The sequence below is a fragment of the Cervus canadensis genome, chromosome 14 (assembly GCF_019320065.1).
Source record: "Cervus canadensis isolate Bull #8, Minnesota chromosome 14, ASM1932006v1, whole genome shotgun sequence".
Taxonomy (NCBI): Eukaryota; Metazoa; Chordata; class Mammalia; order Artiodactyla; family Cervidae; genus Cervus; species Cervus canadensis.
This window is the reverse complement of record NC_057399.1, coordinates 22,481,616-22,553,704: the sequence shown is the minus strand read 5'-3', so window position 1 is coordinate 22,553,704 and position 72,089 is coordinate 22,481,616.

Genomic DNA, 72,089 nt, shown 5'->3' with positions numbered 1-72,089 from the left:
GGAAAAGAATAAAAAGCCCAGAAATAAACCCTTACATATATGGTCAATTAATTTACAATAAAGAAGCAAAGATTATACAATGGGGAAAAGATGGCTTCATCAATAAATGGCACTAGCTAATTTGAATGACCATATGCAAAAGAATGAAAGTAACTTTTATGATATATAATATACAAAATCAACTCAAAACGGATTAAAGTCTTGAACATAAGACCTGAAACAGCTCAACTTCTAGAAGAAAAAAATCAATCATTTCTTTGACATTGGTTTTGGCAATGATTTTTTTATATTTACAAAATTTAAAGGAGCAAAGGCAAAAACAAACAAGTATGACTACATCAAAGGAAAACACTTCTCCACAGTAATGAAGTCACCAAAAAAACAAAAATGAAAAGTTAATCTTTGGAATGGAAACAAATATTTGCAAACCACATATCCAGTATGTGGTTATTATCCAAAATATACAAGAAACATTTACAACTCAAAAAAAAAAAAAAAAACAACAACAATCCAACTAAAATATGGGCAAAGAAACTGTATCAATAAGACATACAAATGACCAGTAGATACATGAAAAAACCTGACTCTGCAACCCCATGGACTGTAGCCCATCAAGCCCCTCCATCCATGGGATTTTTCCAGGCAAGAATGCTAGAGTGGGTTGCCATTTCCTCCTTCAGGGGATCTACCCAACCCACGAATCAAACCATGTCTCCTTCATCTCCTGCACTGAAGGTGGATTCTCTCCTACTGAGATGCCAGGGAAACCTACTGATCATTAGAGCAATGAAATTCAAAAACAAAATGGGATATCATCTCACACCCGTCAAGATGTCTATCATCAAAATGATAAAAGATAACAAATGCTGGCAAGGATGATGAGTAAAGGAAACCCTTGTACACTGTTGATAAGAATGTAAACAAGTACATCCACCATGGAAAACAATATGGAAGCACCTCCAAAAATTAAAAGTAGAACTGCTGTATGATCCAGCAATTCCATTTCTCTGTCAAGTTCAAAATATGAAAATAGAATAATGAAGAAATATCTGCACTCCTATGTTCACTAAAACATAATTTACAATAGTCAAAATATGAAAACAACTGAAGTGTCCATGGATGAATGGCTAAAGATGTATTACGTACATATAAAAATACATATACAACGAAGTACTATCGAGCTTTAAAATAGAAATAAATCTTCCATTTATAAGAACATGGGTGAACATGAAGGGCATTTATTATGCTATGTAAAATAAGACAGAACTTTCCAGGTGGAGCTAGTGGTAAAGAATCCACTTGCCAATTCAGGAGACAGAAGAGGTGCAGGTTCAATCCTTTGGGTTGGGAAGATCCCCTGGAGGAAGAAATAGCAACCCACTCCAATATCTTTGCCAGGAGAAACCCATGGACAGAGCCTGGTGGCCTACAGTCCATGGGGTTGCAAAGAGTAGGACCTGACTAAGCATCTGATCACACAAAATAAGACAGAGAAAGGTGAATACTGCATGTTATCATTTACATACAGAATCTTAAAAAAAAAAAAAGTAAAACTCACAAAAACAGAGAGAAGAGAAGTAGCTGTCAGGCTCTGGGAGTTGGGGGAAATAGGGAGAGGTTGGTGAAAGGGTAAACACTTTCAAATTAACATGAATAAGATCTGAGGTCCTAATGTATCACATGGTGACTGCAGTTGATAAAGTGTATTGTATAATTAAATTTTACTGAGAGATTAGAATTTAACCACTATTACCAAGAAAACAAATAAAAATGGTAAATATGTGAGGTGTTAGATGTGTTAATTAGATAAGGAGAAAACTTTCATAAGGCATATGTTAATCAAACCATCACATTATATATTTAAATATCTTATACTTTTATATGTCAATTATATCTCTATAAAGCTGAAAAAATATAACTAGTAGCAATACCAGTGCATATTAATGGAAGGATACAAATCAAAGAAGAGTTCTTTGAAAATTATCCCTTGGAGAATAAATGCTAGTTGCCTGTAATATAAAAAAAAAAATAGAAGTGAATTAAAGTATATATTTGTATTTCATGTTATTTAATAGGTACTTGTGGACATAATTTTGCAGGAAGATGATATTTTCTAGAATAATATACTGATAAAATGAGACTTTATTCTTAATCTATATCATAATCTTGTATAACTTAGGGGAAGAGTCTTTATATATTACTATTAAATTTCAAGGTAGAACTAATTATTTCTTCAAGAATAATATGTATATGTATTTCTTCAAGAATTACATGTGAATTATGTACTTCACATATAATTTCAGAAAATAGAATTGAGACATTAGAAATCTATAAAATTCAATAGAAGATACCATACTCTCTTTCATTGTTGCATGTCTACACTACTAACAACAAAATGTCAAGGCAATTTTTGTTTTAAATGTTAGGTAATTCATTTCATGGTTTAAAAGTAGAAGAATTTTTTAATAAGTTATTTATATCTGTCAAATACCTGAGCACATATTTATACTGTCTTTTTCTAAACCATCTAATTACTATATTCTTGCTTTCTTTTTGCCATTTCCTTTTATTTTTGTTTTTATTTTTCATTTTCTCTTTATTTCTCTGTTAATGTTGCCATCTCTCTCTTCTATTTTTGGTGTCCATCAATTTAGCCTCATTCTCCTTTCTAAAGGCTTATCCTTCTGCCATTTTCCTCTGTTCTTTTTTTTTTTTTAACCTTAATTTATCTTTGTTGAAACATGCCTCAACTTTACCTAGGTAAAATAATCAGACCCAAGGAAAATAATGAGAGATGAGGAAGAGCATTTAAATTCATTAAGAAACACTGAGAACTCTGATGGTATAAAATAATACACATAAAATAATTCACTGCAATTTATTCATAAATTTGGAAATAAATGAAAAGTCTCAGAAAATCTATAATTAAATAATGGTGAATTTAATCTTTTAAAATGTAATTACTAATGTTTGATTTTATTCTTATCCTTCTATTCTGTAACTGCTCATTGTGATACATATTCTTTGCTTCTTCTTTCTTGACTTCTAGGAAGCATCACTAAGAACAAAGCTAGTGGAGGTGATGAATGTCAGTTGAGCTATTTCAAATTCTAAAAGATGATGCTTGAAAGTGCTGCACTCAATATGCCAGCAAATTGGAAAACTCAGCAGTGGCCATGGGACTGGAAAAGGTCAGTTTTCATTCCAATTCCAAAGAAAGACAATGCCAAAGAATATTCAAACTACCGCAAAATTGCATTTGTCTCACATGCTACCAAAGTAACACTCAAAATTCTCCAATCCAGGTTTCAAAAGAATGTGAAGTGAAAACATCCAGATGTTCAAGCTGAATTTGGAAAAGGTAGAGGAACCAGAGATCAAATTGACAACATCTGCTGGATCCTGAAAAAGCAAGAGAATTCAAGAAAAACATCTACTTCTGCTTCATTGACTAGGCTTAAGCCTTTGACTGTGTGGATCACAACAAACCGTAGAAAATACTTAAAGAGATGGGAATGCCACACCATCTTACCTGCCTCCTGAGAAACCTGTATGCAGGTCAAGAAGCAACAGTTGGAACCAGATATGAAACAATGGACTGGTTCCAAATTGGGAGAGGCTGTATACTGTCACTTTGCTTGTTTAACTTATATGCAGAGTACATCATGCGAAATGCTAGGTTGGATGAAGCACAAGCTGGAATCATTATGATGAGAGAAATACCAATAACCTCAGATATGCAGATGATACCACCCTTATGGCAGGAAGCAGAGAGGAACTAAAGAGCCTCTTGATGAAAGAGGAGAGTGAAAAAGTTGGCTTAAAACTCAACATTCAAAAAACGAAGATCATGGCTTCCGGTCCCATCATTTAATGGCAAACAGATGGGGAAACAATGGAAACAGTAACAGACTTTATTTTCTTGGGCTCCAAAAATCACTACAGATGGTGACGGCAGCCATGAAATTAAAAGATGTTTGCTCCTTGGAAGAAAAGTTATGACAAACGTAGACAACATGTTAAAAAGCAGAGACATTATTTTACTGACAAAGGTCTTTATAGTCAAAGCTATGGTTTTTCCAGTAGTCATGTATGGATGTGAGAGTTGGACCATAAAGAAAGCTGAGTGCCAAAGAATTGATGCTTTTGAACTGTGGTGAGAGTCTGTTGGATTACAAGGAGATCTAACCAGTCCATTCTAAAGGACTGAATATTCACTGGAAGGACTGATGCTGAAGCTGAAACTCCAATATCTGACCACCTGATGCAAAGAACTGACTCATTTGGAAAAAGCCCCAACGCTGGGAAAGATTAAAGGCAGGAGGAGGAGATGACAGAGAATGTGATAGTTGGATAGCATTACCAACTCCGACTAGAGTTTGAGCATGTTCCAGGGGATGGTGATGGACAGGGAAGCCTGGCATGCTGCAGTCCATGGGATTGCAGAGTTGGACATGACTGAGCAACTGAACTGCCTGATTGGTTCCACGAAGTTATCCTTCAATATCTTTTCCTTATTTACAGTTTTGAAGGTTGTACATGATCTTTGCATATTTAGGTACTGTCTTTAAAATATACTAAAGTATTTTACATGCTAAAATCTAACATACTCAACTTCTCTATCTTCCCCCCCAAAAAAACTGGTTATCCTTAAAGAACATAAACTGTTGTCTACTATATTATTAGCTTTATCTTTATTTCTACCTCAAAAAACCCCTATTAGTAATAATATTTTATCATCATTATTTTACACCATAAGTACTTAGAGTTGTCCAAAATATTGTCATTGCATCTTGCATATTAATCCTTCTGAGTTTGATTTACCTCTTCCAAAAATAAACCTTTAAGTTTTGTTTTGTTTTGTTTTGTTTTTTTTGGCTTGAAGATCTTTCAATGGTAAATTTCCTTAATTTTACATGAAATATATATAATTTTCTTATTTTTAGGTGGGTATACAGTGTTAGTTTAATAATATTTTTTAAGTGCTATGAATATAATCCAATGTCATCTGAACCTTATTTTTACTTTTCAGAAGGCCATTTAAGGATAATTATTCTTCTACTGTAGGTAATCTGTCTTTGCTTTTTTAGTAGCTTTTAGGAATTTGTCTTTGGAATTCTACAATTTCTCTACCATGTGTCTAGGTGTGGAATCATTTTGACTTTCTTTTTCTCAACTAGATTTACTTCCTGAAGTTTGGAGTCTTTCATAAGTTCTGATAAAATTTTATTCATTATTTCTAAACATGAATCTCTACTCTTCCTATTATCACTCATATTATATGCAAATCAGACTTTCTCGATTTACTCTTTTTTTCTCATAACTTCTGCTTTATAATTTTCATATCTTTGTGCTGTACTTTGGGTAATATCCCCACATCAGTATTTCTATTTATACATTCTCTTTTCATCTGCATCTAAACTTCCATCTGATACTTATTATATTAACTATAATTAATATATTTTTCAGATATAAAATTATATTTAAATTGCCTCAACATGCCAATATTTTCCTCACATTGCATTATGATTTTCTTTAAAGCCTAATTACTTCAATCATCATTTTAGACATATTTATCTAATAACTTTTTAAAATATTTTCTTAGTATCTGGAGTTCTCCAACTGAAATTTTTCCTTTTTCCCCTAAAATCTTGCTTTTGATGGACTGTAACTGGAGCAATTTTAAATGTGGGTAATATGATTTATAATATGTATCCTGTGGGGGCACTAACTGTTGGATTGTTTTTCTAAAGGAGTTTGTATTTGCTCTGATAGAACCTGAATGAATCACAACCCTGAAACCAAGTTTTGTATTATTTTTTTCATTTTGATATTTTCTGAAACATACAGGTAAGATTAATTTGGATCACACACAAATTGAAAGAACAGAATTGGAGTTTACATTTTTAGATAAAACTTCGAGATATATATATATACATATACACACACACACACACACACACACACACACACACACACATATATGGATATGTATATATATTTATTCATATCAAGTCAGTGAGAATCAAAATCATTGTCTTCTCCCTGTTCCAACAGTGGAATGTGTCTCGGTCAACCTTTATAGGAGAGTATGGTGTTTGTTTTTAAGCCCTTGCTTGATGCTGACGTTCCACTTCTGAGTCTGCCTCCTATAGACCCTCAGCCACTTTTGCTGCCCAAGTGTCAGAATTAAACAGAGTCCTTGGGGTATCAGGAAAAATAAAACTTCTCAGGGCATTTGTAATATCAGTTCAAACATTCATGCCTCTAACTTTTAGTCACTGTTTCCCTCATGTTAGTTTTCCTCTTTCTTTCTTGCAAAAGAGAAATTTATTAAATTTTCTATGTTACTATTGTTTCTTTTTTTCTTATTTTACTTTTATCTAAACACTCTATCAATACTTTTGCAACTAGGAATATTTAATTAGGTATTTAAATTTTTCAGATTTATCTCTGCTTTCAAGAGCAATACTCTAAAAGTTCTTCTGATATAGGCCTTGGGAAACTATGGATTTACTGAAAAAAATACATTGTGTTTATAAGAAGAGCAGTCCTTATTCTGATTGGAGAATGGGGAAATTCTCCATTAAAATGTCCAAAGTAGGCAAAGAAAGCTTCATTAAAAACACAATTTTTATTCTGAGATGGTGAGTTGAGTAGATTAGAGGGCTATATCTTCTGGCTGGAATGTGTGGAATGTGTGGAATCCTTACCTGCTCAAGAGTGGTGTCTGCCCTATACCAGCATAATGGTAGTGGCAACTGAAATGTCTGGGCAGACACGAGCTATTTCAGAAGTGGAAATGGCAATGTTTGATGATGGAGCATGGCAGCAGTGGGAACTGAAGGGTCCAAGGAGGACAAGCAGATTAGGTGTAAGATCATTACTAATGATCCCTCAAACTTCTCTGACATCTTGGAAAGGGGTCAGCTCCCATACACTTGATCATTCTTACTATTCAATTTATTTCTATTTCAATAGGGATTTACTCGTACTCTATACATAGCTGCCAAACTATTCACTTTGGGGATGATTCTTCTTGTCTTAACACCACAGAATCACCAGAAGCAGCCATAAAAGTGATCCTTATTTGTAGCTTTAAGAAAAAAGATTTGCTGATATATTTCTATCTGTTTTGATTAATACTCAAAAACTGTTGGCATATGCATTTTAAAAGGCGATTTTATATCTCCATTTCTATATGTCAAATAAATGTTGGGTTTTAGAGATAAGTTTTAGTTATAATTTACTTTCATGTTTTCTATGAACACTGAAAGCCCTTTCCAATATTATCTTTCATGTTATCTGCAAAGTATAAGCATAAATTTAAGTGGTTTTATTTCTTACATGCCTTTTAGGGATTTTTAAAAGATTGTTATACGTTTCATTTTTAAACCTTACAAAGTCTTATGTATGATCTCATGCATTCCAACATACTCAGAATATTTCACAAATTTATCTTATATATATTAACATAAATATCACTCTTATATAGTTCTCATCCACTGTTTACTGATACAAAATCCCCCAGTCTCAGTCCTAAGGATTTGCAGTAAATATTTCTACAATATTTAAAACCAGCCAAATTTTTTACACTAAAGTATTTGGAGAAGGAAATGGCAACCCACTCCAGTATTCTTGCCTGGAGAATCCCAGGGACAGAGGAGCCTGATGGGCTACTGTCTGTGGGGTCGCACAGCGTCAGACATGACGGAAGTGACTTAGCAGCAGCAGCAGCATACCTAACTTCAGCTTTTTAGAACATCCCATAGTAAAACCCTTATTTTCATTACAGTCTTTTAATTTTTTTTCATTTTAAACTGCTGAGACTCATGTAATCTGTTATTTTGTTAACGCTTTCATAAATTACATACTTCCTGCCCTTTTCCTCTAACATCAGGTCTGACTTGATCACATTTTTTCAACTCTTCTCCTTCTTTTAGTAGTTGGTCAAAAACATTGGTCCTACTTTCTCCACGAGCTTTGAAGCTCCACTGATCTTTTAAATTTTCAAGCAAAGCCTGGTTTTCCATATGTTCTCTTTCTCCTTTCTCCTGTAACAGCCAACTTCTCCATATTGTTTCTCCTTTGGTTCCTTGTTCTTCTAGCTTTCCTCTCAACCCTCATTCCAAACTTAGCATCAGCTCTTTGTAAAACCATTGCTCTTTCAGTCAGAGAATTTCATAGAGTTTCTCTGAATTGAATTACAAACTCAATTGTTCCCCTTCTTATTTCTTTAATTCAGCATCTCTTTTAATACAATATGCTCATTAGCAATTTGTATATACCCCATTTTCACCTCAGAATTTATAGACAAATTCAATATTAATGTTTACAGAGGAAATTTTTAATGTGAAATTTTCCTTAGCCCCACCAACCTAACTAAGCAGATTTCACTTCTGAGCATCTTTTTACAACTTTGAGTATTTCACATGATATTAATCAGAGTGTTCACTTAATTAAGGAGTATGCTTTTATTTCTTTATGCTACTTTGAAATTTTTTCACTGTGTGGTGTGGTATTTACCATGATAGTCTATCAATTTGTTATACATTAATTTACTTATTATATCCCTTAATGATAACTGTTAACATTTATCAAGTAATTACATTGCATAAGTGAAGTGAAAGTTGCCCAGTTAGGTCTGACTCTTAGCGACCCCACCAGGCCCCTCTGTCCATGGAATTCTCCCAGCCAGAATACTGGAGTGGGTAGCTGTCCCCTTCTCTGGGGTACATTGCATTAACATTGTTCTATATACCCTGTACTTATTGACTCAATTATTGCTCATGACAAACCTATGAGATAAGTGTTATCATTATCATTTTAAACATATTGATTTTTCTCTCTGACTTGTCTTTTCTCCTTTATTCTACCTCTGTTTCCTATATCCCTAATGAACCAATTGCCTAAACCTAATTTTGGTCCTCTTAGACTCTTCATTTCCCACTTCCACCATATTCAGTCATTAAACATTGCCATTTCCACCTCTGAAATAGCTCAGGTCTGCCCAAACATTTCAGTTGTTACTACCACAACACTGGTGTAGGCTACTATATCTGACAATGGGTACACAATGCATTCCAGCCAAAGGAAACAGCCTTCTTATCTACTCAACCCTCATATCACAGTTCAAGAGTTATGTCTTTAATGAAACTTTCCCTTCCTCTTCTGGACATGTTAATAGAGCATTTCTCTGTGCTCCACCAGAATAACTACTGCTTTTCTCATAAACACAACAAAGCATTTTTTCAGTAAATCCATAGTTTCCAAAGGTCTTTGTCAGATGGTCTATTAGACAATTGCACAAAAAGTCTATAACTACCCTTACCATACTAGATGTTGAATTTCCTTCCTTCTGGAGCCAATTTATTCAAGGAAACAGAATTTAAATTTCAAAAATTGCAGCACTATAGTGACAAGGATAATAACCAACAGCTAAGGCATTTAGAAGTGTTATTAAAGGCACCCAAATAGGAATAACCACTCCTTAGACCAGTGACTGTCCATACAACAGCCTGACAGTACTTATGGTTAAATGGTATATCTCAGCAAAAAGTCAAATGTTTTCATCCCTTGGGCATCTGAATCCATCAGGAAGCATTAAAAACAATAAATTTCAAAGTGCAAATAAATGAGTAAATACAAAAATAAATGTCTGTGAATGCTTACAGGTGTGAAAGTGCTCAAAAAGTAAATGAAGACTTTATGTAGAAGAGATTCCTAAAAGAGTGAAGTATCATAATAAATTGTATTGTTTTTAATCTTCTTTGTTCACATCCAGAACACTGCTTCTGGTGACACATTATACATTGTTTCTTAAATCTTTTAATAGAATGTCTTTGTCTCAGGTCCCAATAATAACCTTCCCTAATCATAAATGAGAAAATTCTGAGAGTAATGTTAAGTTCATTCCCTCCCACCTCAAGTGTTTCTCAACCTTATTTCTGTCCTTTAAAGCCCAATACATTTGTTCTTGGCATTGTAAGCTCACCACAGCATCTTTAGGCACCAGACCATACCTAGATAAAATTCACAGACCATTTAGCCTGCAAAGTGGAATTATCTCCAAGTTCTTTAAGTAGCTTTTGTTTTCTGTCTTTTATTCAGTCACCAGATAGAGTTAGTCCCTTTGCTGACCTAAATGAAACATGGTGTGGGATCCCTAACTCTTGAAATTTAAACGGACTCAAATATATCCCTAGACTTATCTTCCCACCTGAATCAAGAACCCTATAACATAATATTTTATTGAGAAACTGCTTATCCCTGTGAAAGAAAATTAAAGCTTTTCCTTACAAATTTAATGTTAATATTTTTTCTGGTCTTCACTTGTCTTCTTAGGGTTGTTACGAGAAATTTAATCATAAGAAAAAAATACTTTTTCTTAATATTTTCCCACTTGTTTTCTTATCCTCTTCTTTATCCAATCCTATTGTAAAGGCTCTCTTTTTCCTCTTCCTCTTCCTGTCCTTCAATCCTCTTCTTTACTTCATTTTTCAACTTCTTTTCCTTACTCTAGTCCCTATTTGCTTCAGACACCTTAAACTTCAGATGGTTCCTATAACTGAATCTAGGCTCAGCACATCTGAACTGCTGTATTTAAAGACTGTTTTTATCTTACATGTTCTTTATTGCTCTTCTCTCCCTCTCCAGATTTTTCTTTACCATGTGCTGGAAGTAACTGCCTGTATCCTGCTGAAGCTGAGTCTACTCCCTATAGTACTGAACACCCAGCCTGCATGCTGATGCAGTCCAGCATCCATCACTCATTGGTGATGTTTACCACAGAGCAATCACATATATAAAATCTCTTGTTCCAGAGCTCATGTTCAAACCCAAGCTCTGCATTTTGTTAGTAGTAAACACTTCCTTCATTTATAGCAGCAATCACATCAGCAGGAATAACTTGTTTGCATATTTACTCAAATTTAATGGCCTCAAAAATTTTAAAGCCTATGAGGACAGAAATAATGTTGACTACACTGCCTGTAGACACCAATACATCTTATGGTATTAGATACATATATGAAACTAAAATTACATTTGTATATACATACGCACACACACACATACACATACACACATATATATAAAATACATATATTTATTGAAAAAAATGAATGAATCTAGTACGGGGTGCGGCAAGAATCAAATGAGATTTTTGCAGATAATGATGATGCTAGTTGATGATTATTTAGTCTTTGTAACATTCCAACACTATATTACAAGGACTTTTTACATTATCTCATTTAGTCCACCCAGTAACTCTATGGAGGTTGTGATTAACTCTATGGAGCATATTATAATTTCCTCTGTTGCAAAAATAAAGAAGCCATGGTACATACAAGTTAAGTCAACTGTCCTATATCACACAGACAGTGAATGACAAACTTAGAAAGCCTCACTACAGAGTTTCTACTCTTAACTCTTTACACTAGACTATTTCCTGACCTTAGTATTTAGTGTTCTACTTCATAAAATACTATGGGATTTCCAGGTCAGCATTAGTGGTTAAAAAAAAACCCTCCTGCCAATGTAGGAGATGACATAAGAGACGTGGGTTCAATCCGTGGGTCGGGAAGATCCTTTGTGGGAGGCCCAATCCAGTATTCTTGCCTGGAGAATCTATGGACAGAGGAGCCTGGTGGGTTACAGTCCATGGGGTTGCAAAGAGTTGGACACAACTGAAAAGACTTAGCACACATGCGCACAAAATACTAGATAAGTAATACTTTCGGGATTATCCTTATCACAAATCAGATAAGCTTATAAATATCTATATATATATGTACCATATATCATATATATAATTTAAGGATAGTGATATGGATATAGATGAATAAGCATTTCAAAATATTTTAGGAGATAATGACTAATAGTAGATAAATCTATTTATAGTCTAGATCTACTACTATTTTCCATATTAGCAAAGACTAAAGAGAGAAAATAATATGTCTAAGATCAGGTAACTTGCTAATGGCAGAAAAAGATTTCCAACTTACAAGTATTTTGTTATTTTCTCATTATCAGTGAGTCATCACTACTAATGAAGATTTATGTGTGCAGTATGTATACATATACATTTATTGAATTTGAACTGATTATAAATTGTTTCTACTATAACTCAAAGAATGGTCTGAAGAAGTATCATCAAAAAGGAATTTTAAAGACAATTCATTGGATGTTCGTTTTTGAACATATTTATTACACTTCAGTTTACATAATTTATTACACAACTTAAATGTATATACATGTTATTTGTCTATTATTCCAGAAGCAGTAAGGAAATAGTATTGATTTACCATGATACAATATGAAAAATATTTAAGTAAATTGTTTTCTTTGTTGACTATAGGCACTAGTACCTGCACAATTACAGCTACATATGGAGATCAGTCCTGGGTGTTCATTGGAAGGACTGATGCTGAAGCTGAAACTCCAATACTTTGGTCACCTCATGCGAAGAGTTGACTCATTGGAAAAGACCCTGATGCTGGGAGCGATTGGGGGCAGGAGGAGAAGGGGACGACAGAGGATGAGATGGCTGGATTGCATCACAGACTCGATGGACATGAGTCTGGGTAAACTCCGGGAGTTTGTGATGGACAGGGAGGCCTGGCGTGCTGTGATTCATGGGGTCACAAAGAGTCGTACACAACTGAGCGACTGAACTGAACTGATAAACATCTTTTACAAAGTGTACAATACAGGACACTCCAACTCCCAAAAGGCATTTAAATTCTTGATATTAAAACCTCCTATAATGTATTTTGCTTTACACACTAGAGAAAAATTGCTTGTGATGTCACCTTGCCCCAGGAGACACTGTTTTTTCCTATTTTGTCTTTAAAATGTCTCTTCTTTTTCTGGTTGTGAGTAAAGAATTTTAAATTTACCTCTTTTTTTTTTTATGGTTGAGAGTGAGAAGTAGATTTTCTAAAGCAATAATGTTTAACTTTGAAGCAGAGTAACTTTGAGAGCCTTGAGTAATTCACTCTGACATTCCTGGCTCTCTGAAAAGTGCCGAGGGCAGGAAGAGGTACCATATTGTCTTACAAAGTATATTGTATTGTTTTCTTTGTCATCACTAGAGATGAATCTCTAGAATGTTAAGAAAGAAGTACACATCAAAAATTTCACAAATTAGAATTTTTTTTTTCCTGAGATCTCAATGAGATGTGACATAAAAAAATCAGGGCAATATACAAGCAAAAATATGATTATCTCTGTCTTGTTAGAAGTCACTTGATTTTGTAAAATTTTATTTCCCAGAACCCCATTTCTAAAACTTAATTATATGTATTTACCCCAAGCAGATGGTTAGGAAGTGCCATCTACCGATCACTTTACTTTCTAAGTTGGAGCCTCTATAATGCCCTTTCATACATCAAATGATAATTAAAACAAAGCACATGGGAAACAAAGCTAAGTATTACTTCAATGGCTTGAACATTTATGGTTAGTACAGTTGACATTTTCCTTTTTGTTTTCAGAAGCTTAAATACTGTAAATAGAATCCTGCAGCAAGCTGTGTGTTTCAACTGTATAACAGAGGCCTAGACTCAGGAATTTTTAACAATTTCACTTCAAAGGAAAGCAGGCTAGTCAGTAGCTCAATTTTTGTTCTTTTGAAGCAATCAATAATAGACTTGCCAGTTTACAAAATGTGCACATATGTATAGTGTATCAACATTGTTAAATAAAAGGTTATTGCATTAAATAAAATGACCTTGCTACCTTTTAGTTGCAGTCTTAGAGAGCAAACTTGTTTTAATTAGCAGTCAGCAAGCAGACTGTAACTTCACTGAAGGAGCATTGAAGAATCACTGCCTATTAACAACCCAGCGGTAAGTAAGCCAGCACAAATACTTATAACCAAATAGTGTGCATTTCAGGAGTGGAGAGGATTAGCTATTGGGCACACAACACAGTGGAGGAAATTGCTTTATTCCCAGTACTGCTGGGTACCAGGAGGCAATCACTGTGCCTCTAGCCCATTAACAGCATTCAGAGTGTTGCTTCCCATAGAAGGGGTTATTGGCTAACCACTGGGTGACCAATTAAATGCTATGAATAAGTCCCAAACCCAGCAGCATGGGGCCTGTTTGTGGCACAGTGGTATCATTACTAAAGTGAAAAACTTGATGAGAAAGGAACATATTTAATTATAGAACTATACAAATGGCTAATTAGGACCATAAAGTGAAATGAATGACTTTCCAGTGGATTTTTGAATGTTACTGATAACTGCTTAGCTTCTTTGGAGACCATGAAAGTGATCTACAGCTAGAGCTTGCATGTCATGGTAATGGATGGATCTTCATTACAGGAAGCTTTTTTGACCTGGTTGCTCAAGGTAGCATGGGTTCTAAAGACAATCCTTGATTCCTTTCACTGCAAGGGTTCCTTCTCTCTAACCCCCTGGTCTCTCATGAGTTCCGCTTGCTTTCACAATAATTCTTATGGGCTTAAATGCAGAAACATTATCTGAGATAGACACTCCATATCAGTTGGAAAACTGAATTGCAAAAGGATGTCACTAATTTCTGGAAAACACTGATCCATGCTTAGTTTAGTTTTTAAACTCTGGGGTTAACCTGAAATCTGATCTCATACTTTCCTAATCTAGGCATCTCATTTGCTAAAAAATGTATGGAGCCTTTAAATTGAAGAAATACAATTTTAAAGGCTGGGTCTAACTGGTGTCAGAGTTCATATTCTTTAAAAAGGAACACTGGAAATTGATTGGCAACCATTAAAACAGAAATAAATATGATTGATTTCCAGCTGTCATATGTCAGAGCAAGTATTTGTTTTTGAGTGTGTTTGTGTGTTTTATGCTAATTTTGTAAGTACATGTTTAATGAAATCATTTTTTTTCATTTTTTTCACTTATCAAACGTTTAGTAAGCACCTCTTCTGTGTATACTAACTATTCACAGAATAGTTATACTAAATAACTATACTACAGATGTGTAGAGGCATGGACTTTATTTAGAGTAAGAAACAGTGGATGCCAGCACAGAATTATACACTTCTAGTCATGTAAGTATTCAACAGACGTCCTGCCAGTCACTTAATGTTAAATGCCTTTGTTTTAATTTTATAGCTTAATTTCATCTTTATTAAAAAATACTATTATTCTTTAAAAAAAGTAAATAAGTGAAGCAGTATATGCACTGAAAAGTAAAATCTTATCACCCCAATCTCTTTCTCCAAAGTGTGTTACTCATTCTTACATTGTTAAGTGTTTAGTAAGCACCTTCCTGATAATAAGGATTTACTGGAAAATATTGAGACTAGATGAGTTTATAACCAATTCTGGCTAGGATTTTAAATGAAGATGTCTATACTTGTAAACAAATTTTATATTCCTAGATTATTTCATTAAACATTAAAGGAAGCTTCATACATGTATACCAAATCTAAGAATGCTGGAAATGTGGAAGTGATAAGAATACTTACCAGCTCTACCTTCACTGATCACAAATATACTTGTCCTGAACATGCTGACTGATTGCTTAATCAGAATTAATATAAATATTATTTCATTTTTAACCTAATCACTGAAATGAGTTGGAGGGTTCTAAAGCTGCTAGGGACCTCAGAGATCATCTGATGTGGACTTATCTATTCAGGCAGGCTACACTCTATCCATCCAAGGAAACTATGGCTCTTCACATTCAAAATATCCTCAGGCATACAAAGTCCATGATCCTTCTTCCAGGCTCATTTTCATGTTGATCACACCTATGGCCAAAAATAGATTCCACCTCTTACCTCCACTTTCTCTTGCTAATATTTAAGCCTATTTGTCTACATCTGCCCTTGGTTGATTAGAGACCTCTGAAAACATTCCTCACCTGTTAAAATAAGGCAAAACCAAAAGCACTTACTGAAAAATTTTTTAAGTTTTTTTGGCTCTCTGAAAATTATATTTCAAATGATCATTACTTTTTGCTTTTTCCTTCATTATCTTTTCCCTTTAAACTACACATTTCAAAACATATAGAATGTACAAATGATATATATAAATTACCTATACCTGATATTTACTATTGTTCTTAAAATCATATTGCTTTATAAATACATGTCACATGTTTTTCATGGTACATTTATCTAAACAGTATCTCTCCATTTTATTCAGTGACTCTTTTGGTTGTTCCTATTTCTAAATATATTAAATTTATCCCTATTGGGTTTATTTCCATCCCATTATTGATTAGGTCATTTTTAATTTCTCTATTTCAGATAATACAACCACACCAAACTTCTTCATATTCAACTTACAAATAGCATTTTCAACTTTACTACCTAAGGCACAAATAAAAGAATTAAAAACATATCACTTAGTTTTATTAAAGATTTTCCTATACTTGTAAGATAATAAGGGAAAAAAACTAAGGGTAAAACAAATATAGATGTGTTTTTTATATGGTATTTTTTTTTATTTCCTGAAGAAACTCAGATTGCATTACAAAGGCTTTGCTGAATCATGTATATATTCTGAATATATTCTTGAGAAGTGATGAAGAAAGAATTATTTTACACAACAAATAACATATCTTGCCAAATCTTATATCACAGGCTGCTGCCCTCAGTATTCCCTCTCTCTCTACCAGGATAAAACTCTAGTATCAAACAATTCTCCTGTTTTGCTTTCCTTTCTCTTTCTAATTCTACTCTCTTACCCATCCCAGTTACCCCCTCACTATATACTCAGAGAGTCATAGAAAGATTCAAAAGTCATCAAACAAAATTATCAGAGACAAACAGAGAAGGGGAATGCTTTTGTATATTTATAGCTTAATATTTTTATTATGTCACATTAATGTAAATAATAAATTAAATTATAGTTTACACATTTGAAGGAATAGTATCTGACATTAAATTAATAAAAATGATGACTATAAAACCATACTGATAAATATTTATGGAATAATGTCAACTGAAAAAAATGACAGATTTTTAAATCAGAAATTTTGCCAAGAAAAATACTGTAAAATAAGTGAATACATATGTAGTGTTAGGTTTAAAAATGTCCATGACAGGTGAATGAATAAACAAATTGCACTTACAGCCATTCTCTGTAGTATTGCTCAGCAATACATAAGAACATACATATATTCATACATACGGGACTATGGAGAAAGAAAACTGATAAAATGAAACCAGAAGTTTGATTAATACACAAAATTGCACATCAGCCTTTAAAGTTTTGAGCAGGCAGTATAAAACTGTAAACATGATCAGTTCCACAACTCAGTGTATGCATCAGACGTAACAAATTAGTTTCTTAAGAGACCTGCTAATCCTAAAATTGGGACAAGAGAAAAAATTTGCTTTTGGGTTATATTTGATACTCCATTAAAAATCCAAGAATACCCTCAATAGCATGCAATTTTTTAATTGCATTTATAAGGATACATTTTATATGAAAAAAATTTCAAGTTTCCTCAAATATATGCCAAGCACAAATCAGAAAAGAGTATTAAAAGTGGTGGGAAAAGAAACCTGGTATTTGATGAAGTGAGAGAAATAAACAATGAGGTCCACATAGGCAGCAGAGGGCTAGTACAGTTTAATATAAAGCCACATTTTAATGCTTCTAGAGGAACAATTATATATTATACTTCCTAGGTAATCGACTAGATTTGGTAGACTACTAAGATCAGTTCTGTTTTTGGACAAGTGTCTGAGATAATATTTATTCTATATTATCTATATTATTCTATATTGAGTTAGGTTAGATCAATATCCTTTTTTGAAAACAGTCTGATTTAACAATGTCTTATCCTTAGCCAAGTGAATAACTAACTTTAAGCAGCTATATATAACTGCTATAACTATACAAGTATTTATTTATAAAATAATCTAGGGTCCTATTTTTGCAGGACTAAAATATGGGAGTGTGTTAGTTTGAGACAAGTACTTGCTATTGACAAGTAGATGCCAAGGCAGCATCAGATGTGTATAAGGTGTACTGGAAGAAACACCACTTACGTAGAAAATGGTGGAAGTCAAGGAGGCATAGAGAGCCTTCAGAATGACACAGATCTAGCACAGGTGCAGTGGAGATAACACATGAAGATTAGGCAGGAAGAATTTTAGACTAAAGCACAGTACAAGACAGCAACTTCGGCCAGGTCAGCGGAAAATCCAAGAACCAAAGTCCCCAGTTGAAGGGGTCTCATATCTTGCATAAATAGGCCTGTATTAGTATTCTCGCTGTGCTCAGACACGGATTGGGAGCCTATCCTTAGTTCCAAAGCAGCCTTGTATTCAAAAGCTTAGCAAGGGGGCCATCAATCAATTATGCTGCCTGTAGCAGGAAATATGAGTGGACATTTTCATGGCTACTACAGAAGCTCTGTGATGAATGTGGAATAATTGTATTTCCTGTAATTTAGTAGCTACAATAATCCATGTGTTCAGCCTGAATTAACACTGTAGAATTAACATGTGTGGTGAAATAAACTTCTTAGGAGAAGCTTTAAATATTTCCAGATTTTAAATATTCCAGATTCTCATCCTGAGAATTCAGTAGAAAAAAACCTTAATTTTCTGCAGAATGATATAATTTTATTCCAGTCCCTATTAAATCTTAGGGAGAAGAAGGAGAAACAGAAAAAAATCACAAAGTACACAGGTGAGCATGGAACTATGAGTGTAAGTAGAAGCAACAACCAGTAGAAAAAAGTATTGAAAGAAAATTAAGATATTAGAATATCAGAAAATAAGATATAAAATAACTGCACGTAATATGCTTAAAATATACCAAAAATTACTGACAATATCCACAAGCTACAAGAAACCATTAGAAATATAAAAGAAGACTTGAAAAATAAGAAGAAAATGATACTTCTAAAACTGGAAAATAATTTTAAAAACTCAATTGATAGACTAAAGTTGGAATCAACACACTATGGTCCGTTGGTCAGCTGCCTATTTTGGTAAATAAATTTTATTGGAATGTAATCAGGCCAACTTGTTTAGTATCACCTCTAGTTACTTTCAAGTTCCAATGGTAAAATAAAATCATTGCCGCAGAAACCATATGGCCCCAAAATCCAGAAGATTTATAACCTGGCCCTTTAAGAAAAAATTTACTGACTCTTGAATTAAACACAAGTAACCTCATCTAAATAAAAAATTTCTTAATTGGAAGAGAAAGTAAAAGAAACTATCCTGCATGTAATAATACAAAGAGATGGACTCTATGTTAAAGAGAAGTTAAGAGACAGAGATGATGAAAAGAGAAAATGATACATAATATACTTAAAATTACAATGATAAAAAAGTATAGAAAAGAGGCTCTATTCAAAAAGAAACAGGCTGATTTTTTTAACAACTGCTAAAGGAAAACAATCTTTAGCTCTAAGATGTCCAAGAAATCATAAGAAAACATATTACAGATGATGAAGAAAAATTTCTTTAAGTCAGCCAAAGAGAAATGAGTGATCAACTTACAAAGGAATGAGAATTAAACAGATGGCAGGTATCTCAGTAACAATAATTAAAACCAGAAGACAATGTAATAAGCTTCCATGTGATGAGAGAAAATATTTATAAATACAGAATTTTTTACAAAGAAAAATAAGTTTTCAGTAGGGACAAAATAAAGACTAAAGAATATACTTCAGTCCAGAAACTGGATATTTGATAGAAAAGAATACTGAACAAAGACTTTGGCTAATACAGGGTAACTCTAAACAAACATTGACTCCAATAAAAAAAAAAAAAAGTTTAATATATATAGGAGTTAAGAATCAGGATAAAACTTTACTTGCAATAAGAGCATATAATAATATTTCATATGATTGGGGCAAAAAGGGATTAAAGTATTCTAAGATCTTTGATTATTAAGAAGAAGACAGATATTGTTTAACTTCAGATTTGTTTGAGTACATATGTAAAAAACAACTAAACCATAAATTAATGGCATGTACTAACTTCCAAATAAAAGGGGAAAATGGAATGGAAGAAATAAATTCATGACAGTGAAAAAATAGAAAAAAAAAAGATTAAAATTAGTTGAAAGCACATAATACAATAGAAGTGATCAATCCAAATATCCACTAAATGTAAATGGACTAAATTCTCCAGTTGAAAGATAGATTTTTAGACTGAAATTAAGGAAAAAAATTTCTTAGCATATACCATGTATGCTATTTACACTTAAAATAAATTAAGAGGAAAATCTGAAATTCAAAGGATTGAAAAAGATACTGGAAATATCTATCCAAAAGGAAGCTATCATAGTTTTTTTTGATGTCACTGGAAAAAATATATATAATTTCAGATAAAAATCAATATTGAAAAGTAAAAGGCCAATCCATGAAGACAGAGATTGCAATTGAATATGCAATATGGCAATTATGAACTTGTAATTATCTAATAACATAGCTACAAAATGTATTTAAAAATCTTAACACTAAAGCTAAACTGACAAAGTTACAGTCCATGTAAAATTTTAAGCATATGTCTCTAAGAATACCACAGTGCAGGTTAACCAAAATTCCATAATGATATTATTTGAAGCACACAGTTTAAAATTCAACATGCCCATAATAAGTACTGAATTTACCAGTTGGAGAATAAACATTTTCCCCAAGGACACTGCAAAAATTAGGTGTGTATTTGCCTTAAAGCTATCCTTAGCAAATTTCAGAGACTTGAAATTAGTCAAACTAGGTTAGGCACATTTATTCAAAAACAAAAAACTTGGAAAACAGAATCTATTTGGAAATGTACAAAACATACTTCCAAACAACTGAAAGGTCAGAGGGAAAAGTATAATGAAAAATTGCAAATATTTTAAATTGAAAAAAAAGTGAAAATACTTTATATCAATACATATATGATGAAGTCTATGGGAAATTATATAGGGAATTTTATATTTTCTAATGTATACTCAAATGCTTTTAATAGAAAAGGCCAATTCAGAGTTAACGTAAGAATTAACAAAGGCAAGTTATACTTTGAGCTTTCTCACTTGTATGTGCATGTTAATTCTTTGCAGGCTAAACCAAATGACAAAAAGGTAGAGAAATTTTAACCTATCCAAGATATTCCATTCTAAGGACTGATAGTAAAAAAAGAAGATAACTGTAAAAAATTTTGGTTGATTTTATCATATAAATATAGAAAAGGCCTATTGAGTATAAAATACAACCAAGTTTGTTAATAAATAATTTTGGTAAGCAATTCACCTATGTTTACAACCATTTTGGGCAATATGATAATTACTAATCAAATGCAGCTAATTTAGATTTAATTTTAAATTAATTAAAGTAAAATTCAGTTTAAAATATGGTTTCTTTGTCTTTCCAGCTACCAGCAACTAAGAAACTAAAGTTTTAATCTAATTTGAATTTAATTATTTTAAAATTAAATTTAAATAACTTCATATGGCTAGTGGCTTCTATATTGGATAACTCAGATATAGATCATTTTCACCATCACTGAAAGTTCTACTGTACACTGCTGGTCTACAACAGAAGTTAGAAAGTTCTTTCTGTAAAGAGTCAGAAAGTAAACATATTTGGCTTGCAGACCTTTTGGGTTTTGTCACAACTGTCCAATTCTGCCTTTGTAACACAAAAGCAGCTGTAGATAATACAAAAATGAATGAGTGTGGCTGTGTTAAAACAAATTTTATTTCCAAAAACTACAGCCAGCTCACAGACTAGGTTGCTAACCTCTAGACTTAGGAGAATATCAATCAGAGGAAAACAATCTTCTCAGCTCTCAGTAGACAGAGTAAGGATCTATTCTTGTCTAATGCAGTGAAAAAAATTGAGTTCCCAATTTGTGTACTAGGGTGAAATATACCACTGGGTATTCAGAAAAACACCATAAGCTGTTCTACAAACAAACAAAAGCAAAAAAAAAAAAAAAACCTCAGAAATGGATCCACTAAACAAAAAATAGAATTTCAAGAAAAAGGACTTGAAAAACTCTAAATCATCTCATTAATCTCCCTCGTGTTTGTATATTCTCTTTTCTCCAAATCCAAACCAAAACCCATTGCATCATTACAGGAATCTTAATTATAGCCCTCTATGGCAACCCACTCCAGTATTCTCCTTAGGAAATCCCATGGACAGAGTCTGAGCCTGCTGGGTTACAGTCCGTAGGGTCACAAAGAGTCAGACATGACTTAGCAACTGGGCACATTAGCTACTCTTATTCTACATGTTTTTCAATAAACCTGCGTCTTCTCTATTCAATGGCTCTATATAACATATTTGGCTAATGTTAGCTTGAAAATGTTTAGATTTACCTTTGCTATACAGTGATGGATGAGGAAAGGTGGACAAGACAAAAAATTACATTATCCACTAGAAAAAGTCTATGCACAGGTAGATATTAATGGTGAGGCAGGTCCCTGAGCTGCATTGACAAGTTACTACTCCTCACAGAGTGGAACTATCAGAAAAAAACTAAACCTTGAAAGGCAGAGGTGGACAGAGGCTATGAGTGAGTGTCCAGTGGGATATGAGACATGTACTTTAACTGTCCTGAAGGCTCTCCAGTATGTTGTTCTTTGGGGCCTAAATATGTCATTTTTTCAGATGCTGATGAGAAAGCTTATTCTGATATTCTGTGTTCTTGACATTTTTTTTTTTAAATATTGAATCTGCCCCCACTGCAAACATTTGATAAGCCAGATTATCTTTGGAGAGTCCTGTTTTATTTTCCTTAACTTGTATTCTGGCTCTATTCCCCCTTGTTTAACTTAACAAGAAGAACTCAGTTCTCTTTATCTGAAAATTAATAATGGAGTGATTAACTCTTTATTGATTATCGTTACTTATATAAACTACAAAGCAAGGTTTCCTTCTTCACTCTAATTACTTTCACTTACTTTTACTTACTAATTACTTTCACTTACTGATAATGATTCTCTACCTGAATAAAACGGGCAAGCAAACTATTCTCAATATTTCACATAACAAATTTCTCAGCAAAGCCCAGGTTCTAAGCTAAGCAAATAATGATTCTTCACTGTAAAACAACAAATAGGACACTATACATTAATTAGTTTGCTAATAGCTGTTTGCTACTTATAGCCTTAGATCCCTTTATTTTTCCTTTTACTACAAACAGCACCAGATGCACAAAATATTTTGGCTGTATTTGTACTAAAATATTATTCAATAGTGAAAAAAATATCAAAACTGTGCTATCTTTGAGTAATAAAACTGACTTTTTCCTTTTTTTCAAGTACTTATTACATTTCACTACTTAGAGCATGTAACTTGTATCACTGGGAAAAATTAAAACAGTCTTAATTTTTTAAAATGGTCAAAAGTCAAAGGTTGAATTTTCAAACAATATTTGTATATTGATATAATTAGTTGTTCCAATATCACCTTTAAAAAATGTGTGTTACACCAGAAGAAAAGGGCCTATTTTTACAAGAATGGCAGACACTGGCATGTAGTTCTGAACCTATAAAAATCTCATTTTATTTTCACTTTACTTAATCACAGTACAAATATGGAAAAATTGAAACAAATTTTTAGGAATGTATAAATATATATTTATATATAATGCACTATTAAATGTGTGTGTGTGCATGTGTGTGTGTGTGTGTATATATATATGAATGTGTGTGTGTGTCTGTGTGTGTGTGTGCATATACATAAAATCAAGATTCAAGAACCAAGATATGGAATCAAGATTTCTGAGAGAAATATCAACAACCTCAGATATGTAGATGACTCCACTATAATGGTAGAAAGTGAAAAGGAACTAAAGAGCCTCTTGATGGAAGTGAAAGAGGAAAGTGAAAAAGCTGACTTAAAACAACATTCAAAAAATGAAGATCATGGCATCCAATCCCATCACTTCAAGGCAAACAGATGGAGAAACAATGGAAACAGCAACAGACTTTATTTTCTTAAGCTCCAAAATCACTGCAGATGGTGACTGCAGTCATGAAATTAAAAGACGCTTGCTCCTTGGAAGAAAAGTTATGACCAACCTAGACAGCCTATTAAAAAGCAGAGACATTACTTTGCCGACTGAGGTCCATCTAGTCAAAGCTATGGTTTTTCCAGTAGTCATGTATGGATGTGAGAGTTGGACCATAAAGAAAGCCGAGTGCCAAAGAATTGATGCTTTTGAACTGTGGTGTTGGAGAAGATGCTTGAGAGTCCCTTGGACTGCAAGGAGATCAAACCAGTCAATCCTAAAGGAAATCAACACTGAATATTCATTGGAAGGGACAACTGATGCTGAAGCTGAACCTCCAATACTTTGGCCACCTGATGCGAAGAATTGACTCACTGGAAAAGACCCTGTTGCTGGGGGAAGATTGAAGGCAGGAGAAGGGAATGACAGAGAATGAGATGGTGGGATGACAGAGGATGAGATGGTTGGATGGCATCACAGATTCTGGGAGTTGGTGATGGACAGGGAAACCTGGTGTGCTGCAGTCCATGGCACAGAGAGTCAGACACAACTGAGCGACTGAACTGACTGACTGATTTCTTTACTTAACAAACATGCACCTGGCACTTTCAATTGCCAGGAACTCTTCTAAGTTTTGTTTTGTTTTGTTTTGTTTTATTTATTTATCTTTCATTTATCCCTACCAGTTGGAGGCCAATCACTTCACAATATTGTAGTGGCTCCTGTCATACACTGACATGAATCAGCCATGGATTTACATGTCTTCTAAGTATTTTAATGAATATCAAACCAATTCATTCTCACAAAAGACCCTTTAGACAGATACCATTAAACCCACTTTTGCAGATGAAGAAAGTGAAGCATAGGAATGTTAAGTAATAGGCCCAAGGTCATATAGCTAGGAAATGGAAGGATACACAAGAAACAGATGCAAATGATAAGCTGAAGGAACAGGATGGAGAACAGCAGGAGTAGATGGAGCAGGCAGAGGTAAGAGAAAGGTCTCAGTGTGCACCCCCTCACATTTTTTGTTTACAAACTGTGTGGATGAATTATATATTTGGACAAACAAAAGACAGAATTTTTAAAACCACCTAGCATTTTTCGTTGTTTTCAGTGGAAGGTATTTAGCTTGCCATACTGCAGGAAAGAGGAAATTCCAAGGCTAGTTTATACATCATTTTTATTTCAGCCTTTCCTTTCTGACACAGAGATGAAAAGAATCTTCTCATTCAAATAAAATACTCTTTCCTATACCATTTTAAGTTAGAAAATGGTGATAGCTTTTGTGTTTGAGGAAGCTCTGGGAGTTGCTGATGGACAGGGAAGCCTGGCATGCTACAGTCCACGGGGTCACAAAGAGTCAGACACTACTGAGCGGCTGAACTGAACTGATACATAAAATACAAGGAATGTGTCATATAAAATATATTTCTAAATTTATTGATTTCTCTTTAAGAATATATATGCAAAGGACTATGTGTAGAAATATAAATATATGTGTATGTATGTATACATATATATGCATAAAGAGAAATTGTTTCCTACATTCTGGTTTTTTTTCTGTTTAAAAAAGCCAACAAATTTATAGAATATTTTTATTAATTTTTATTGGAGTACAATTGCTTTACAATGTTGTCTTAGTTTCTGACATACAGCAAAGTGAATCAGCTATATATATACATATATATACACATATACATATATATATATATATATTCTCTCTTTTTTGGGTTTCCTTCCCATAGGCCACCACAGAGCACTCAGTAGAGTTCTCTGTGCAATAAAGTAGGCTCTCATTAGGTATCTAGTTTATACATATTGTGCACATGTCAATCCCATTTTCCCAATTCATCCCCCCTCTCTTTCTCCCCTGCTATCTATACATCTGTTCTCTATGTCTGTGTCTCTATTTCTGCTTTGCAAATGAGTTCATCTGTATCATTTTTCTAGATTCCATATATAAGTGATATTATACATTTGTTTTTCTCTTTCTGACTCATTTCACTCTGTATGGCAGTCTCTAGTTCTATCCACATCTCTGCAAACTGCGGTTTCATTCCATTTTATGGCTGAGTAATATCCCATTGTACATATGTACCACATCTTTATCCATTCTTCTGTTGGTGGACATTTAGGTCGCTGCCATGTTCTGGCTATTGTAAATGGAACTTCAGTGAACTTTGGGGTGCATGTATGTTTTTGAAATTATGGTTTTCTCTGGGTTTGTGCCCAGGTGTGGGATTGCTGGGTCATATGGCAGTTCTATTTTTAGTTTTTTAATGAACCTCCATACTGTTCTCCATAGTGGCTACATCAACTTACATTTCCAATAACAGTGTAAGAGAGTTGGTTCCCTTTTCTCTACATCCTCTCTAGTATTTATTGTTTTTCGATTTTTTGATGATAGCCATTCTGACTGGTGTGAGGTGTTACCTCATTATAGTTCTGATCTGCATTTCTCTAATAATAAGTGACATTAAATGTCTTTTGATCTGTTTGTTGGCCATCTGATGTCTTCTTTGGAGAAATGCCTGATTAGGTCTTTTGCTAATTTTTCGATTGTATTCTTTTTTAATATTATGCTATATGAGCTATTTTTATATTTTGGAGGATAATCTCTTATCAGTTGCTTCATTTACATAATATTTTTTAATAGTAAGTTACTCTAGAACAGCATTCTTGAAAATTAAAGGATTTTTTACTTAATTTAGTGCTTTTTCATCCACAATATACTACTCTGAAACTCTATCTTATTAGAAGCCCCTGTAATGGAAGTGGTTTCCTCCACAAACTTCGGTGTACTTACTTAAGTGTATCTACATGTAGTATAAGAGGAAAAAATTGTAAAAAGCAAAATGCATCTTCCCTCATAGAGTGTTATCTCATGCTTATTAGTAGCTAATCCAAAATTTCAACTTTGCCTTTAAATACTACAGATAGAAAAAAAAAAAAAAAACAGAATATCCTTCAGTTCCTAAATATGTGGTCCATACCTTTTTACTTTCAAATACATCACCGTTTCTTTTCCAAACCTCCCAAAGCAAAATATATATTCTTGAGAGCCAATAAAGGCAAACTCTCTTAATTTTAATGGATACTGTAGTATCAGTAAAGTCTACAAAAATGTATTCACATAAAGATAGATTTACTAATTAAAACAGGAAGAAAAGTTAGATTTTATAAATCTTTAAATACTGAGCTATGTGTGATGAATTCTTCAATAGATAAATGGGGTTTCATCTTCACTGGCTCAAAGATGACAACACTGAATCCATACTTCTCTTATCAATGAAGAGATGATACTGAGGGCTCTCTGCATTCTTAAAAGACATCTAGATCACCTCAGGTAGCATTGAAAGGTCTTAAATAATCCCCTTGATAAACGCACTTTTCTCAAAATTGAGGAGGCAGCAGAATCAGGACTAAGATATGAGCAGGAAAAAGAGGAACTATGAATCAGAGGGCAAATGTCCCAGGAGGGCTAGATTCTAGTAGGGGGAGTAATCTGCAAGAGAACAGAAGGAAATGTGAACACGTAACACTGCTTTTGTCACTCTGATACTTACCAAACATTATGGTTCTCTCCAAGCCCTTGTTTATCAAAGACATTCTGCCTCTTTGTTTGAATCACTTTTTAGGCATTAGCCTGTGACCTCACTTCTTACTTCATTATTTTAAGGTAATTTTATACACTTTTTATGTTATCAAATGTTTTGGCCTGAACTATGTCCCCATAAAATGCCTATGTTAAAGTCCTAACCCTCACTACTTCATAATACACCTTTGTTTGCAGATAAGGTCTCTATAGGTCTTGAAGTTAAAATGAGGTCATTAGAGCAAGCACTTACCCCACTATGACCAGAGTTCTCATAAGAAGAGGAAATGTGGACATAGGCATGTACAGAAAGATATGTGAAAAGTCAGGGAGAAGATGGCCATTAACATCCCAAGGAACAGATCCTCCCCTCATAGCTCTCAAAAGAAACCAGGCTTGTCAGCACCTTGATCTCAGGCTTCCAGTCTCCAGAACTGTTAAGTTAAGCAGTCTGTGGTACTTTATTATGGTAGCCCTAGCAAACTGATATATCAAGTTTTCTAAATTGAGTAAAATTTACATGCCATAAGTTATATGTCCAAGAGGGTCTACCTATCAGAATGCCTTGATTTCTGAAAGTGTTGGGGTTAGGTTGGAGTATGAATACAATGAGTAATTCGGGGCAGAAGGCATGATTTTGCCCCCAGATGGACGAATGCTATACGGCATCTGCTATGTGAACGTGAGAGGTAAAAGCTGACCAGGGGATAACAAAAATAAACCAGAAGGTTCACCATATGTTGCTATTACAAATCCAGGGAAAGCATCTTCTGCGAGACCCAAAAGGAGCAAATCTTAGTGAGAGAGTTGTCACTTGTTTCTATTATTGGGTAATATTGAAATGCAATTGTTCTCAATTTAAATAAAGTCAGGTCTTGGAAAATGGCTAGTAATGCAAAATAAACTTAAACCTCAAAGAATTTTCTTATAAAAAAGAGGGAAAGCAGACCATCCCGCATTCTAGTATGTTGAGAAAAAGGACTGTTCTATCCATGGGGTCGCAAAGAGTCAGACATAACTGAGCACGCATGAGCACAAGACATGGCATCTTTTTTGTTGTATTTCATTTAAAATCAACATGAAAGTCTATAGAAAATGGAACACAATATTTATTCATGAAATAAATCAAAAAGGTCACTGACAGAGTTCAAAGGAGTCAAATAGTGGATTACAACCATTAATTGCCTCTTTCTCCATCTTTAACATTATAGAAATATTGATGTAAGAAATTTTTCTTACATTCTTACTTGTTACTTGTTGTGTATTGTTCTTACTATAATTTATAGAAGGTAACACATGGGACAATGTTGGTAATCTTTTTGCTTTTCAAAGGCAAGGAAGGTTTTCAGTACATGAAAATACAGGACACCCACTTATACTTGTATGTCCAATAAACTAGAATAGGTCTTCAGTAAAAGTATGTCCCATGAAACAATTTGGACGTATTTTAAAAAGACTTGTAACTTGTTTGACTGATTTAAATTTAATTTGGCACTCCATATTTTATCTGGCAACCCTATGTATAAACCTCTATTTTGACTTTGAAGGCAATCATCTTTCACTAGTTCCTCAATCAGAGGCCTCGCTAAATATGTTAGCTGAAGTTTTCTAGCTTTACCTAAAATCTTACAAAAAAAAAAAACTCAAGAAACATTTGAATTAACAGAGTTTTACCTTACATCACCTGAATATTAAGTAGTATGTCACATGACAACCAATTGATTATTATCAGTGGTAACCATGAATATTTCAATGGACACTTTAAATAATGTTATTCTGAAATTAATTCATGTGATGTTTCTAAAGGTATGAATGTTAATTCCAAAACCATGTTGACTAGCCATGCAAAAATATGGATGCAAGCATGCAAATAATTAGACACAGTTTTATATTTTATAATCACAGCCTTTAGGATTCCAAAATGAAGTTAATGTTTATATTGTCAAACTTCTACAAATTATAAATCTTTCATCTGTCTGTCTCAAATTAGCCTTTTCTTTAATCCCGAACAAGGGTCTCCCCATTGCAAGGGGAGAATTATCCTAAGTTAGAATAGATTTATATCATACATTTCTGTCTTCACTTTGGTGAGGACAGAATTCTGCTTATTAATTTTTATTACCTCTTTTTTATTATTTTGTATTTTCCAATTTTTCTGCATATGTAAACATGCATAGAAGTTATACTTGGAAAAAATAGTTTTTTAAATTAATTTAAATAAATATCTTCAATACACTAAGTCAATCTATTTTTATGTAACATCTCATTAGTGGTTTAATTTGTGGCTTCCAAAACAAACAGGCAAATATATGATGATCCTTTTTAAGCAACTGAAAATGTCTGTAAATTTATCTATCTTCTCAGGTTCATTATTCTTTCTGTCAGGATTTCCACATCTCAACCATTCTGGATACTCAGGTTTCTGTTAAAACATGATGCTCAACACTGAACACTGTATATTCATTGTGCTCCAAATCAACAAAAACAGCAAATAGTTGATAAATATTTTTTATCAATAAACAAATTAGCATAACTTACTCAATCCCTACACGCTGTTTTTCTGAAGAATTTTAGCTTAAATTGTGAAATTTTAATTCAGGAGGTTATACAGACAGCCCTCCATATTCTGAGACACCAAGCTTTCCTATATGGAGAGCTGACTATAATAAGCCATTTTATATAAGGGACTGGAGAATTTACAGCTTTCAGTATTCTCAAGGAGGTAGGGGTGGGAAATTCCCCTGGAACCAATCCCCCTGCACAACCCCCTAGATACCAAGGAATGACTAAATGTAAAATGATTTTTATTTCAGTCTTTGTCACCAAATCTTCTATGTAACTACTTCTTTTCTGTTCCTTGATTATGTCTTGATGAAGGTGAAAGAGGAGAGTAACAAAGCTGGTATAAAACTCAATATTCAGAAAACTAAGATCATGGCATCCAGTCCCATCACTTCATGGCAAACAAATGGGAGAAAAATGGAAGCAGTGACAGACTTTATCTTCTTGGGCTCCAAAACCACTGCAGACAGTGACTGCTGTAGCCATGAAATAAGAGACATTTGCTCCTTGGAAGAAAATCTAGGACAAACATAGCATATTTAAAAGCACAGACATCACTTAGTTGACAAAGGTCCATCTAGTCAAAGCTATGGTTTTTGCAGTAGTCATGAATGGATGTGAGAGTTGGACCATAAAGAAGGCTGAGCGCTGAAGAACTGAAGCTTTCCAACAGTGGTGCTAGAGTAGACTCTTGAGAGGCCCTTAGACAGCAAAGAGATCAAACCAGTCAATCCTGAAGGTGTGTGTATGTGTGTTAGTTGCTTAGTCGTGTCCGACTCTTTGCAACCCCATAGACCGCAGCCCACCAGGCCCCTCCGTCCATGGGATTCTCCAGGCAAGAACACTGGAGTGGGTTGCCATTTCCTTCTCCAAAATAAACTGTAGAAAGAAAGAAAGTGAAGCTGCTCAATCATGTCTGAGTCTGCGACCCCATGGACTATAGCCTATCAGGCTCCTCCATCCATGGAATTTTCCAGGCAAGAGTATCGGAGTGGGTTGCCATTTCCTTCTCCAAATCCTAAAGGTAATCAACCCTGAATATTCATGGGAAGGACGGATGCTGAAGCTGAACCTTCTATACTTTGGCCACCTGATGTGAAGAATTGACTCACTGGAAAAGGCCCTGATGCTGGGAAAGATTGATAGCAGAAGAAGAAGGGGGCAACAGAGGGTGAGATGATTGGATGGCATCACCAGCTGAATGCACATGAGTTTGAGCAAACTCCAGGAGACAGTGAAGGACAGGGAAGACTGGCATGCTGCAGTCCATGGGGTCACAAAGAGTCAGACACAACTGAGTGACTGAACAACAACCACAGTGTCAGGCCAGAAACCCTAACTTTGTGGTGAGCTCTGATTATTAGAATGAATAATACAACCAGATTAAAAACTTCTAATCTCATGTCAGTTTCAAAGTTCTGTCTTGTTCTCAAGTACACTGAGGCAAGGAGGAAGACCAGAACTGGAACACTTTTCTTGTTCAGCCTCTCTGTTTCTTAGGCTGGCCAGCTTGATTGAGTGGCTCTTGTCAAGCATGTTAGTTGTTTCTAGTGGTATCCTGAATAGTTTATTAATTTGGGAGATCCAGCTCTGGTTGTCCTCTTCCATAGCTTACTACTTCCTACCCACTTCCACCAGCAGAAGGGACTAAAGCCTATTACTGCTCGGCTATCATCCCTGGTGGAAAGATCTCAGGTGGAATCTAGCAAGACACTTCAGGCTCACATTCCTCCTTAAGTAGCCATTTTGTCAATGGGAATTCAACTATCTTTATTCCATAGAACTTGGAGAATACATGCTACTCCACAGCTATTTCATATTTTTGATCTCCATCATTCCTTTCCCGTTTTTTTTTTCCCTCAAGTATGCATAGGGGAATGTAAAGAGCTCTACTACCTTGAGGTCCAACTAGCAGAGTATATGAATCTTTACAAATGAATCTTTTGGACCATCTCCCACAAACACACAGATCTTGTTGGTGGAAACCTTCATCCTTGCTCTTCTTAACTTTGAGTCTACCCATAATTCTAAGATGAAAGGAAAATACTCTCTCAGCACCCTATTATACAATTAAGCACTATTTTAAATACTTTAGTGGGTTCCTTAATAACCTATATGTCAAAAATAATTTTCTTATAAGATATAATGATAAAAGAGCTCATTATATCATGTTCAGGACACACTTCTCCCGGCTAGTTACTTGACTGTTAATGGGTCAGTTTATGGAATTTTCAAGACAAATTCACTCTCTATGTCCTCAAAGTTACCATCATATTAGTATATACCACTTGTATATTTTATGTTTATGTTTTTCAAGTTACCTTTATGTCTTCAAAAAAATAAAGAATTGTAAGATTGGAGACCATTCTGAAATATAAAGCATCCTCAAAAATACATTAGAAAGGAATCCTGTCTCCCAACAGTTTTCCATAATAACTGCTAAATGTTCTATCAACATGTAATGTTCTCTATATACATATCCTAACTTAATCTTCATAACAGACTTATGAAATAAATACTATGGCTGTGGCCACTCTATATAAAATAAAATTGAGACTAAAAGAGATTAACAATATTTTAACCAATGCTTAAAATCACATTTGTCAGAAAGACTATGTTCTGTCTGACTCAAAAGTTTGGGACTTTTACTTATTTTATACCAGACTCTCCTGGAGCTCCTGCCCTAAAGCATTACCAATGGTCCATAGCTCAGAGAGTCTTCACTCCTTTTTCCAGCAGATAGAAGCAAGGAACAGTGGTAAAAGAGGACGAGAAGTCTTAATCTCACCAACATTGTTTGGGGACATTTGAATTTCTGAAGTTCCTACAGTAACACGGTGTAATGTAGTGGGTAAATTCTATAACACCATTAGCACAGTATAGGGTGCTATATTTTGGTATAACATATTTTAAATAAGTTTTTGCTATCTGGCTGGGAATCTATCCTAATTGCTTTGGGGGAAAGATCAGGTTAAAATAATTGACTTGTATTTACATATAATCCATTCATAAATTGGAATCTGCCTTTGATGTACTCTTGCTTATTTCTGTAAATTATACAAGATTTGTGTGCATGCTTAGGTATGTTCCTTTGTATAGAGGAAAAAAGGTAGAATATAAGTAACTTGAATTACATATTTGTAGGTATGATCAAGAATATGGGCTCTGGAGTCAAACTAGAATCAAGTTAGGGCTCAACCAGGTATTAGCTCTTGGTGACCTTGGTCAAGTGCCTGAGCCTATCCCCGCCCTAGCTAACAGTTCTCCCTTTTAAGGCTGTTGTGAAGAGCTCAACATTCAGAAAACTAAGATCATGGCATCCGGTCCCATCACTTCATGGGAAACAGAAAAGAGTTGACTCATTGGAAAAGACTCTGATGCTGGGAGGGATTGGGAGCAGGAGGAGAAGGGGACGACAGAGGATGAGATGGTTAGATGGCATCCCTGACTCAATGGACATGAGTTTGAGTAAACTCCAGGAGTTGGTGATGGACAGGGAGGCCTGGAGTGTTGCAGTTCATGGGGTCACAAAGAGTCGGATACGACTGAGCGACTGAACTGAACTGAACTGAAGAGTGGATACAATGAGACAGAAATAATTTTAATGGTTCCTCATACACAGAAAATGCTTCATACACGTTAGATAACCTTATTGTTGTGGCCGGTGTCACTGCTGTTAGGTAATCTTACTTTCTAAGAGAACAAAGAGAGGAGACCCAGGTATTTGTACCTGTGCCTTGTAATGCTGTTTCCTTTTTTAGAATGTAACTTTCTTTATAGAATCAAGAAAACCTATACGTTATTTGCTTGCATATGTGAGCAATTTAGAGAGAAGCAATCCAACAAATTTGGTTTAAAAAATCTAAAACTAGATCCATGTCCTGGAAATTTATTTGAAAATGAATTAAGAAAAGGCAGACCACCCCCAATATCTTGAAGACACAACTTGCTTCTTACTTCTGAGAGACTGAAGAAAAACATTCCACCTCTATGACCAGTCTCATTTCTTAACTCTCACTGAAATAAACTAAGAGTACATCTGTAAAAACACATCATTTTAGTAAGAATATTAGGAATCCTGTAACAAAGTGGGAAGTCAAGGTTATATTTAAAACGCTTCTAAATTTTGGAATCTAGTAAACAAAATGTAGACTTCCATCACTATCTCTTCAAAGATACATTAAAGAATATTATAAAAATACTATATGACAGAAACTATGATTACTTTTCCACATTAAAATGAACAATGAAATCAAGCTGAAATGCTGCATTAGCTCTCAACAGGAATGTATTACTTTACCACTTCTTTTTAAAGAGATTATTTTCTAGTTATATGGTACTACAACTAGGAAAACAAAAGTATATAATTGAATGTAAACATGTGTATTTGATGACAGCAGTACACTAAGCAACAATATATTTTTCCTTATTTTTGATTGCTTAAATATTACACCCTACATCTTGTTCTTTTCTCTCTGACCCTTTATCTCTTCCTAGTGATTTAATTGAATGCTGATGATGCCTGTAAGTAACTTATGAAAATGGTTTGTTGTCAGATTTTATAAATAAATACCAAGCACTGCCATATGAAAACAGAATGCCCAAGTCTGGTTTCAATCCCAACATTCCATCTGTTGTTTAAATAGAAAGAAGTGGTCATTGGTACATCAATCTGTAGCATATTTCAATAAATGTAAAGAGAACATCATCAGATGGTTAGTTGGATTAGAAATAAGAAGCAGTATTAAGAAGTGCTATCTTACCTATTCTATAGCACACATACATATGCGTGCATATGTGTGTATATGATGTATATATACTCTTTTTCAGATTCTTTACATGTATGTATATACATACATACATATGTATACATATGTACACACGAATTAATCACTCTGCTGTACCCCTGAAACACATTGTAAATCAGCATCAATTTTTTTTTTAAAAAAAGAAGTGCTATCTTTTAAATTGCATTCATAAAAATAGCCTAATTCTCTTGGTTACATAACCAATCCCAAAATTATCTTTTATAAAAAGTCTGTATTTATGTAAAGACTATTTATGATGTATTTAAAAGAAATCCAAAATTCATCTTGTTTTTTGTATGATAGGTCTTATTATTTATTTATAGGCTTTTTATGCTTTAAAAATTTAAAACATCATTCTAGCACTTACTATCCTGTACAATATTCCGAAGTATAAATCTACATACAACTATGACAACAAATTGAACAACCTAGAAGAAATGGATACATTTATAGAAACACACAACCTATCAAAACTGAATCATGATAACACAGAAAACCTGAATAAACCAGTAACTGGTAAAGAGGTTGAAGCAATAATCAAAAACTTCTCAACAAACAGAAGTTAAATACCACATTGAATCACTGGTAAATTCTTCCAAACATTCAAAAGAGAATAGCAATATTTTTCTTACTCTTACAAAAAATAGAAAAGAAGGAAACTCTTTCAAACTCGTTTCATGAGGCTGACTTTACCCTGATACCAAAACAAGGCAAAGACATCAAAAAAATAAAGTTACAAGCCAATATCCCCAATGAATAGATTTAAAAATCCTCAACAAAATATTAGTAAACCGAATTCAACAATACATAAAAAGGCTCATACACCATTATCAACTGGGACTTAATCCAGATATGCAAGCATGATTCAACAGCCACAAACCAGTCAATGTGATACTTCAAATTAATAAAATGAAGGATAAAATCATATGACTATCTCCATAGATCCAGGAAAAGCATTCAACAAAATTAATCATCCTTTTATGATAAAAACTCTTAACAAAACAGGCATAAAGAATACACCTTAACATAATAAAGGCCATATATGTCAATCCCACAGCTAACATCATGCTCAATTGCAAAGAGCTGAAAGCTTTTCCTCCAAGACCAGGAACAAATCAAAAATACCCACTCCTGCCACTTCTATTCAACATAGTATTGGAAGCCCTAGCCAGTGAAATTAGGCAAGAAAAAGAAATAAAAAGCATCCATATTGGAAAAGTAAAAGTAAAATTGCCACTATAACATATATGGAAAATCTTAAAATCTCATTAAAAACTGTTAGAATTAAGAAACAAATTCAATAAAATTACACAACATAAAATAAATATGCAAAAATCTATTGTGTTTTGATATACTGTAATAAAATATCAAAATGAAAAATTAATAACCCCATTTAAAACTGCATTAAAATGAATAAAATATTCATTATCATAAAATATCATTAAAATATATTATTGAATATAATAAAATATCCAGGAATAAATTTAACCAAGGAGATGAAAGACCTGTTTATTGAAAATTGCAAGATGTTAATAAAAGACATTGAAGAAGACACAAATAAATGGAAAGATATTCCATGCCCATGCACTAGAAGAATGAATATTGTTAAAATTTCCACAGTACTCAAAACAATATACAAATCTATGGCAATTAAAACACTATGATATTAGTATAAAAGAGACACATAGGTAAGTGGAAAAGAATAGAGAGCCCTGAAACAAGCCCATGAATCTGGGAAATGAGATTCCAAACAACAGTGAGATATCACCTCACACCTTTTGGAAGGACTATTATCAAAGGACAAAAAAATAAGTTTTGATGAGGATGTGGGGAAAAGGAACTCTCCTAAATGATTGGTGGGGAATGTAAATTAAAACACTCTTCCCACATCCATCATACCACACGATTCAGCACCTCCATTTCTGGGTATTTATAAGAACACTAAGTCAAAAAGATATCTGCACTTCCATGTTCATTGCAGCAGTACTCAGCAAATGAAAGAACAGAGAAGATGTGATATATGTGCATGTAGACACATACAAAGAGACATGACCGGGCAACTAAACAAAAATACACACACACACACACACACACATATATTGCTGTTGTTGCTGCTCAGTCACTAAGTCATGTCTAACTGCGACCTCATGGACTACGGCCCGCCAGGCTTATACACAGAAGCACACATACATACTTCATAGATCTTTTAAAATTTAAAATAGTTTCACACTCCTCAATTTTGACTTTATTTATGCATCCTAGCACTTTAGCATATCATTGTAAGATCATGACAATGATAGTGATAGTTTGTCTACAGCTTACCTGAAGTGATAGAAACCATCCTAAGCAGTCTACACACAACTCACAGAAACTCCTGAAGGTTTCCATTTCTGCTGTCCCCATTTACAAATGAAGAAACTGGCGCAGAAAAGTGTTGACAAACTTGCCCAAGATGACACAGTTGTAAACTCTAAAGCTGGGATACAAATCCAGGCAATATTATTCCCGATATGACTCTCTTGACCATTATCTTACATTATCTGCTTTCCAATGCTATTGTACTACTATTATCAAAAGCTTGCAGATGAAAATAACTGAGCTTAGAGAAGTGAAGAGACTTGCCTAAGGTCACAGGGTTAATTGTGCCAGGGAGGAGACTGAACCCAAAGGATACACTCTTAAACATTACACTGCAATACAAATTCATTTGTCGCCTTCCTTAACATGGAGCTGGAGTTTCATTAATTCCTAGCTACTAAGTTGTATAATGTATTACCTTTGTGTCAATGGAGAAGTTATTTTGCCTCTTCTTGCCTCATTTTCTCAGTAAGGTAAAAGCAGGGGTCCTGTCCTCTGTCCAAGCAATCAAGTGTCACATGACCATTGTAAAAATAAGTCTGGCCTCATATACACCAAACTGACAATATACCTATTTCTGAGTATGTCCTGGCTACATGAGGTAAAAAGAAAAAAAAAAAAGGACTGGTCTTAAGTATATACTAAATAATTAAAAATACTACAAAATGGACTCAAGACTTTCAGTAGTGAATATTTTCCAATTATCTATTTCAGAGGAAACTTTAAATATGAGACACTGCTAGAGATCATTCAGCATCTCTAGATTATGTGAAGTTATCTGTGTTCCCTAAAAGTTCAGTTTTCTTTGATTCTTTTAGTATCAAACTCTAGACAAGTGAAATTGGATGAAAGACTTGGGTCCTATGGTGAGAACAAATACCAGTGATTCATTCTCTGAGGATGATGGAAAAGGGAAGGAGAGGAGGAACTTTGCATTTCATAAGGAATTCACTGGAATGCCATCTTTAATCCCCTTGCTCCCCAAAAGGATATAAATGGAACTGAATTAAACAGCCACTAATACTTGCTTTGAGATCTGTAAAGAAAGATAGCTGATGCCACAGTCCAGAGTTGCCATTGATCCTAATGCTATAAATTTATGATTTTTTTTTTTTTTTTACTGAATGATGCCAGTAGTGAATGTATAGCTACCCACTTATTTTCTTTTGCTACAGCCTCCTCTTGTTTGCCATTGAGGGACATGAAACATTTCATAAATAATTATTCTAAGGGCAAGAATAGTCAAGTACAAGGTTACAAAGAAAATTGAGCCATTCCTTTATAAAGTCAGAGTGATTTCACATTTTTCTGTATTGACCCAACAATTTTAATATAGAATTGAACAGTTTCACACTGATAGAACTTTCTTGTTTATATCACTAATAGTATTATGAAAGTCTACATGCTATTTTGTAAAGGGACTTGAAATTCTTCATAACAGAAAACAATGCAGCCATAAACCTAGTCATGAGAAGTAAACCTAGGCAAATAAACTTTAGTTGTGACTACATGTCATGGTGATTTGAGCTTACTTTCATTAGCTACTATTTAACTACAAGTAAAAATCTCCTAAAAACGATGTCTGTCAATATGGAAAGACCAAATGTTAAGTGCAACAGCTTTGCCCATATCCATAAATATAATGGAACTTTCATGCTTATGTATATACCTTATAACGCTTTATATTATCACGCTATGGGATTGTAAAACTGATTTCACAGCAAGTGGCTTATTAAGACTCCGGCCGTCACACAGCATTCCTGTGCACTGGATTTTCAATTTTGTTGTCGCTCTTGATTCCCTTTTGCATATGTATTTGCTGGGAAAACCAATTACCAGCTGGCACATGGTTATTTTTACATTTTGTATGGAGGGCTTCCAGCTGATAATTATGACATTACAGGAAGACTCCGATGCTTTGCATGAAGACTCTTTGGCAGAGGCCGTCAGAAGCGTTTCCATTTGACTCTACACCTCCTGACTGATACACATTTATAAATTATTTATAGATAACTCTCTTAGATATCAGGGAAGAATTTCCTTTCTTTTAAATGGGGTCCCACAAACATAATGTCCACAAAACAATGAACTGGTTTTTGTGTTTTGTTTTTTTTTTTCCATTTCTTCAGTTCATTGGCAGACTAATACCTATTTTAAATATTCTAGTTCAAGGTAACTCAGGACAAATTGGCGTATCAGAAAGGTCATACAGCCCTGTGGTGTGTGTGTGACCGAGGCTTTCAGACCTGCGAGGTGGCATCTATGTGACAGCATCTAGTCATTTTTTTTTATTAGCTCCCTTGCTTTAATGCCTCTGAGGGAGGTTTTAAGAGAGAGGCAGAGAGAAAAGGGGAGACTGAAAGCAAAGGTAATAGTACAAAATTACTATAATTACAATTATGTAGCAGTAATAAATCCAGAATTGCAGTGTAACACACCAGAGTAGAGTCAGGCCTTAAAACACATTAGAATTAGAATTAATAGGCTATACTTTTGTTAGTTTATCAACCTCCAACCCAGAATGCACCTCAGTTCCTAGAAAAACACCCTGTTGTGTCCCTGCTGTCCCCCCAACATGCACACCTCTTTTCAGTTACCTTAACCATGTTATTTAAAATGTAGAGTGTATAAAATGCTATTTTCTGAAATGTCACCAATGTTTTCGTCTTGACTCACCTCAGTTACAGGAAGTGCATTTTCCCCCTACATACATACAGTATTGTGGTGGTTAATTTTTTTTTTTTAATATAAGAGAAGGGTGGTTATTACAGTCCCATGAAACTAATATTGCTTAAATATAATATACATTTTAGGCATATTAATACATTTAACGTGGGCTGTGAGGAAATGTTTTTAAACAGCTTAATTAAAATTCAGACAATTTTGCCAACTTGTTTCCCAGTTTAAATGATAAAAATAAAATGCTGTGTGGTTGATATGAGAATTAGTCCCTTGAGAATAAAGGAAGGACTCAGTAGAAATCTGTGTGCTTTCAGACTGTATTTTCTTGCTCAACCCAGTGAAAATGAAGCATGCATAATTTGGCACCACTGTCTCTGTATTTGCATCCCGCACACATACATTAAGCTAATTAATCATGTTGTGTCCTACTCCCCTCAACAAATAAATTAACTGTTCTATTAACTGATGACAAAAGCGCTATTTTTAAAACAATGTCTGCACTAAAAATTTTGGTTTGATTCTATTTCTGTTTTAGGTGAGAATTTATTGACAGTGGATGCTTTTTGAGAATGACTGTCTTCTTTCTCAACATAATTTGCTTGGTTAATACGACAAAAAGAAAAGGCATGTGCTGAAGAATCTGAATCTATGCAAATGGATTGTTCAAACAATTAATATACCTATTCTCCATAAAGAAAAACACAGTGGTGAAAGTGTCTTTATTTAAAGAAGCTTTTTATAAGTTCATAAGAGTAAAAATTAGAAGCATATGGAAGTAATGGGAAAAGGTATCATAATGGAATAGTTCTTCATAATTTCTGATATTAAAGTGATTCCTAAAATAACTGAATGTTTTCTGAATGTTTTTACTGACTTCTGTCAGTGAAAGGTGGATGGCCTCAATGCAGACTCTCATTATAAGGACACTGACTCTCATTAGGAGGACATGTCTTTAATCCTCTTGCTGTTCTTGACCCTGATTGTCAAGATTAGCATTCTGCAAAAATGAATCATTGGGTTATTCTGGCAGGTTTTATCTTCACTGACTTAGAGTAGGGTTCTGATCAGTATAGTATGAGAGTAAAATATTCCCTGTTCTTCCTGATATTTTTCTCTCATTTTCCATTAAGGAAACAATCCTATGGCTATGGAAGATTTTTCAGAGGTCAGTGTTTGAAAGTTTTCTCTAAAACCAAGCTAATGGAACAAAATAATGGGGAACCAATCAAGATTGAGACCTAATTTAAAGTCATTTTGCCAAATTCAGGCATAGTCTTTCACCTACAGCACTCTACACCCTACCTCCATTTTTCTTTGCAATTAACTTGTGTGGATTCACAAAACACTAAGCATCAAAACACCTAAAAGTAAGCACTTTAAATAAATCTGGAAGAATCTCAAGATTACTATAGACATTGCCAACTTGGATAATACATTTATCCCAAATGGCGGTGCTTGGAAGATAGGAGAAAACTTTTGAGTTGTTTTAAGAGAATGTGTTCTGCATACTAAGATGAGAAACATGAAGCAGGTATGCAATTATCAGTTAACAAAGTGGTTAGATGATGGAGAATCTAACTTGATGGGCTAGAATTAAGATAAGGAAATTAGTTCATTATATATTACTGGAGAAATAACTTTTTAAACTGAAAAAAATGTGATTATTATACTTCAATTTTGTAGCGGCAATCATTTAAGTTAAATTGAAGTTTTTAAACTCAAGACATCCAAAACAGTGCTTTCCTCTGCCCTCTCTTCACTTTCTCAAAGTAGTATATGCAAATAGAGTTGTCTTATTTCCAATTCTAGATAGATTTAGAAGATCACCAAAACTGATATTTTTAAAAGAAATAAAGAAATGAATGAAAGGGAAAAAAAGGGGGAGAGGAAGGGAGGGAAGAAAAGAGGAGAGGGAAGGAAGATCCTTAGATAGATATTTTAAAAGGGAAATAATTAAATCCTATCAAATAGCAACAACAAAAATATATACCATTGCAAACAAAAGGACAGGAAAATCAAGCGAAAAGTGAATATAAAATTTTTACTTTCTCAAGCTTATGTCTAGTCTTTTATTAATAAAAAAGTTACTTTCATCTCTTTTTCTCCTAATTCTTTACTTCTTGAAAACTTTTGATGAGAAACTACTATTGTAAATTTGAAGCAGATGATATATCCATGTTTTAATCCAGGAAGAAGTCCTAATTTTTTCTGGGCCTCTAAAGGAGCTGAGAGCTCTGTCCCCTACACTAAAGACACATATTGCTTGTAAGAATAAATAGTTCTTTAGTTATGAAATCTTTTAACTGACTCAGGGAAAATGAAAGATATTGATATGTACAGATATTCATCATCATCTTTTTTTTGTATTTAAAAATGGAAGTGAGACAACTATAATTTTTTGAAATGTATGTGACTATGCAAATACAGAATGTGTCACTTTATAGGGTTTTAATAGAAATATTGTCCAGCTCTTCCTCTTAGTCTGCAAGTCATCTTGATTCCTTGATCAGAATGAATCAGGCCATTCTGGATGGCTGCAAGCTTGGCTGGCCTGCCCCGGCTGTCGCCGAGTGTCATGTAGCTGTGTTACATGTCACACGACAAGGTCACTGCCCAGGATGTGCTGCTTCCCTCCTCATCAGCACTCAGGCAGCACACATCAGCTAGGCTGGCCCATGTGGGGAAAAAAGTCGATGCTACAGTCATCTGCTGGGAGGCAGGCAAGAGTGCAATGGGGTGTGAGAAAAGGACGCTACAAGACACCATCAAATGATTTTGTGTTTGTAGTGGACGTTAAGACAGCACGGTATCAATATTTTGGTAACTCTACATGGTGACAAGAGAGTAATCAGAACAATCCTTTGAAATCAAGCAAATGGGAAATAATTCCCCCTTACTTGTTCTCTCAATCATGTTCATGTCTTTTTATTTTACATAAAGTGTAACACATATAAAGTGAGAATGAAGCATAATCTCAGAATTTTCTTAGCCTTATAAAGTAACCTCAATGGAAAGGTATTGCTTATGAAATCAGGTTGTATGAGTTCATCTGTGAGGTGAAGGACAGGGTCCTTTCTCGAAGAGAGGTAAGCCTCTTACTTTCTAGGAGGTTGAGCTTGTGCAGAGAGAAGAGAAAGGAAGAAAGTATAAATAACGCTATTCAGAGAAAAATTGGTTTTGATTTGAGACTTTCCATCTGAAAAAGTATATCATCTGCTTTAAAGCAATAATGAAGAAAGTCTGACTTACTTTCTTACAGCATTACTTTACCATGTCAGATATTTTTAATCAAATGCCACTGATTTATTTAAAACAAAGTTGAGATGTATTTTTAAGAGCATTAGATCACAAAAGGCAAGAAGAGTGAGAAGGAATATTTTCATTAACTTTATGTCAGAGCAGCACAAAATGCTTTTTAATTATTAATTTAAAAGATGTTGTTTGATGAAGACGTTTTCCCCCCAAAACCCATTTCCTCCTTTATTTTTGTACATACTGAAAAGTCCAAAACTAAAGTGGAAATTAAATAAAACCCAAGTTCATGATCTCTCATGTTGACCACAGATCTGCTTCTCATCTTTTATTCAGTATTTCAATGTTAAAATCAAACACAACAAATAAACACAGTTAATTTTGCTCTCAACTTTAAGAAAAATTTTCAACACACACTTAAACATAAGGTAGAAAACTGGGTAAACGTACTATTTGGTACCAGTAACTTGAATTTTTTGTGAGATAAAATGTGAGAGCAAAATGAAGCTATAAATATGGAAGAAGGTAAAGAATGCTAAAAAAAAAAAAAAAAGCTTGTCTCAGAACAGAAGCACCAATTAAAAAGTTAACATTTCAGCCAAATCATCAGTTTAAGAGTACATTTTTTGTTTTTTTTTTCCTCCCTCAGAACATATTTTGACATATTGCCAAATAACTATGTTTTTTTTTTTCCCTACTGAATTGACCAAATTAACTGATGGCTTTCATTTACAAAATTTCAACCCAAGGATGGAGAAAGTTTCAAATTTGCAGGTGGATTGTTTCTACTGTCTGCTAAACAAATGTGTTGAACATCTTGCAATTTGTCCATTATGTGCAGACTGGGTGTTCTTTCTCTTTCAGACTTTAATTGCTTCTTGAGCTAAATATAAAACTAAGTCAGCCTTACTATTGTTGTGCACTGTTAACATACCACCTTAATAAATTAGTTTTGGGATGGAAATCCTAGAAGAAAACCATGCAGATTACTGCTTTTGTTGAAGCTGTTGTTATTGTTGTTTTTAAGTATATTGCCTCAAGTCTGTTTCCTTTGTCCTTTACCTGCCATTGAAATGTGCTATCACTCAAAAAGCTGGTTCTTCCTCCTGCCTCTGCCTTCATGTTCCTATGCGAATATCTCAGCTAAAGAGGCAGACACCAAGCTGCTACATCCTATTGCTCACTGGAAGTTTTAACTTTTTGCACTTTGACATGGTCTAAGATTTGCAATGGAGCAAAATCAAGAACATAGAAATAAAATAAAGTTTATTTACAGGAAATAAAATGCATGTGAAATTTACACAGAAATATTACCCAAGGGTCCGAGTTGACACCTCTTATAAAAACTAGAATGGAATAATATGGGTAGCTGTCCCTGAGGTCCTTTACAATTAGTCAGTCAATCAATACATATGTTTGAAGCTCTAGCAGGTAGGAGGTATCATGCTAGGCTTGAGAAGAAAGAGACTGGGGTATTCATCTCTGACTACAAGATTTCAAGGAAAAACATGGAAAGTAGGATGTGAAGAGACAGAAGATGAATTTTCATATTCTAACACTTTCTCTTTCCTAGTCACATGGCTTTGGTAAAACTACTTATCCCTTTCAAATCTAAATCTCCTCATCTATAAATGAAAGAAACATTCTACCCTACAGTGATTTTGTGGGGATCAGTAAGATAATGCATATGCATAATATTTTGAAAATGAGGCAACCCTATTCTAAGGAAAAGTATTATTTTTAAAAAGTTTATATTTTGGGCCAGATCATTCTTTGCTGTGGGTCTGCTCTGTGCCTTATAGGCTATCTAGCAGCATCAACGGCCTCTACCATTAGAAGCCAGTTGCAGTCCCGTCACTAGGCTGTGACAAAGAGAATGGCAAACTGCCAACCGTCTTCTGATGGGGGGTGTGCGGGGAAGATTTTGCCATTGTTTAAAAACATTATATACATGTTCAAGAACTAAAAATTCAGACATAAAACATCTAGTGTCTACAGATGTCACTGACACAAACATGGTAAACAAACACCTACCTAAGAAGAGGACCTGTTTGGAATTAATGTTTGAGGGGGCTCTTTCAGACATGTTGTGCATGGTCATACAGACAGACCATGGTTTTTCCTTGAACAACCAATACTATCTCCATCCAATGTAGTCTGACCTCTTTGGCACTTTCTCCCATTATAGTGGTCTCACTAGTTAAAAGGAATATTTATTTATCTTCTAAGTGATCAGAGAAGTTAAATACTGAACTTCTCATTTTTATCAGCTTTATTAAAATATCTTTGACATGGATAATCCAGTGAAATGGATCAAAAGGAGAGTTTATGTTAGAAGAGCCAACTGGGAAAAGATACAGTGAAAGGAGGAGACAAGAGCTGAACCCAACCTTGAAGTTTCGTTATACTGATATACCATTTATTAACTGTGACCTTGGGTCAGACACTCACAATTCTAAGCCACTGTTTTCCCAGTTGTGAAAATAATAAAATAATGCAATCTTCATAAAATATGTTGTATCTATGTGAAGCTCTCAGAAAAAGGCTCTGTAACATTATACAAACTCAATATATGTTATTTTTTCCTTCCTTTAATAACAATAAGCAAGTTTTAGTTTTCTGTAGTTCATAATTCTTCAAAACATATTTCACTCGACAGCCAAACAAAAAATTAATGAGCCACATATTAATATACTCATTTTACACTGAAGCTCAAAGAAGTTCACTAACTTGCTCAAAGTCACACAAAGATGTGAAAGAGACAAAAAATTCAAATGGCCATCTTCTGGCTCCAATACTCATTGATTTCTCCTACATCATTCCTAACTTTATGACCTCTTTAACTATTTGCCTTCTCTAAAACTCATTTTTTTATTTGAGAACATAAAAATTAGACATTGTCAAAAAATTTTCCAATCTAAAGAATTTTTCCATTATCTCTACTTGGTAAAATCTAATACATACCAAGGTCAAAGATGGGATCACCATGAATAATGACCCCTGACATTTATTTGGGGCCAATGATAAGCCCAATGTCAAGTGATTTCATTTATCATTTATTTTGATATAAATATCTCTTAAGGGCGTCCCTGGTGACTCAGACAATAAAGGATCTGCTTGTAATGTGGGAGACCTGGATTCTATCCCTGGGTTGAGAAGATCCCCTGGAGGAGGGCATGGCAACCCACTCCAGTATTCTTGCCTAGAGAATCTCCGTGGACAGAGGACCGTGGAGGGCTACAGTCCATCAAAAGAGTTGGAAATACTGAGCAACTAAGCATGTAATTCAAAATTAGTTTTCAACTGTACATCAGACAGTTTCCTCCCATGAAAAAAAAGATGGTTACTCAGGAGTTAAATTTTTCTCTTGCTTTTGCAATTATGACAATTTGTGTATTTCTGGTTTAATGTGTGACTATCCCAAGGGACCGAAGGTGCCATTAGTGAATGCAGAGCTACTGCTGAAGAAATGCTAAATAAAATTAAGGTCTTTGGATTTACTAACCCCAAACACAGCCTTATTCCCTAGGCATGTGACTGTGGAAAGGCCTGTGCATATGAGCCTTAAACTCAAGAGACCACAGTATTGTACTACAAAGAAGATCGCCATTTAGTAACATCTGGTCTTTTTGTTAAGCTGAAAAAGGTAGTAAAGATGAAGGGAAATGCATTTATTATAACTATGCTATAATTAATTTGAGAAAGATGACACAGCAGTAATGATTGTTTCCTTGAAGAATTTTCGCCTCACAAGGCTTTTCATTTCTGAAAGTAGGCTATAAATGAAGGTAGTTTACTTTTTCCTGTAAGGTCTATGAAGGGATGAGCAGGGATACAGAGAACAAGTTGTTATGGGAATCTCCAGTTCTTCTCTTAAAGTTCTGAGGTAAAATGAGAAACTCTAGCTCACAACAGAAAAGCTGAGGAGACTCTAAAATCTTACCCCACTGTACCCCTTCTCTGAGATGGACTTGGGGGGAAGTGGAATGAGATGATCTCAGTGAGGCAGGGGGTTCCTCCTCTACTGTCTTCCCTCCAGGGAGACTTCTCAGATTCAAGGTTCAAGACAGAGATCACGTGGTCATGTCTCTGAGTCAGTGTCCACTGCCCAGAGACACCTTGTATCTTCGTCTCTGTCTTCCTCTCACCTGGGGATTCTGATGCCACGCCTCTTCAAGAATAATCCTGCTCAGTTCCTAAATAATCTTAAATAGTTAATACCCTCAAGCTTCATTATTGCCAATAAAGAAGAAGGATTTTTTAAAAACAAAAAATTCAATCATACTTTCCAGAGGCAAAGTCTGGTGTTTCAGCAATTAACTTTTTTCACAGGAAATACCAGCCATGCTTCAAAACCAGTCTCTCTGCCAATCAGACTCAGATACTGTATCGCAGATATAGCCCAAAATCTGGGAATATCCACTGGTTCAAAATTCTTCATTTCCCCATTTAGTTTCATTTATTTCTTATTGTGTTTGGCAAGTGCATTGTTCTCTCCATCCTGAGTCAACTCTAGTTAAATTCTGAATATCCTTCCTAATTCTTGTCCACTCTTCATTTCTGGGCTGGATTCTTCCTTCTCTCTTCTATTTATTAGTAGGAAAAACAATCCAAATATATGAAGAAATGCTCTAAAATTATGAGGACATGCTCCAAAGTATGTTACCATTATGATAAGGCCTTTATCCCCATCTTTAATATGTACATTCTACCTAATGTCAGTTCAGTTCAGTCGCTCAGTCATGTCCGACTCTTTGGACCCCATGAACCGCAGCACGCCAGGCCTCCTTGTCCATCACCAGCTCCCAGAATCCACCCAAACCCATGTCCATTGAGTTGGTGATGTCATCCAACCATCTCATCCTCTGTTGTCCCCTTCTCCTCTAGCCCTCAATCTTTCCCAGCATCAGGGTCTTTTCAAATGAGTCAGCTCTTTGTATCAGGTGGCCAAAGTATTGGAGTTTCAGCTTCAACATCAGTCCTTCCAATGAATATTCAGGACTGATCTCTTTTAGGATGGACTGGATGGATCTCCTTGCAGTCCAAGGGACTCTCAAGAGTCTTCTCCAACACCACACTTCAAAAGCATCAATTCTTTGGCACTCAGCTTGCTTTATAGTCCAACTCTCACATCCATACATGACCACTGGAAAAACCATAGCCTTGACTGGATGGACCTTTGTTGACATAGTAACGCCTCTGCTTTTTAATATGCTGTCTAGGTTGGTCATAACTTTCCTTCCAAGGAGTAAGCGTCTTTTAATTTCATGGCTGCAGTCACCATCTGCAGTGATTTTGGAGCCCAGAAAAATAAAGTCAGCCACTGTTTCCCCATCTATTTGCCATAAAGTGATGGGACTGGATGCTATGATCTTAGTTTTCTGAATGTTGAGCTTTAAGCCAACTTCTTCACTCTCCTCTTTCACTTTCATCAAGAGGCTCTTTAGTTCTTCTTCACTTTCTGCCATAAGGGTAGTGTCATCTGCATATCTGAGGTTATTGATATTTCTCCCGGCAGTCTTGATTCCAGCTTGTGCTTCATCCAGCCCAGTGTTTCTCATGATATACTCTGCATATAAGTTAAATAAGAATGGTGACAATATACAACCTTGACGTACTCCTTTTCCTATTTGGAACCAGTCTGTTGTTCCATGTCCAGTTCTAACTGTTGCTTCCTGACCTGCATACAAGTTTCTCAAGAGGCAGGTCAGGTGGTCTGGTATTCCCATCTCTTTCAGAATTTTCCACAGTTTATTGTGATCCACAAAGTCAAAGGCTTTGGCATAATCAATAAAGCAGAAATAGATGTTTTTCTGGAACTCTCTTGCTTTTTCAATGATCCAACAGATGTTGGCAATTTGATTTCTGGTTCCTCTATCTTTTCTAAAACCAGCTTGAACATCTGGATGTTCACGGTTCATGTATTGCTGAAGCCTGGCTTGGAGAATTTTGAGCAATACTTGGCTAGCGTGTGAGACGAGTACAATTGTGCAGTAGTTTGAACATTCTTTGGCATTGCTTTTCTTTGGGATTAGAATGAAAACTGACCTTTTCCAGTCCTGTGGCCACTGCTGAGTTTTCCAAATTTGCTGGCATATGGAGTGCAGCACTTTCACAGCATCATCTTTCAGGATTTGAAATAGTTCAACTGGAATTCCATCACCTCCACTAGCTTTGTTTATAGTGATGCTTCCCAAGGCCCACTTGACTTCACATTCCAGGATGTCTGGCTCTCAATGAGTGATCACACCATCGTGATTATCTGGGTCGTGAAGATTTTTTTTGAACAGGTCTTCTGTGTATTCTTGCCACCTCTTCTTAATATCTTCTGATTCTGTTAGATCCCTACCATTTCTGTCCTTTATTGAGCCCATCTTTGCATGAAATGTTCCCTTGGTATCTCTAATTTTCTTAAAGAGATCTCTAGTCTTTCTCATTCTATTGTTTTCCTCTATTTCTTTGCATTGATCGCTGAGCAAGGCTTTCTTATCTCTCCTTGCTATTCTTTCGAACTCTGCATTCAGATGCTTATATCTTTCCCTTTCTCCTTTGCTTTTTGCTTCTCTTCTTTTCACAGCTATTTGTAAGGCCTCCTCAGACAACCATAATATCTCATATTATGAGACAGTCATAATGTCTCCCTAATGTCTCATATTACTGAACTTCGGACAACAGCAAAAGAAGCTCATAGGATCACTGGGTTGGATTGATGCTAACAGCCATGTAGTGGCAACTATTACCCAAGTCAGAGAAGAAACATTTTACAAATGCTTTATTGTTATATCTATTGACTTCTTTATTGTTATATCTATTGATTTTATATCTTTTTACTGAACTCATCTGCACATCACCATAACACCCCTCACCCCTTACTAAGCAGGCTTCTATTACAGAGGGTCCAGAAGAATAAAGTTCTGTTGATATTTATCCATGGAGAGGAGGGTCCCAGCTGGTACCTGTATAAACACTGTGAGACTCTGACATTTCATGATTCAATTAGGGTTGAAAGATTTCCAAATATATCTCATTTTCCCAACATACGGCACTAGCCACAACAATAGACACAAACCTCTGTTGCCTCCAATTTCAACAGTCATGCATAAAATAAGGTAAGCAGCTAAGTTACAGAATGCCTAGATAGAAATATACAGGAGGGAGAAAACCCTTCTCATTTCTAACATCTTCACTATGTCCAAATTTTATCCATATCTTCCCTTATCTACTACTACCTGGTTCAAATCTGCATCATCTCTCCTCTGGATCACTGGGGTATTTTCTGAACTGGTTCCTGCACTGCTTCTGCTTCTCCTACAGAGCATCCAAACTGATCTCTGCAATACAAAAATCAGATAACATTACCCTCCTCCACTACTTAAAAATCTTTTTAAATTCCCCTGCACACTTCAAGTGGAACACAAACTTCTTATCTTGGCTTGCGTGGTGGTTATTTAACTCAACTCCTACATCATATTGCCGGCTTACTCACTCTGTTACCCACACGGGTCTTCTTTCCCCTTCTAGCCAGTTCACACTGCATCAGGGCCTTCGTACCGCCTGTTCTTCATGTCTTGATGTTTTTCATCTCAGTACTCCTAGAGTTGCTCCTTCTAGTTATTCAGATCTCAATTCACTTATCCTATTTAGATCAACCTGCCATGACCACCTAATGGACAAATGTGACACCAGATCACCTTCTATCATGTCACCTCGGCCTAGCATTTATCACAGAAAAATGTGCTTGGTCTCTCTTCACTGAGTGGATTTTTATCCCATAGGAGTGAGGCTTTTTGCCTGTTCTATTGACTGGTGCATATCTTAAATAGAGCAAGCGCTTAGGAAACAATTTTTAATAAATTAATAAATAAATAAATGAATGAATTCCAAGTTAGAAAGAGGCTAAAAATCCACTGAGCTAAAAGTGAGAACATCCAGACCTTAAATAAGTACGCGAAGCACAATGATAGAAGTTATTTTGGTAAAACAAACAAAGGAAGCCCTCTAATGAGTTTAGGGATAAAATATAATAATTATAATACAGTTTAAGGACTGCTTGCCGATGTCCTGCCTAACTGCCAAGTAGGAGAGCTGCTGGGAAAGTCTTACAATAGTTCTCTAAATATTGGGTTACAACTCTCCTCCATCTTCACCCCAGATCTCACCACAATTCTGCCTAAGTCTGCAATGCACTTGAATATTAGACCACCCAGCTTCCCTTACTAAGTCCAGTTTTTGCTTTTAAGTTTCTGATCATGTTATTCTAACTTGACTTTAGAGAGGGGAACTCTGAATCACTCCTTTTTGCCAGTCCCAAACTGCTAAAAATCTCAGCATGTTTTTCAGTATAGAAACCACAGAATGCCAACACCTCAAGTAATATTATGTAAATATTCTAATTTAACTTCTTGCCTTTCTGGCAGTCCAGTTGAATCCAGAATTAAGTGTTTCAACTGTCCTGAAGAATTCAGAGCCCCCCAGGACATGAACATCCTTAAAAACCAAATGTCTCAAAAAAAATAAACTAAAAACAACTAGAGGCCTCATGAAAATATTAATGGCCACATAGTCCATGGTATTTTAATTAGATCATGGCTTATAAAAAATATGCATGGTCAATAGGAATATATTATTGCATAGTACAGTATGGTTACATGAATCTAGACATGTGTTAAAATTAATAAAACTGTACAAAGGAAAATACATTATATAATTTCTTAAATAAAAATTAACTATATAAACATACATTATGTGTGTGTTGCAAAACATCCAAATAGGGGAAAGAGATACATATAAAGGAAAATCTAAAAGCCTCTTCCTTCCTCTAAATTCTTTCAGTTGGTAGCTGTTAATGAGATTATATAGTTCCAGAAAAAGTTCCTAGGTATATGCATTCTCGAGTGTCTCTATCTCTCGCTATAGCTAGCTAGCTAGCTAGATGCATGTATATAGAGATGCATGTCTATAATCTATGAATCTGCATATATACAAAAAATTTGGATGAGTGGGATCATGCAGTGTTGTTATGCAATTTGCTCTTTTTAAAACACAGCTTCACAGTCATCTTGTCATATCAACATAATCAGAGGTAACATTGCTTTATTTTTACAACTACATGATACTCTAATGCACAGATGACATGATTTATTTAGGTGTGCTTTGTTGATAAGTATTTAGATTTTTTTTCTAAATGTGTTATTTTGTGTTTGTTTTACTGTTTTAAGTAAGACTGAAGTGAATGTTCTTTATACACATTTTTTTGGCATACTTGGATGAGTATTTTTGTAAAAACAATCCGAGAGGAGTTACTAAGTAAAAGAGTATACCCATTTTAAATTTTTGTAGACATTGCTAAATTTCTCTCTGTCAAATAAAAACAAATCCTAACAGAAGTAAGGAGAGGCTATAATCAGAAATACTGGGGCAGTGGAGTGAAGCGGCCTATGATAGTAGGAAGATCACTGCAACTGTGAGAACTGCCAACATCTCAAAAGGTCGGACAGAAAGGCGGTTTTATTTTACAGAGAGGAATAAACAAAACTATTAAGAATCGGGTGTTGGGGAGTGGGCTGAACAGGTGATGTAATGGGAGAGTTGATCAGGAAATGTTTTTCCCTGAGGTCAGATGATTCTTAGGTCATTAAAGACAGGTTGTTCTGCGTGTTAAACTCCAGTGTTGAAGGGTGGGCCAAAGTTCAGGGGCCTGGAGAAGGAAGGCAGCCTGGCTAAAGCCTGGTCAAGTTGAGTTAGCAAGTATTTTTGTACAGATTGGTCATTGGAGACAAACAGTCCAGCCACTCATTTATGAGACCAAAAATAAAAAACAAAACAAAGCAAGAATTTGGACGACTTGTGTCTTGTGGTAAGTAAATAGAGTGGTCATCTTTAGGTCTTGTCTAAGTCATGAGGCAAAGAGTGGGTCTTTGCAATAAGCCATTTCTGGGAATGCAAAAGGATGGCAGGGAGATTTTTTGACCACCATTGTTTTCCAGGGCCATAGTGCTTAAGTTAAGCTAACCACTGCCCCCTCTAAAAATGATTGCTTTGATTTATTCTCCTTAGTGATATGTCTATTCAATCTGCCCTGGCCAACACTCAATAGGAAAGGCTTTTAAATCTTAGTGTGAAAGAAAAAAAATGTTATTTCACTCTTGCTTTAATACACAAATCTCTCATTGTGTGTCCCCTACCTCATCCCTAACCCCTGAAAACCATTAATCTCTTCTCTATCTCCATGGTTTTGCTTTATTTCAAGAATGTTATGTAAAAGTAATGATATAGTATGTAATCTTTAATAGGTCGGTGTTTCACTCAGCATTATTCCTGCAGATCCAAGTTGTTGAATATATCACTAATCTCTTTGTTTTTACTGCTGAGTAATATTCCAGAGTATTCATATAACACATTTTCTTTAATCATTCATCCAGTGAAGAACATTTGTGTTTCCAATTTTTGGCTATTCCAAATAAAGCTTCCATAAACATTTGTATACAGGTTTTTGTATAAACATAAGTTTTCATTTCTCTGGGATAAATTCCCAAGTGTGTAATTGCTGGAATGTATAGAATTTGCATGTTTAGTTTTATAGGAAACTGCCAAATTATTTTCCAGCGTGGCTGTAACATCTTAAATTCTTGCCAGTAATGTATGAATGATTCAGTTTTTCATCATCCTCACCAGCATTTGATGTTTTTAATCCTATTTATTTTAAACAGAATTTCAGTCATTCTAATATCACTATCACTAGGTATGATTATCATTGCACCTAAATTTTCATTTTGGTTTTAATTTCCCTATTGACTAACTATGTTGAGTTTCTTTTCATGTGCTTATTTGTATATCTCCTCAGTGAAATGCCTATTGAAGACTGTTGGCATTTTCTAACTGGATTTTTTTAATTGTTCAGTTTTGAGAATTCATTTTATTCTAGATGCAAGTCTTTGTCAAATATGTGCTTTGAAAATATTTTTACCCCATCTCTCTTGCTTGCAGTTTATCCTTTCAACAAAGCAGAAGATTTCTTGTGAGGTCCAATTTATTAATTTTTCCCTTTGAGTATCAGGCTTTTAGTGATAGGTTTAAGAACTATTTACCTAATCCTAGATATCAAAGATTTTCTCCTGTTTCCTTCTAAAAGTTCTGTAGTTTTACATTTTCACTTAAGTCTGTTATCCATTTTGAGTTAATTTTTATGTAAGATGTGAAGTTTAAATCAAGTTACTTTCTTGAATTTTTTTCTACTTATAGTTCAATTACTTTTGCACTTTAGTGCATAACACCTCATTGTTAACTACAGGCACTTCGTTGTAAGCAGATATCTAGAACTCACTCATGTTGTATTAACTCTATACCTTTTCAACAACTTCCTATACCTTCCTCCCTCTCATGCTCTGGTAAACAGCATCCTACTATCATATTGTTTATTTCTATGCATATGATATGAGAGGAATCATATAGTGCTTGTCCTTATGAAATAAACTTTACTGAACTCACTTATTAATTCTAGGAATTCTTCTGTAGATTCAATTTTTTGCGTAAACAACCGTGGCACCTGTAATTTGGCACACTTTTATTTCTTCCTTTTCAATCTGCCTTTTATTTCTTTTATTTTATTGTGTTATAATTTCTAATACTATGCTAAGTAAGTGTGGTCAATGTAGATATCCCCGTCTTCTTCCTCATTATCAGGAGAAACTTTTCAGCATTTCAACCTTAAGTATGGAAATACCTTCGGTTTTTTCTTTTAACATCTTTTAATCAATTTGAGGAAGTTCTTTTATTTTACAGAAAGTTTTCATAATGAATGGATGCTGAATTTTGTCAAGTTTTTTTGTATCAGTTGTTATATTAATTTTTCTTCTTTGGACCAATGAAATGATGGGCTACACTGATTAATAACTTTTGAGTGCCACATCCTTGCATACCTGGGATAAATCTCTCTTGGTATTGATGTGAAAGTCTTTTTATACTTTGCTGGATTTAATTTCCTAAAACTTTGCTGATATTTTAAAAATTAATCTCATGGGATACATTCATCTCTTTCATTTTCTGGTTTTGGTATTAGAGTAATACTGGCATCAAATGAGTCTAACTCAAAGTTCCAAAGCTACTCTGTTATATAATTTTGCTGACTTTGAGAAGACTATGTCAAGTTTGCTAAATGAAAAATGCATAGTTTGGCAATGCCTCAAGATATGTTACATTTTATTTTACCAGTGCTGTTTTCATTCTAACTGGCATTTGCAGAATTTTTCTAGAGTTTCTTCTTGTAAGTTTATTTTTCTTACACCTTGTCAACAATCATGTTATGATAGTGTATGTGTTGTTGACCTGTTGCTCTATTTAACACCAGAAAATTATATTTCAGTACTGAATGAAGTGTTATCCTAGAAATCTGCTATATGAATGCATGACAAAATTACCAAACAAATGTGGTATTTTTGTTAAGCATCTCTGAAAGCAGTATGTTTTATGATGTCAATTTCATTAAAATATTTTTGACATCCTACCTCACAAAAATAATCAGGGACAATGAGAAAGTAGGCAATGTATATATGTGCATGTGTGCTTTATGTAAAACATTTAAATGTATTTGATAAGTGGGCAGATCATTGACCATAGTAACACAACATTTAGTTCTCATCCTGGCTCTGCCGCTTACTAGCTGTGACTTTAAACAAATCATCCAACTTCTCATATTGATATAGTATAGATATTACCACTGATCTTATCTAAGGGAGATTTAAATAAGATAATTTTTGGAATTAATGCTATGCAGATTTTTACTATAGCTGCTTGTATTTCATTGTACCATTAAATGGCTTTAGTATATATTTTATGGAAGGGATATACAGCTCTGATGTTGATATACATCAAATGATTTTGAAATATGCTCAATCTATAATATAATCTTCAAATATCTCAAACTGAGGGTCTCAGATGCTGTGAGTAAATGAACTCTGAAAGAAAAACAATGCTCTCCATGGAAGAAGAATACTGGAAAATACTTCTGGAAAAAAGAGGGGGTAAAATGAGAGGATTTTCTGAGTTTAAAAAATTTCAAAATGCTATAACTCCCATTTAATAATTCACTAGGCATATTAGTTAGCAAATTCTCTGGGAAGTCCCTAAATAAAGAAGCCAGTAGAGCTTAATTTAACCCAGCATTTAGCACTTCTTTATACATGAAGTTTCTCTTAAAAAAAATACAAAAATATAAACAACTAATTTTCTCCATGAAACACTATAGGAAATTCGTGGGCACTCAGAGAAAAGGAAAGCAAAGAAACCAACACAAGGAAATGATACTTGTGAAAAAAAAATATTGTTTTCTTAGTAAACTTTTGTAAAACCTAGATTAAGTAAATGAAGCTCAAAGAATTTAAGACATATAGAAAAGATAGAGGAGCCATATGTATTTATTCAAATCATGTATACTTTTTGCAACATTTTAATTTATTGCATTTTTGAACATTTTCATGAGTATATATATATCAGTTCAGTTCAGTTCAGTTCAGTTCAGCTGCTCAGTTGTGTCCAACACTTTGCGACCACATGGATGGCAGCATGCCAGGCTTCCCTGTCCATCACCAACTCCCAGAGCTCACTCAAACTCATGTCTACCCAGTCAGTGATGCCATTCAACCATCTCATCCTCTGTCATCCCCTTCTCCTCCTGCCTTCAATCTTTCCCAGCTTCAGGGTCTTTTGCAAGGAGTCTGTTCTTCGCATCAGGTGGCCAAAGTATTGGAGTTTCAGCTTCAGCTATCAGTCCTTCCAATGAACATTCAGGACTGATTTCCTCTAGGATTGACTGGTTTGATCTTCTTGCAGTCCGAGGGACTCTCAAAGAGTTTTCTCCAACACCACAGTTTAAAAGCATCAATTCTCCGACTCTCAGCTTTCTTAATGGTCCAACTCAGACACGACGGAAGCAACTTAGCCACGTTGGATTCTTTGCAACCCCATGGACTATAGCCCACCAGGCTCCTCTGTCCATGGGATTCTCTAGGTAAGAATACTGGAGTGGGTTGGCAGGCCCTCCTCCAGGGGATTTTTCCAACCCAGGGATCGAACAGACAACTTTTCTGTCTCCTGCATTAGCAGGTGGGTTCTTTACCACTAGCACCACCTGGGAAGTGCTATATATACATATGTAGATTTACATATTTAAATTTATAAAACACAAATATATAGCATAAAATATATTAATATATTATTCTATGTATATAAATTATAAGGAAACATTATAAAAGTTAAAATACAAGATGAAAGTGAAAGTAGAAGTTTGCTTAGTCATGTCTGACTCTTTGTGACCCTAAGGACTATACAGTCCATGGAATTCTCCAGGCCAGAATACTGGAGTGGGGAGCCGTTCTCTTCTCCAGGGAATCTTCCCAACCCAAGGATTGAACCCAGGTCTCCTGCATTGCAGGCAGATTCCTTATAGATGAGTCACCAAGGAAGCCCATAAAATATAAGATGGATATGTGCATTTGACATAAACTAGAGACATAAAATATAAAAGGTAAAATCATGTGATGAATTTCTCAGGTCAATATACCTTTCCTCTTACCCTAAGAATTTTACATGCACGGATGCTCAGTTGCTTGCATCTCCTGGAACAAAATTCTCAGTTCAACAGAACTCTCTTTAGAGTGAGGGTTTTAAAACTACATGAAGATTTAACTTAGTATTTTAGTAAAGCCTGCTTTTCTCTGTTCACTTTATTGTTCACTAATCATGATAAAGAATTGAACGTGGTTCAAAATTGGGAAAGGAGCATGACAAGGCTGTACACATCACCCTATTTATTTGCTTCTGTGCAGATTACATGCAAAATTACAGGCTGGATGAATCACAAGCTGGAATCAAGACTGCTGAGAGAAATATCAACAGCCTCAGATATGCATACGATCTCTTGACAGAAAGTGAAGAGGAACTAAAGAGCCTCATGATGAGAGTGAAACAGGAGAGTGAAAAGCTGACTTGAAACTCAACATTCAAAAAACTAAGACCATGACATCCGGTCCCATCACTTCATGGCAAATAGAAGGGGAAAAAGTGGGAGCAATGACATTTTATTTTCTTGGGCTCCAAAATCATTGCAAACAGTGACTACAGCCATGAATTGAAAAGATGTATGCTCCTTGGAAAGAAAGCTATGACAAACCTAGATAGCATATTAAAAATCAGAGATATCACTTTGCTAACAAAAGTCCCAAAGGTCCACAGCATCAAAATCAAGGGTAATTTCTTATAGTACCAGCAGTACCTAATAGTACCAGCAATTTTGTTTGTTTGTTTGTTTTTACAACAACCACACATGTAACAGGTAATATTCAGAGGCTTGCCATGTTTTCCACAGACTTATTCATATGTTAAAAAAAATCTGAAAATAATTTTGCACTGAATCTGAAAACTGTAATATTTGCAATCAACACCACAGCTAATGATACAAAGCATTTACATTATATAGTCAGTGAACATATGCTGATACAACTATCTGCGCATCAAAAACAAAAAAAAAGGAACAGAAATAAAGCAAAACAAAAAAATATAGAGTTACAAATTTCTGCCTACATTCAGCCCACGCAGACCTCAGAGTAAAGAAGTATGAGTTTGCTGTCCCTATGCACCTATGACTCGATTACCATCACACCACCAGCCACCCTGCCACTCTGCCAACTCCACTAAGTATGAGCCTCCCATCAGGCTAAAGAAGACTCCACTGGTCAGCTGTAACATGTACACACACAAATCAGAACCATGAATCTATTTCTAACAATAAAGGAAAAGCTAACTTTGTTAGGCTCAACAAAGATTTGTGGATGACATATATAATGTCCTTTATTGGCTACTTAAAGAGTTGTAAAGGATAATTTTTTTATCTTTCACATAGCTTAATGCATTTCACTGATAATGTATTAGTAATGATCACTTGTTATGAATGGTAGTATAAATAATACGGTCTGCAATATACATGTGATTTTCATGGTATAAACTATTCTAATTCTAATCTGAACTCTATCTAATCTAACTGTATCAGAATGCCAATAAATCAAGCTAGCATTATTAGAAAAATAATCTCGACCCCCCCAAAATATACTTTAAACTCATATCTATAGGCCTGATGATAATTATATTAAGGACAATAATAAATTCCCCTTGGCATATTAATGAGGACATGCCATAGTTGAGAATCACTGATTCAAAAACATTTTTTTAAAAAATAGTGAGTGACACAGACATAGAAAACAAGTTTCTGGTTACCAAAAGCAGAAGGGAGTGAGGGAGTGAAAAATTAGAAGTATGCAATTCACAAATAGAAATTACTATACATAAGAAACAAGGATTTATTATATAATGAAGGAAAACATATTCAATATTTTCAATAATCTATAATGGAAAATAAGCTAAAATATACAAAAATAAATGCATGCGCTGTGCTGTGCTTAGTCACTCAGTCGGGTCCGACTCTTTGCAGCCCCATAGACTGCAGCCCGCCAGGCTCCTCTGTCCATGGGGAATGGGAACTCTCCAGGCAAGAATACTGGAGTGGGTCACCATGCCCTCCTTCAGGGGATCTTCCCAACCCAGGGATTGAACCCAGGTCTCCCACATTGTGGGTGGATTCTTTACCATTTGAGTCGCCAGGGAAACCCCATAAATATACATGCATGTTTATATATATATATATATAAACATACAAATATATATGTATTATATATATATAATACATAATATATATAAACATACAAATATATATGTATTATATATATATAATACATAATATATATACACACATAACTGAGTGACTTCACTGTATATCTGAAACGAACTCAATATTGTAAATCAACTATACTTCAATTTTTTTTTAAGTGAGTTAAATGTAAAAAGGGGGAATTTGGGGATGAAGATGTTAGAGTAAGAGGACATGGAGTTCACCTCCCCCAAAGAACATATCCAAAGTACATTTACATGAGGAATAATCCCCAATGAATACTGAAAACTAACTGGAAACTGGCAGTAGGATTATATACATCCAAAGCTGTAAGGAAAATACACACATAATGGGTAGAAAGAAAGAAAGAAAGTGAAGTTGCTCAGTCATGTCCAACTCTTTGTGACCCCATGGACTGTAGCCTACCAGGCTCCTCTGTCCATGGGATTTTCCAGGCAAGGGTACTGGAGTGGATTGCCATTTCCTTCTCCAGGGGATCTTCACAACCCAGGGATTGAACCTGGGTCTCCTGCATTGTAGGCAGATGCTTTACCATTAAGAAGGGAAGAAAAGTGGTCAGGTCAGGGCATGTGTCCCTGGGAGGGGACTCAGAGAAAAAGAGTTTGTAAGAGTGGACACCCACCATGGAGAGTGAGTGGTGGATCAAGTCAGAGAGTGGGCACCCCATACCCGGGACCCTATGTGGAGGACAAGCCACCTTGGCTAATTGGCGGTCTTCTGGGTCAGATGGGAAGACTGGAGAAGCCTGGACTCCGCTCATGAGGAGCACAGTCGTGCTGACTATACCCTAGGGCAGGGTAGGGAGATATCTGTTCAAGCAGCTATCCCATTACCCATGACTGGCTTGCCACATGCCCCAGCCCAAGCTGAGTGAATGGGCCAGAAACAGAAAAGGCCAGAGTGACCCATAAAATGTTATAACAGGCAGTGTGGTATAATTCTCACTTGTCCCTTGATATGTCTTCTGCAGGAAGTCAGCTGCCAAGTCATTTACTGCCTTATGAAGAGGTCCATATGACAAAGAGCTGAGAACTTTTGCCAATAACAATTTGAGTGGACTTGGAATTAAGATTCTCTAGCCCCAGGAAAAGTTAAAAGTGCCTGAAACTTCAACCAATATCTTGGGTGCAACTTCATGAGATACTCTAAAGCAGACCATTCAGCTAAGACAACTTGGATTTCTTATATTCATGAACTTTATTAAATAATAAATTCTTATGTTTTTTTAATTCTTGTGTTTTTAAGCTGCTAAATGTTAGATTAATTTATTATATGGCAATAGATTATTAATGCAGATCTTGGTACCCAATGCTTTTGAGAAAATAATATATATACATATATATACACACAGATATATATAAATATGGAAGTGGCTTTGAACCAAGCAGTGGTCAGAAGCTGGAAAGGTTTTAAAAAGAGGGTCTACAAAAGCTTAAAGTGCCTTGGACACAACTGCTCATAGAATTATGAACTGGGGGGCAGATGATCTTGCTAAGGAGACTTTCAACCAGACAGTGTTGATGTTGCCATCTGGTTTCTTCTTGCTGCTAATGGCAAAATGTAAGAGGCGATGCATAAGCTAAAGGAAGAACTGTTAAACAAAAAGCCAGCCCTGGCTCATTTTGAAAATTCTGTCTCTGCAGATGGTAAACAAGAAAGGGCTTCTGAGTGGAGGTCAAATTCAGGAAACTCTCAGGATATCATGGTCTAAAGATGACATTGAAGTTGTGACTATAAATCCTTTGTTAAGACTTGAGAAATATCAAACGTGATACCTTAGACTCCATTCTTTTAAATAAGAAGCCTTCTAACAGTATAACTAACAGATCTCAATCAATCAACACTTAGGAAGCTTGATTTTAAATGTATTATCCTTCAGCAGAAGCCCAAGTCAGAGAAGGGTTTAAGCTCTTGCACAACAAAGGAAACTATAAGCAAGGTGAAACACAACCTTTAGAATGTGAGAAAATAATAGCAAATGAAACAACTGACAAAGAATTAATCTCCAAAATATACAAGCATACAAGCAGCTCATGCATTTCAATACCAGAAAAACAAACAATCCAATCAAGAAGTGGGCAGAAGACCTAAACAGACATGTCTCCAAAGAAGATATACAGGTGGCTAATAAACACGTGAAAAGATGCTCAAAATTGCTTATTTTTAGAGAAATGCAAATAAAACTACAATGAGGCATTGCCTCACACCGGTCAGAATGGCCATCATCAAAAAATCTACCAACTACAAATGCTGGAGAGGGTGTGGAGAAAAGGGAATGCTCTTACACTGTGGGAATGCAAACTGACACAACCACTATGGAGAACAGTATGGAGATTCCTTAAAAAACTGGGAATAAAACTCATGGACCTAGTAATCCCACTACTGGGCATGTACCCTGAGGAGTTGACTGTGGCTCAGATCATGAACTTGGTGTTGCAAAATTCAGACTTAAATTGAAGGAAGTAGGGAAAACCACTGGACCATTCAGGTATCAGTTCAGTCACTCAGCCATGTCCAATTCTTTGCGACCCCATGGCCTACAGCATACCAGGATTCCCTGTCCATAACCAACTCCAAGGGCTTGCTCAAACTCAAGTCCATAGAGTCAGTGATGCCATCCAACCATCTAATCCTCTGTCATCCCCTTCTCCTGCCTTCAATCTTTCCCAGCATCAGGGTCTTTTCCAATGAATCAGTTCTTCACATCAGGAGGCCAAAGTATTGAAGTTTCAGCTTCAGCATCAGTCCTTCCAATAAATATTCAGGACTGATTTCCTTTAGGATTGACTGGTTTGGTCACCTTGCAGTCCAAGGGACTCTCAAGAATCTTCTCCAACACCACAGTTCAAAAGCATCAATTCTTCGGTGTTCAGTTTTCTACATAGTCCAACTCTCACATCCATACATGACCACTGGAAAAATCATAGCCTTGACTAGATGGACCTTAGTCAGCAAAGTAGTGTCTCTGCCTTTTAATAGGCTGTCTATGTTGGTCATAGCTTTCCTTCCAAGGAGTAAGCGTCTTTTAATTTCATGGCTGCAATCACCATCTACAGTGATTTAGAAGCCCCCCCAAAATAAAGTCTCTCACTGTTTCCATTGTTTCCCCATCTATTTGCCATGAAGTGATGGGACCAGATGCCATGATCTTAGTTTTCTGAATGTTGAGTTTTAAGCCAACTTTTTCACTCTCCTCTTTCACTTTCATCAAGAGGCTCTTTAATTCCTCTTAGCTTTCTGCCATAACTGTCGTATCATCTGTGTATCTGAGATTATTAACATATCTGAGATTATCTCCCAGCAATCATGATTCCAGCTTCTGCTTCATCCAGCCCAGCATGTCACATGATGTACTCTGCATATAAGCTAACTAAGCAGGGTGACAATATACAGTCTTGACCTACTCCTTTCCCAACTTGGAACCAGTCTGTTTTTCCATGTCCAGTTCTAACTGTTGCTTTTTGACCTGCATACAGATTTCTTAGGAGGCAGGTGAGGTGGTCTAGTAGTCCCATCTCTTTAGGAATTTTTCAGTTTGTTGTGATCCAGACAGACCATTCAGGTATGACCTAAAGCAAATCCCTTATGATTATATAGTGGAAATGACAAATAGATTCAAGGGATTAGATCTGATAGACAGAGTGCCTGAAGAACTATGGACAGAGGTTGGTGGCATTGTACAGACAGCCACTCAGATGGCCTCTAACAATCCCTGCTACTCTACTCAAGTGTTAACTGCCTTAATTACTTATTTGTAATGAATATACAGTGATAGTGACAGTGTGTGACTCAGAGACTAGATTATAAAAGACACAGTGATGTCACTCTCTTTCAAATGGTTCACTTTTGAAGGAAGCCAGATGTGATATTATAATCAGCCCTACAGAGAGACTCATATGGCAAGGAACTGATATAGCACCTGCCAACAGCCACAAGTAAGCTTGGAAGCTGACAATTCAGCATTAGAAAAGGTTCTGATCGATGACTTTTGCTCAAGCCAACAGGTTGAATAGAACTTCATGAGAGTCCCTGAGTCAAAACAAGCTATCTTAGCTATTCGTAAAATCTTGAGCTTTAGAAGAACTCTCTGAGATGAAAAAAGAAAGTGTTGATACTAAAGAGGAAGGAAGGTACTTAGTACTTTAAGGTACCAAGCTTTGAGAAAAACTTTTGTGTAGTAGTATATAAGTAACACAACATGAAGCTGAGCAAAGATATACAGTAGAAATAGACATTATGTGCAATCTAATGTCCCATTTACCTTGAGAACTATTGTATGTGGTTAGCCAAATGAGAGCTGGTGTTTGAAGACAGTACTGAACTCTTTCAGTCATAGGCATTACCTCATGATACAGCAAAAGTTTTCAGCCAATACATTTTCTATACACTGTTGAGTTAAGCGAGTTGCCTATTCCTTCTTGGCCCCTGTTTCTGCTAATACCTACATTCCAATTAATAAATGCCTAACATAATGGCTGGCAAAATTTTTACAAGTTATACTTTTAAAACTATCCTCTGTAAAACGGTCAGAGATCAGCAGGAAAGTAGGGAAAGTAAGGAATCTTTTGATAATACTATAATTCTGCAGCCCAAGGAAGAAACCAATACAATGAAAGACATATCCCAGTGCAAAAGAAAGCATACTACAATAAATGATTTATTATATAAATCCAAGTGCGAAACTCAAGTTCTGATTCCCAGTTTAGTTCAATGTCAGGGGTCCATAAAATTGTGCCAGAATCTCATTTGCACAGAACCTCCTTAAAGTTCATGTACTTTCTCCTTTCAATCAGACTAGCAACAGAGAGGAAACATTCTTCTCCATGGCATTTCAACATTGCTGCTACTAGTCCTGGCCATATTCCAGGAATGGAAAGTTGAAAGAAAAATGCTAACCACAGTTTTTGAACTTTACTATCTGACTTTTGGTCCCAGTTCTTAACAGAGTGTTAAAAGAATTTCATTTTGGCATCATGTTTCTTGTTCTCATTAATGTGTCATAAAGGTGAGCAACAGGTCCAACAATTAACAGCAAAGGCAATTATAAATTCAGGAAAAAAAATCTCCTTTATTAGTAGTATACAGATTTCAATATAAAAGGTTTTAGCCACAGTTTAAAGAAGAGATGGAAAGGAGCAATGAGAATAGAAGCTTTTCCTTACTTGGGTAATTTTACGTAGTTTGTTTTTCATGCATGCTGTCATCAAGTAAGGCCATGCACTGAGAGTTTCTCAGTGACTACCTTTTGAAAGTCTCTGAGACCTACTCATATATCCTCCAAAGCAACTTATATCTGAAAAACACTAGTTGAAGGTAACTATTCCACGACACACAGTTGTTTCCTTGATGTTATAACCTTAATTGTAACCATGATGTTATCACAAGCATTTGTTTCATTGTCCCAGTCAAGCCCCTTAAATGCAGATGAATCCTTGCATTTGACAGAATCATACAAGACCACAGATTTACAGAAGTTTCGGTCACCCACATGGATATTCCTTGCAAAAGAATATTTGTTTTCAACTGTAACATTAAATCAATGCAGATACTGTATCATAAAGCCAAATGGAAGGATGTCAGCTTGCAAGTTGAAGATTATAGGTAAACTTGAATGTGATGTCTCAAAGCAACTATTAATAGCATGATTGATTGTAGTGACAATAAATCACCAGTCTGTGCAAAGCCATCTTGATGATCTTTTCATTTTCAGGAAATGCCAGGATTTAATGACAGTAGGATATATCTTATTGTTGATTAAATGTCTTCTGCATGTGGATCTGAGCTTTCAGAGGTCTAACATTTTATGATAGAGTATATTAATGAAGGCAAGCATGCAGATAGTTCAGGTAGTGAAAAGCTTATGTTCAAGAAACCAATCACAAAGTTTGAAAAGGTCCCTACCTTCCACTCTCTTCTACCTCTATAGTATCATTCTAATCCCAAGGCTATCTTACTGACCAAGCCAGTCTCAGTACATCTGGTTGAACTAAAATGCCAATCCCTGGAATGACCATCCCAAGCTAAAGTCTTGGGCTATATTATTTTTGAGTTTTCACTCTCTTCTTTTAGGATCTCCCCTACAAGGCTACATTGAACATAATTATTAGGAAAGAAAAAAGGAAGCAACTCCTAAGGGTTGTCTCATTTCTCTGTGTATAGTGGCTTGAATTCTTTGCCTTTTGCACACACAAATTGCTCACATGTAATAACTGAGAAGGTCTAACACTTTCACAGTGATACCCCAAACTTAAAATAGTTTTGCTCAAGATATTTATGAATTCGCTATTCTGAGGGGTTCTAGAAATCTATTAAAATATGAATACTAACCTCAGAATAAAAAATAATATCTAGTTCCTAGAGCAGGGCATTTAATTTTTAATTGATTTCTCCTAGTCAGCCAAAAAGCATCAAAGAGAAGAAACCAAAATGTGTAGACTTGCATAAAACTGGCTGAACTAGGTAGCTGAATAACTAGGCCACCTCAGATCCTGTCTCTGTGCACTGCCTTGGCCAAGAAATTGTTTTAGAACATCAGTTCCATCATATTTAAAGCAAGGGCTGATCTAGACTAGTGGTTCTCAGATTTCAGCATGTATTAGAATCAAGCATGATGTCTGTTAAAGATTCAGATTCTCAGGACCAACCAACAGGAATCCGGATTAAAGGGGTCTGGGGTAGAGTCCAAGAATCTTGAAACGACATCTTGATAAATGCTGGGATATAGCTTTTGTGAGGCTTTTTTCAAAATGAACAACCTTTCTTTAAACAGAAAAAGAACAGATATTAGGAAGAGCCCCTCAGCTCTATTTTCAGTCACCACACTATCCTAGGCCAGGTGTTTCTCTGCCATGGGGTAGAGCTTGAGATTACAGGTGATTCTGAGTTCTGAACAGGATCTTTCCAGCAACAGAGAACATATCATGGAAGTTATTCTAAGCTGGTAGCACTTTGTGGGGTTACCAGGTGCTGCAGTGGTAAAGAATCCGTCCGCCAATGCAAAAGATGTGGGTTAGATCCCTGGGTCGGGAGGATCCCTTGAGGTAGGAAATAGGAACCAGCTCCAGTATTCTTGCCTGGAAACTCCCACAGACAGAGGAGCCTGACAGGCTATAGTCCCTGGGGTTACAAAGAGTTGGACACCACTGAGCGCGCAGCACAGCAGAATTAGCACTTCATTGTCAAATCAGCCAATCTGTCACCATCTATCTTGTCTTTTGGATAGGTCATGGCTCAGGTGTGAACCTAATTATTTTTGAAATGGTTAAAATGAAGTGTGTTTTACTGCTATCTTTAGGCAGCATGGATTTTCTTTCAAATTTTAATGCTTTAGAGACAAGGTGAAGTTCAGCTTTAGTGAGCAAAGGCTTGGCGAGAGGCCTTGAGATATTTTATGGGAACTAATAGGAACAAACAAAAGTTACCGGAATAACTGTAGCTATCAATAGTATTTTTTTTTTTCTATTTCTTCATTGTGTGTGTGTGCTCGGTAATGTTTGACTTTTTATAAGCCCCTGGACTTTAGCCCACCAGACTCCTCTATCCATGGAATTTTTCCGGCAGGAATACTAGAGTGAGTTGCCATTTCCCTCTCCATAGGAATCTTTCCAACCCAGGGATTGAACCTGTGTCTCTTTTGTCTCCTGCATTAGCAGGGGGATTCTTTACCACTGTACCACCTGGGAAGCCCATTTCTTCATTAGGTCATTGCATAAATTTTTGCTATTTAAATGGCAACTAGGTGCATTACCTAAACATGCTCATTGGGAGAATAAAGACACTCTTACCAAGTGATATCTTTGTAATAGTGTTACAGAAATGTTAAAGTCCTGTGAAATGTGAAATGTGTGTATCTTCCTGGACTAAAGTTATCCAGTAACCCAAGCAGAGAGAGAGAGAGAGATTGCCTGAATTTCCCCAAATAATCAGATGAAAGATAGCTAAGACACTAAGATTTGGTACTTCAAAAATAGTTTCATCATACTTTCATAGCGTCTAAGTTTAAAAATTTCCATTGTGACTAAAATTTTGTTTCTTTGTCAAAAGATCTGAGTTTTGGTCTCTGCCACTTACTAGAGGAATAGCCTTGGGAAAGTCTTTCAACCCTGTAAATCTTATTTTTTTCCGCTATAAAATGGAATTAATGAAGCATTCTATCGAAGGCTATTATGAGAATTAGAGATAATGTACACTGCCAATATTAAGGTACTATATAAATAAAATATAATCCCAATCACTATCATTACACTTGATATTTGGGTGATATAAATAGAGGTCAAAATTTCTTACACATTGGCAAAAGGCAAGAAAGTGACAGCAAAAGATTTACATATTTTAATGTAGCAGCCTGGTTTTTCCAAATAAAATCATTAATAACCAAGGTAACAATAATAAGTTCCATAATCTAAAGTGCAAGTTTTTTTTTTTTAATCCAATTCAAAGTCATAGTAGAAATTCAACTTTGAGTTCACACTAGGAGTCCTTCAACACAGAAACAAATTTAAATTAAATAAATCTCATCTCTGGAGGAGAATCTAACCCATTAGGTAAAAAAAAAAATCTATTCATTTGAAAAAAAAAATCTTGAAGCTCAGGGTTTAAGGATGGACAAAATGTAGTAAGAATATCCTTTCCTCTTCCTTCCTCATTTCCACATTCCCAAACTTAGCTAATGATTTTCTATGCACTGGTGCCACATAGGACTCAAAATTGTATAGAGTTTTCCAACTGCAAAACCCAGATTGCTGGTTTTCACAGACAAGAGGCAAGGCAATAATTGTATCCAAAACATCTGGGGAGGTTTTTTCAAATGATCAAATGCTCTATACATCACCCACCACCTACCTGTCCCCAACACAGACTCTAATACTCTGACAGGCACAGAAAGGCAGACAGACGTCTTTAGAAAAATCTAACACACATCATTGTCAGGGAAGAGAAGGGTTAACTTGAGATATTTGAAAATGTCACTCCTGCACACATCCTCTTCCATCCTCATTCTCACTTGGATTAATACCATAGGTTAGAAAATGCTCAGCTTAGACTGCTAAGTGGTCATTCTAGAATAAACCTTAAAAAAAAAAAAAAATGCGTTCTTCACACAAAATATGGTAGTGTCAAAGAATACTTTATATTCTTTAAAAATTAACAACTGCAGTACTTTAGGTCCAGAAACAGTCATCCAAATAGTGTACAGGCTGAAAAACATGTTTCAATAACTAGTTAGTTAGATATTGGGTTGGTCAAAAAGTTTGAGTTTCTCATAGCATCTTACAGAAAAACCCAAACAAATTTTGTGGCCAACCCAATAGCTAGATAGACAGACAGACAAATAGATAGATAGACATACATAGACAGAAAGAGAGGTATGAAGTGTGTACCTTTTTTGGAAGTAAAAATATATTGAAGTATAAATATATTGTGTTAGTAGCTCAGTCATATTTGACTCATTGCGACCCCATGGACTGTAGCCTGCCAGGCTCCTCTGTCCATGAGATTCCCAGGCAAGAACACTGGAGTGAGTTGCCATTTCCTTCTCTACTGAATATTCACAACCCAGGGACTGAACCCAGGTTTCCTGCACTGCAAGCAGTCTCTTGCATTGCAAGCATTCTTCACCGACTGAACCACCAGAGAAGTCCCATAAATACATCACAACTCAATAATTATATCTGCACTGAATACAAACCATCTCTCGCACATATGGTCCATCCTTCACTTACACTGGCATGAGGATCTGGAAGAAGGAAGTAAGGATCAATGTCGTATAGAAATGAGGACAGTGAGAGGGAAAGAGAAGAAGGCACATTCTAAGAGAAATAAAGGTGCAATGCTAAGAGAAATGGCATTTTCAAATGAAATACATTGAAGTGCAACAAAGATGTGATTGTGCCTCTAGCAATCAGCGTGAGTCAAGGTTTGGTCAAGTAAGATTTGAACAGATTGTCACTTACACAGGCTGTACTGACAATTTATAGTGGACTCACAGAAAGCTTGCCGGTAAGAAGAGAGAGCAGTGTTGTTTTTGATTAACTTAAGACAAGGATAAAGTTAGGCCTCTGTTAACTACAGACTAGAATCTGAACAACATTTCTGTCAACTAGAAAAGGCTAGCCTACTGACGGACTCTGGTTGGAGAGCTGAGACTGGCGCTGGTTTGAGACTCAGAGAATGCTAGATCACAGGCCAAGTAGAAGAAAGGAAAAAAAATTATACTGAAAAAAAAAAAAAAGTACTTTCCATGAACGGCTTGGTGCTGTGAAGGAGGAGTAAAAATGAATTAAAATTCTCTAAATATTGAGATTCAATTGTCATAATATGCTTGAGGGCATTATTGTGGAGTTGAGTGCATGGAGGCAGATGAAGGATTTGACCCAATGCCCTTATCCTGCAGTCCTCCAACTCCAATCTAATGAACACATACTCATAATTATTTCTCAAATAGTTTTTATCTAATTTTAAAGTGGATAATTTATACCACTTGTATAAAAATGCATTAAGTTTCATTAAAATATTCAGCATTAGTAGAACTTTGAGCAGAATATATTTCTTACAGTTTCACAAAGTCATACATATTTATAATATTAAAACTCTTCAGTTGCTTTAATAATAGAATCTCTATCCCATAGATCTGAATACTAATTTTAATATGCTCCTGTAGAAGAAAGCTATATGCACAAGAAAATGCATTTGCATTTTATACTTTCTTGTTTTGGGGCTTATTTCTTTTCTATTACACTTCCTTTTAATTAAACTTTGCTTTTCAGCAAAATGCTTTTCTTCTCCCTTTTGTTATTCTTTTATTTTTCTTTTTGTAAGTTAAAAATACAAGAGTTTGGAAGGTATTTACCACACTTTGTTAAGGAACTCAGGCAAGAATCTCATCTTATCCTTCCAGTAGTGTGTTTCACATTATTTTGACTGTTTTTGTTTCAGTTCAAGCAATGCCTAATGGTCATTCATTTTTGAGACTATACACATTTGGGACAAAGAACACTATATGATGGTACATTGCTAGTCTCTTGTGGCATCTTTGAAAAGAGAAGAGGAAAAAGATCAAACTGGGATAGACCATTTCTAGTGCAGGCTGCCTTCCACAATTCAGTCATCTCAGAGAACTTTAGAAAAGGATTAATTAAATACTCATAATGCAGTGACTCTGAAATCAAAGGAGCCATGATCCACCTATCACCTATCCGTCTATATTCAGAATCAGAATTTAAGTGACTGATGCACAGAACTCTGAAAAGTGAGCAAGTATACACACATAATAGTTCTCATCAGCCTGGGAAATAGCCTACTTTATTGAGAGAAGGTATGGGTTAGAACCCAGGAGCATTAGCTCCTTTCTTCCTCAAAGTGTTATAAAATCTCTAACTCTTACAGTCCCAATAAGAATGCAGAATGAGATTAAATATATACCTCCAAAACAATCCATAAACTAATGCTGAGATCTGTTATTTCTGATCTCCAAGGAATTCAGACACCCAGAAATTTGAAACTGAGAATCTTCTGTGGCCTTGTGAAGTTGGAGTGTAATGGTTTCTTCTGTCAGATAGATGTCTAAAATAGAAATATATCAACCTGGGATGGCTGAGTTCCTGACTCCATATAATTACGGTTAATCTTAAACTGATTTAACATTAAGCCATTGTTAAGTCAGTGGTCTGAATCTGAAAATTAAGCAGACTTGGAGATTTTGCTCTAAATCTGAATTATTTCCTCAAGCATTAAACTTGGAGAGTGGACTGTCATGTTGCTACTGACACAGTGAAGTCTGGTGAAGCTGACACTGGCCTGGGAATCTAGTGATAAGTCTGCCCTTCCTTAGCTGCACATTAACTATTAGACCTAATGACAAACTCGCTGAGCTTCTGGGGGGTTTGTTTCCTTTTTTTTTTTAATGTAAAATGTGGATAATAATTGTCACTATATGTTAAAATGTATTATTTTTTCAAACTTGGTTGAGGCCCCAAGACTCCTAACCTTTCAAAATGAGATGCTAAAACACCTATTTGAGACTTAAAGCAGTAGAGACAGACACTGTGGTTTCCCAATCCATCTGCCCAATATGAGATTAGTGATCAGTGGAGAAATAACTCCAGAAAGAATGAAGGGATGCAGCCAAAGCAAAAACACCCACTTGTGGATGGGACTGGGGATAGAAGCA